General features: G+C 36.2%; 1 long non-coding RNA gene across 2 annotated transcripts; it reads left to right on the plus strand.

The window, feature by feature from the left end:
- The first annotated feature begins 8231 nt into the window (after positions 1 to 8231).
- On the plus strand, positions 8232 to 41428 carry LOC129533681 (uncharacterized). 2 transcript variants are annotated; one of them, XR_008680007.2, is made up of 3 exons: positions 8232 to 8287; positions 8452 to 8520; positions 41177 to 41428. It is a non-coding gene; the product is annotated as an uncharacterized lncRNA (long non-coding RNA). The 2 variants fall into 2 exon arrangements; XR_008680006.2 differs by lacking the exon at positions 41177 to 41428 and adding an exon at positions 21791 to 22265.
- The last annotated feature ends 30661 nt before the right edge of the window (positions 41429 to 72089 follow it).

A 72089-nucleotide genomic window follows, 5' to 3' on the forward strand; every position in this document is an offset into this window, starting at 1 on the left:
TTAGTAGGGATTATATTTAGGTGGTCAGATTAGTGGTGATTAAAAAAAATTTTTTTAATCTTTCCTTTGTGCTTCTCTGCATTTTAAAAATTATCTTCATTGGCTATTTAATATTTTTTAAATTAGGAGGATGTTATAAAGATATCCTCGTTAAAAAGGAGAGGGAAAAACTATTCAGTTCACTCTCGTCGGTGGTCATGATGTTCAGTTCATGCCAATCCACCATCCTCTGCCATTAAACTCCCTGGTGACAAGGAGTCACCAAGACTCCTTGAGAGCAAGGAACACCAGTATTAATGGCAACAGGCCAACAAGAAATGGAATGAGTGACTTTGTTCTCAAGCTCCTGGTTATGAGTTTATACTTAAAATATTCTCAGGTTTGATTATGATTGCTCAACCTACTTGAAGAAATTCATCATCTGATTATAATTACTTAGTTTTTCCCCAAGTATTGGGGTTTAAATGCCTCCCATTACTACTAAACATATACTGATCAAAATTGCTTTGTGATTATCAGGTATATAATGGTATTTTTACAGAACATATATAAAACCACTATCTTCATTTTAAAGTATACTTTGTAAAGTATTTTACAAAGGCAAAAGCACTTTTAACTTATTTTGCAAACGAAGAAGAAAAGATCATTTCTGTTAACCTTTATCTTTACTCGATATTAAATCACCTGACACATTTGTCATTTCCCCCGCATTTGGCATTTTCTGCACATTGTTAATGCTGATTCTATCTGGTCATCTGCCAAAGGGAAATCAGGTGTCAACAGTCACTTTTGTGTTTGAGTCCCTACAGGAAATGAAGACATATTCTTTTGGTTTCAAAAAATCCATAAAAAGTGACAAATTCTTATAGCATATTTAAAACATATATTTTTAGGATGCTGAACTTACAAGTGTAATTTTTCCATAGTTGTGTAAGCCAGAGAATAAAGACAGATCTGGAGCCCAAGAATACTTCCTTCAAATATTAGGGTTTTAAAATTCAAATCATTATACATACAGTGTTGGAAAACATGGCCTAAACTTCTTGCCTTTTTTGTAACAGGTAATTTTAGAAGACAATAAAAAAGTAATTCAAATGGTACTGAAAATTTTAAAAATGATACTAAAAGTAAAAATTACTTGATAGAGAAATAATCTATTCAAATAGTCCTAAGCGAATCGGTTTGAATTACCTAATGGTACAAATGGAGATGTATGTTTCTTAGGGGGCCAGTACTGTGAGTCAAGAGCCATGCCAGTTCCACCCTCAATCAATACTGTGACTTTGGTCAAAACCCAGGACCTCTCAGGGCTAAGGTACCTTAGCCACACTTTACACAGCGATTTTGATCAGCGTATGATTAATGGTAAAGGAAAGAATATTTAAGCCCATAATAATGAAGGATTGGACCTGATAATCTATCAGGTACATTTTAGCCTGAAATTTATTTGTACACACGCACAAACACAGACATGTGCACACACACATACACATATATATAACATTTATAAATTTTAAAACATAAAGCTATACTAGAAATGAAAGCTTATATATTGAACTGCCCCACCTTTCTATTTGCAGCCAGTTACCACCCCAGTCTAATGTTTCACTTTATATAAATTCATTTATTCTTTTACTCATTTCAAATATATGATGATATAACTATAAAATCAACGTTTAGTTACTCTGAATAACCCAAAATAGCAAATAATTTAAAAATCACTTCCACTTGACTTTAGAATCTATTACATGCATTGTTTTTCCAGAAAATTTACCTCATAATTATGTTGTGTGAGAGTGAAATGAGTTTCAATTCCAAATTCACACATTGAATTCTGACTGCCGCTTGATGAGAAGCATCCCTGGGTTAACATTTGCCATGTTGCCATGGATAATTAGGACTGATTGCATGTGTTTTTAACTCTAAATTTGGTATCATCTCTTATGAGCGAGCCCAGGTTACCATTTACTGATTTATATCCTTTTTTTGGACTTTGTCAGGATCTCATCTTTTCCTTTTACAATTTTTTTAGAATGTGTGTATTCTGCAGGAGGCTTTTCATTTCCATACTCCGTATAAGCATTATCTTCTCTGTTTCAGTGAGAGTTACCTAACTTAATAAAAAAGTAGAAAATTCTTTAAATAGAGTGCTCTCACTGAAGCTTACTGTATTTACAAGATGTTATTGTATAAGAATAATTCTTAACTGCATCCCACCCCACTAAACCTTCATTGTAAACTGAACTCAATTCAGGTCCACCCAGGTGAAGTCTGCTCTTCTTGCCTAGTGACTTTCTCACTTCCCGGGTCATCTTTCACCATCAGAACTTTGAACAACTCTCACTCTGTTCACTCTGCATGTAGGTGCCTTTGTCAGCCTATTTTACTCTATCCCTGGATTTTTTTGTTTTTAATTTTAGAGTTCCTCTCAGCCAACAACCCCAGAAAGTTTGCTTTGTGTATAATAATACTTCAAAGACCCACTTCCCAGAGGTAGTATACTGTATTTTGACTACTGAAATACAATCATCTGGATTTATTAGCCTCTTTGTAAGCTGAAACACTAATAATTGATTATGTCACAAAGGTTCAGCCTAATGTTACTTTTAGTATAGTGTTATTAATTGCTACATTTCTAAATATAATTTTTAAAAATATCTGGGGCTTCATTTATGTATTCATTCAACAAATATTAATGACTGCTTGTTACAGACCACGACTGTTCTAGCTGCTATGGGAACAGTAGTTAACATAGCAGATCAAATGCCTGTTCTCCTGGATAATATTTTCTACTTGAGCGAGTTGAACAACAAACAAAAAGGGAAAATATCAGATAGTGATATGAGCTACGAAGGAAGAAAAACAATAGGGTAATGGATAGAATGTGTGCGGGTTAAGATTTAGATTAAGTGGTCAGGAAAGATATCAGAAGAGGTGACATTTAAGCTGACTTCCAAATGACCAAAAAAAAAAAAAAAGGCAAAACAAATGACCAAATGTAAGATCTGGGGCATTAGAGCAGATGCTAAGGCTGTAAGGAGGTGTAAACTTGGCTTGTAAATGGGCAGACTCTCTGGTTGGGATGCAGTGAGTACGGGGAAGAGTAGGATGAAATGTGGTCGAGGAGGGAAGCAGGGTCCCCACCACATAGGGCATTGTAGGCTGTGGAAAGAGAAAGCAGGGGGAAGCCATCAGATGATTTAATGGAGTGAGGCACACTCTTTTGTTTTTAAAAGATGATTCGCTGAGTGGAGACTAGACTGTGGAGTGGCAAAGGTGGAGCCGATAGATCAGTTTTAGGAGGTCTTTGGCATCACTCAGGTGAGAGATGGTGGTCTTGGACTGAGATGGTAGCTGTGGCATGCTGAGGAGTAGACATATTCAGGATATGTTTTGAAAGTAACACTAATACAACTTGCTCCAGGATTGATTGAATGTAAAGGAAATACAAAATTAGACTGATTCTGAGATTTCTTGCCTGGGCTGCAGGGTAGATAATGGTGCAGTTTGCCGCAGGGAAGATGACTATAGGAAAGGAGCATTGTTGGAAAGCACAGGGAACCTCATCAAGTTTTGGTATGCTAACTTTGAGATGCCTGTTAAACTGCCAGCAAAGATCTCGAGCAGGCAGTTGGACTGTAAGTCTGGAGGTCAGGTGAGGTAGGGCTACACATATAACTATAGAAGCATACATAAGATCAAACAAAATAATACATTTAAAAATCTTCCAATTTTCAAATAGTACTCAATATGATCTCATGTTTTCTCTTTCATGGGGAGAGAGAATCAGAAATGGAGGCTAATTGTTCCACTTTGAAGGCGGAGGTGCAGAAAGCCATCTTTCTTTGACGTAGTCCTTTTCCAAACTCACTTATTTTATATTTCTATTTTTTTTTGTTCTGATTCTTTACTCTCTCTTTTTTCATTTCAATAGATTTGGGGGTACAGGTGGCTTTTGGTTACATGGATAAGTTATTTAGTGGTGATTTCTGAGATTTTAGTGCACCTGTCACCGGAGCAGTGTACATTGTACCCAATGTGTAGTCTTTTATCCCTCACCCCCCTCCCAACATTTCCCCCCCACAGACAGAGTCCCCAAATTCCATTACATCATTCTTATGACTTTGCATCTTCATAGCTTAGCTCTCACTTATAAGTGAGAACATATGCTATTTGGTTTTCCACTCGTGAGTTACTTTACTCAGAATAACGGCCTCCAGCTCCATCCAAGTTGCTGCAAAGACATTATTTCATTCCTTTTTATGTCTCAGTAGTATTCCATGGTGTATATATACATTTTCTTTATATGTAGTGTAAAAGTGTTCCTTTTTCATCACATCCATGTCAATATCTATAGTTTTTTTACTTTTTACTTATGGCCATTCTTGCAGGAGTAAGGTGGTATCTCATTGTGGTTTTAATTTGCATTTCCCTGATGATTAGTGACGTTGGCCATTTTTTAATATGTTTGCTGGCTATTTGTATATCTTTTTATTTATTTATTTATTTTTGAGACGGAGTCTCGTTCTATTGCTCAGGCCGGAGTGCAGTGGCATAATCTTGGCTCACTGCAACCTCTGCCCCCCTAAGTTCAAGTGATTCTCCTGCCTCAGCCTCCTGAGTAGCTGGGATTACAGAAGCACACCATCACAACCATCTAATTTTTGTATTTTTAGTAGAGACAGAGTTTCACCATGTTGACCAGGCTGGTCTCGAACTGCTGACCTCATGATCTGCCTGCCTCGGCCTCCCAAAGTCCTGGGATTACAGACCATATTAGAGGCCATTTTATCTTCTTTTAAGAAAAGTCTATTCATGTCCGTTGCACACTTTTTGATGGGATTATTTGTTTTTGTTTTTTTTCTTGCTGATTTGTTTGAAAAACTCATTTATTTTAAGGATGAAAAACTCATTGTGGCAAGTTCATTTTGATGTGCTTATATGGTCAGAGAAAAGACACCTTTTCCTTATCCTTAGATTCTTACTTAAGAATCTGGAGGAAAAGATGCTCATGCGGTAGCTGCAAACATTATTGACATCACAGTATATTCATCCAAGAACAAGAGTCAGAAACTCCACAAGCAAACATTCTTGTGTGATTTCCTGGAATATGTTAGAAATAGAAAAGTTTACTCAGAATTCCAATAAGCAGATAAATTTTACATGGTCTTCTGTAGAAAAAAAAAAAACATGCTATGTCTTTTAAATTGCTTTTTTGCTTGTTATCACTAGAGAAGTGATATCAGGACCTGGCTTCCAAAAGATGTATGATGATGTAATAAATAAATGGACGACCATGGTCATTCCGTGACACTTTTTAGTGGAGTCTCTTAAGTATTGCAGGGTTGTATAAACTTGGTTATCCTACAAAATCATACTAGAGATCATCATTCCATATTTTAAAATTGCACAAGTATTATTGGGTGTATACTCTCCAGGTTTTTTAAATGTTAACCAAGTGAATATTGCCACATTAAAAGTTTTTTTTGTTTGTTTGAGACGGAGTCTCACTCTTGTCACCCAGGCTGGAGAGCAGTGGCACAATCTTGGCTCACTGCAACCTCTGCCTCCTGGGTTCAAGTGATTCTCCTGCCTAAGTCTCCCAAGTAGCTGAGATTACAGGCACCCGCCACCACACCTAGCTAATTTTTGTATTTTTGGTAGAGATAGGGTTTCATCATGTTGGCCAGAGTAGTCTCAAACTCCTGACCACAGGTGATCCACCCGCCTCGGCCTCCCAAAGTGTTGGGATTACAGGCGTGAGCCACCATACTCTGCGTAAAAGTTTTTTAGAATATGAAAATGAGGTTTTATCTTTCCGTGCATCTTATTAATTGTAATCATTAATAGATCAGAATCACTTTAAAATTCTCATTTCCCCTTTCATCATAACTATAGATGGAGTTGGACCAGTAAATAAATGTCCAAGTCAGTGAATTTACCTAATGGTCTGTATGTATGCTGTTCTTCGTTGTTGCTGCTGCTGTTTAAAGTTTGTTTTGTTATGCTTTGTTTTAGTGAAGTAGGAACTTTGACCTGAGTGGGTCCACTTGTGATCTCTGAGGAGCTAGGAAGCTATAAAAGTGTAACTACTACAAGCAAAGAAAACCGTCCTCGTTCTCTCCTCCAGCAATATGCAATCCAATTACTCCTGTAAAATGTCAAATAATAAGCTTTGAAGTTATGGAGTCTTCTCTCAGTAGAACCGCTTGTACAGATTCACTGTTCTCTTTTTTCTTTTAATGCACATAACTATTACTCCATATCAGGCTCTGTTTTAGCCTAAAAAATTATATTGCACTAACAATCTCACTCATCAATGTTTCAAATTCTAAAGAAAAGCATTCTTGTTATTACTTGACATATGTGCAACATTTAATGTCTGTTATTTAACTGCTGTTTATTTGCTCTTTGCATTTCAAATGAATTGTGACATTTTCTTTTCCATTGTCTTATTAATAATGTTCCAAATGTATTATGGGGAACATAGTAATCCTTAACTATAAGCTAGCAGAGAAATCCCAGTTCTTATTACATAAATGGAAATTCAGAATGAGACTAATAGATACATTTGGGTAAATAATTAAAATTCATTCATTTATTCAATGCATTTATTAAGTCCCAGTTATTGTACTATTGATTCAGGACATAAAGATGTGTATGATACAGTCCCTCTCTCAAGAGGCTTAGTGTGTAGTGGAGGGAAATGTACATACAAAAGAGTAAGCACACCACTGTTACATGAATTGTGAGAGTAGTGTGGGGAGAAAGAGAGAGAAGCATTTTCAATTCTGTGTAATCGACTTCACAGAAAAGGTGTCTTTTTAAGGCTTTGTGTTATTAAGGAAAAGAAACCACATTATCTGCATAATCCTCATTTCTTTTATTGAATAATTTTATTTTTAAAAAAGTTATCTTTAACAGTATTCTTGCCTCTGTGATGCCAAAGCAATCTTTTGAAAAATAAAAATTTAAACAACTCATTCTTTGGTTTACCAGGATGTTCTCCTCAAACCATTTGGTTGATAATTGCAATACATATTTTGGACATAATTTAGACATAGCCTAGACTCTTGCGTGGAAGCCTCAAAGTTTTTGATGTTACAATCATTGTTCAGCCAAGTGATTCTCTGAATATAATTAAATTCAATTCAACTATGGTTTGAGTGCTCACTTGTTGCTATGAAAATGTACGTCTGCGGTGTTTGGTTTTTTGTTCTTGCGATAGTTTACTGAGAATGATGATTTCCAATTTCATTCATGTCCCTACAAAGGACATGAACTCATCATTTTTTATGGCTGCATAGTATTCCATGGTGTATATGTGCCACATTTTCTTTATCCAGTCTATCATTGTTGGACATTTGGGTTGGTTCCAAGTCTTTGCTATTGTGAATAATGCCGCAATAAACATACGTGTGCATGTGTCTTTATAGCAGCATGATTTATAGTCCTTTGGGTATATACCCAGTAATGGGATGGCTGGGTCAAATGGTATTTCTAGTTCTAGATCCCTGAGGAATCGCCACACTGACTTCCACAATGGTTGAACTAGTTTACAGTCCCACCAAGGTGTAAAAGTGTTCCTATTTCTCCACATCCTCTCCAGCACCTGTTGTTTCCTGACCAAACACCGCATATTCTCACTCATAGGTGGGAATTGAACAATGAGATCACATGGACACAGGAAGGGGAATATCACACTCTGGGCACTGTGGTGGGGTGGGGGTAGGGGGGAGGGATAGCACTGGGAGATATACCTAATGCTAGATGACGAGTTAGTGGGTGCAGCGCACCAGCATGGCACATGTATACATATGTAACTAACCTGCACATTGTGCACATGTACCCTAAAACTTAAAGTATAATAAAAAAAAAAAGCTGAAAAAAAGAAAAAAAAGAAAAAAAAAGAAAAAAAAGAAAAAAAGAAAAAAAAAAGAAAGGGGATTCACTGATTGTTTTAATGATATACACATTAAGTCTTCTAGATATCAAAAAATAAAAGTCAAAAAGCAGAGAAAATGTTGGAGAATGTTTGCCATGTATATGTTACAAATATTGTTAAATTTATATAAAATAGTACTTAAAAATAAAACATAAGAACATAAAAAAAAAGAAAATGTACATCTGTAAGTTTATGTTTTGTGACACAATGTAAATTCTACTGCTTTTAGTTTCTATGCAGGCCTAATGATTTTCATTGCAGATTTTTTTCTTCTGATTTTTCTTTTAGAGAAAAAAACCGAATGTCACTAAATAATAAGAAGAAATAAGCAGGGTTTCCAAGGTAAATGAAAGGAGAATGGGTACAAGAAAGGGTGAAAGTTAATTAACCTATTTTGAAAAACACAGAATAAATTATGGTTATTAACCTTGGAATTAGCTTAAAAAATGGATTTTCTTATTTTAAAGTTTGATGGTCTTCTCTCTCACCTCTCATTTACCCCTCAGCATGAAGATTTCTGTTCCAACCAGTTCATTTTAAATTGCTCTTGACAAGGTCACGATAACCACCTGAAGGTAAGTTCATTTTCCTTTTATTTTGAGCTTCTGGCAATATTTGACATAACTGCCAATACCCATATTCTTGAACATTGTCACCCCTTGACTACATGATTCTAGATTTCCTTTCACCTATTTGGTCACTCTTTTAAGATTATTTCTTAAATATTTATATGCTTCAGTGTTTGGTCCCATGCCCTCTTCTCCTCTTAATTTATACTGGTAGTTCTCAACTTCTTTTTTTGAGCCACTGATGCATTTGAGAATCTAAGGAAAGCTATGTGCTTACTCCAGAAAAAAAAACAGATAGATACGTACAAAAACGTGCATTATTTAAGCTGGTTCACTAGATAAGACACCTCTCCCTGTTCTACCCAATTTCATAATATAATCTTCTCCACTTGCCATCAGTATTCATAGTTCTCAAATTTATGCTTCCAGCTAAGATCTGTTTGCCCCATGTGCCAGATTCATATATCCAACTACCTAGTGGATTTCTCTCATATGATCCTCAGATGCCTAAAATTCAACATGTCCAAAATGTAACTCCTCATCTTCTTCCCCTAAACCCATGTGTGCCTCCTCCTTTGATCCCTATCTTACTACACGGTACCACCATCAATCCAGTTATGGGCAGAAACCTCTCCTTTAACTTCCTTTGCACAATCCACCACAAGAATGTCTTTTCAATACCTCCATTGCTCTGTGTCCCAGTGTCTGCCAACCTCACCAAGGGCCACCATTTTCTCTCTTCACCTCCTGTGATTGCCTACGATCTGCTTCTCCTACCTCCAACTTGTTTCTCCCACAATGTATTCTCTGTGTTCCTTCAAATGAAAATGTGATTATGTCACCTCCTTCAAAGCTTCACATCATCCTTAGGAAAAAATTCAAATTTCTAAGCATTTGTTCACCAGAAACTAGAACAGTCTCGAAAGCATAGTAGATTCTCATTATGTGAGTTTCCTAGGCCTGCTGTAACAAAGTGCCACAAACTGGGTGGCTTAAAATCACAGAAATGTATTCTGTCACAGTTCTGAAGGCTGTAAGTCCAATATCCCCTGAAGTCTCTAGGGGAGGATATTTCCTTTTCTCTTTCAGCTTCTTGCCACCCCAGGCACTCTTTAGCTGCAATTGCTCCCTGCAACTTCACATGGTGGTCTTCTCTCTGTGCATCCAAGTTTCCCTCTTATTGTTAGGACATAAGTTACACTGAATTAAGGCCCACCTTAATGACCTCATCTTAACTTGATTACATCTGTAAGAATCCTATTTGCAAAAGAAGTACCATTCACAGGTACTGGGGTTAGGACTTCAACATATCTTTTGGGGAACACAATTTAACCCATAACACTTAGTAAATAGGAGGAATATTTGGATTTATTGATTTTATTTTCTCATATTGATTTCCTTTTAATAGTCATATACTGTTCTAAGGACTTTACATGTCTCAACTCATGTAATGCTCACAATAAATCTGTGAGTTAGATACTATTTGTCTCTATTTAACTAATGAAAAAAAAAAAAAACCGAGGCAGAGAGGTTAAGTAATTTGCCTAGGGTCACATAGCTGGTAAGTGACATAATAGGGATTCCAACCCAAGTAGTAAATATTTGTTGAATGAATGAATTAAATAATGAAGTAATTGCTTACATAGTCTTGTAATAAGTATAAGTCGGATGATGAATGAGGGCTTAAAAGTCTCTTTTGATGCATATTTGTTGAATGAAAGAATGGATGTTTTATGAGGCTTTTTAGAAGCTACCTCATACCAGGCCTTCTGTTTTAAGGACCCTGTCCTTCCTCTTCCTGGTTCCTATCTTTATGCTATAGTCATTCTGATCTTTTGTTTCCTTGAACTATTCTCAATCATTTTCCATTTTTCCCCATTTTCCCCAACTCTGATGCTTAATAGATACTGCAGCTCTAATCTTCAGTATTCTTCTGGCCTTTTAATTTGAGGTTTAAAATGGATGCCCTTGGTATTTGATCTTGACTCTAAAAGCATTCTGCTTTGGCTTCCTGCTAACTCTTAACACTCTTTCTTAACTCTAACCTGGTGTCACTGATGCCAAACCTGGCTATGTGGCTAGCACCCAGCTTCTCTGTAAGGTGTTGGTAGAGTGAGGCAGGCAGATATTAAGCAGAATGATCAGGCATTGGGTTTAGTCTATGTTCTGGGTAGAAACATCAAGAACTGTACAGAGGCAGGGGACAGTAATTAGTGTTCACAATGATGCCCCAACAGCCATTCTGGGGATGCAAGGCTCTGAAGAACAAACTGGAATCTTAAACTACAAGCAGAGTCAAGCACAGGCTGCAAGAGGCAAGGTGAAATTACAGAGTACCTCAAACACATGTTGAAGACTGCAGTTCTCACTCAGCTTTAACTGGGTCGCCTACAGGTGCAAGTTTTTTTTTCCTCTGGGCATTTTAAAGGTACCACTTGGCCCCTGACATTTGTACAAAGGGTAAGCAAAGTTCTCCTTATAGTCTTAAAATGTTGATAAAACTAGTAAAATGTATTTTTAAGAGTTTGTGTTCACCATAGACATATTATTTGAACTGAAATATTTGAGATGAAGAGCTCTAGTGGTAAGAGAGAGAGAAGAGTTTATAACTCTGCATGTTTAAGTATATAAATAATTTTTTTAGGATGATAAAGAACAAGTTGAAGATAACTTAAAATGTTTCTAATAAATCAAGAGAAATATAAAAATCTGAGTTTTGAATTATTAGTAATTTTTATTCAGATGTTTTTCATTTATTCTTTCTTTGCAAATTATTTTAAATATGTTTGTTTTCATTGCTTAGTAATGTTTCACTGCACCAATTACAATAAAAATTTTTATATTTTTAAATAAATTATTTTGTGAATACAGTCAAGTACTTTTAAAATTCAATTATTGCCAGGAGATTTTTAATAAAATATAGTAGTTCTCTGCCTCAACCCCTATTTATCCAGGACTTTCTCATAGATGCATACGCTTTCAACTCTTTTAGCTATTTCATCCAATATTTACACATCTACATATTCCCAAATAATGTGTATACTGTCTTTTGATTCATCATTTTAAGATACTATCTCTTGACTTTCTATTAATATAAATGATGATTTAACATTTACACTGTCCTACTCTGTTTCCCTTCTCTATCTCCAAATAGTACAATATTTGGTACTTATAATGACTATCAAATACTTTCAGTCATGTGTCAGATAGTACAATACAATTATTCCATTTCCTTTTTTATTTTTATGTGTTTCTGAAGTTGTTGATTGCCTTGCTTTTTTCACCTATTTAATTTTCTTTGCACCTATTGCTAATTTTCCTTAGCTTCTAATAACTTCTTAGTACAAGTTTCTACAAGTTCAATCATATCACATTTCTAAAACTACATATTATTTCTTGAAGCCTTCATTCCTGGAACCAACATTCTACTTTCATCTGGTTGCTCTTCATGCCCATTTCTTAGTTGTCTTTCTATACCTTTGCTATCATCTATAGAAATTCCTTTGCCTTCTGAATTGTTTCTCATTTCCTGGACCTAATGTCTTCTCTTTCTGGGTCTGCTCCTTTATTTTAATGAAATCTATTTTTTAGAAGTTTTTTCAGGTAGAAAAGAGGCAAAGAGTATGAGTATGAGAACCTTCAACATGCCTGTCTTTAGAGTCACACTGTCAATTATGGACTGGTTGCCTTTTATACCTGGTGCACAATTTTTTATCTTGATATGTCCAGGACAATCAACATCATCTGTAAGATTCTGTTCAATTCTTTTTTGTGTGGATACCCTGTTTTCTGTAACTCATGTAATTCTTTATATAAATGTGTGCATTTGTGTGTATAAAAATAGATTTACTTTAAGAGGTTGGCTCATTCAGTTGTAGAGGCTGGCAGATCTGAAATCCAGCAGGCTGGAAATTGTGGCAAGAGTAAATGTTGCAAGTCTCGAGTCCAAAGTCTGGAGTCTAGAGGCAGAATTACTTCCTCTTCTGGGATCCTCAGTCTTTATAAATCTCTTTTTTTAAAACATATTTTTTAAATTGATAAGTAAAAATTACATATATTTATGGTATACAACATGATGTTTGAGATATATATATATAATATGTACATATATATATATATATCCATTGTGGAATGGTTAAATCAAGCTATTTAACATATGCATTACTTCACCTATCATTTTTTGTGTGATTTTAAGAACACTTCAGATCACTCTTTTAGTAATTTTCAAGTATACAGTATATTACTATTTAACTATAGTCACCATGATATACAATAGATGAATAAAAGGTAAAAATTTTGAGACTATATATCTGAATGTGTATATATATATTAGTTATCTATTTATTTATTTGTTTATTTTTGAGACAGAGTCTCACACCATCACCCGGGCTGGAGTGCAACGGAGCAATCTCGGCTCACTGCAACCTCCGCCTCCCGGGTTCAAGCAATTCTCCTGCCTCAGCCTCCTGAGTAGCTGAGATTACAGGTGCCCACCACTGCACCCAGCTAATTTTCTTTTTTTGTATTTTTAGTAGAGACAGGGTTTGGCCAGGCTGATCTCGAACTCATGAACCTCGTGAACCGCCCACCTCAACCTCCCAAAGTGCTAGGATTACAGGCATGAGCCACTACACCCGGCCCTGAAATTATTTTTATAGTAACTTTGTATTTGATTGAAAATTGGGTAGAATATAGAATTTTAGATTAGAAACGTTAGGTTTTTCTTTAGAATTTTGAATACATTATTATTGTTTTCTTTCATCTAGTGCTGTTGTTGAGAAGATCAAAGCCATGCTTAATCCTGATCTTTTGAGTTGTCTGTTTTGCTTTCCTCTGAAAGCTATTTATTCATTTATTTATTTAGTCCTCAATGTTTTCAAATTTCAGAGACTTGGTGTTGTCATCCAGGTTAAGCACTGCAGCTTTATTAGTTTGGAAAATCAAGTCCTTTAATTCTTGGAAGTTTTCTTAAAATATTTCTTTGATGATTTTCTTTTCTCTTTTTTAGGGACTATAGTACTATATTTTTGGAGGCTGGAACAATATTCAAATTTTTCTTCCTTTTCTTTAATATTTTCCATTTCTCTATCTTTTTGAACTTCTTTCTTGGGTATTTCTTCACCTTTAGCTCTGAATCTGTACTTCTATCAAGTTTTATATCATAAAGTAAGAACAGGAGACTCCATAAAAAGAACAATCAGCATAAAAATATTAAAAGCACAATATCTGAAATTGAAAAACTCAATAGAAGTTTAGTTGAAAGTTTCTTACTTTTCTTACCTCTCTAAGGTTAATAATTATAGTCTTAAAAATTTTCTTCTCCTCTAGAGCCTTTCTTTCCTTAAAATGCTTTTTCGTTTCTCTTCCTTCTGTTAGATTTCCTTAGATGTCTCATAATCCTTAGTTGTATGCCCATGATTAAGAGTTGAAGACTGAAATATTATCGCCCTCTGAGCATGTAGGTGGAATTTCTTTACTTTGATCTTCCTTTTGGGATGATATAGGTAGGTTATATTTGGGAACCCTTCAACATCAGTTTTAGGCTTTTGTTCAGCAGCTGGTCAGATATCCCTCTAAGTATTCCATCAATACCCTTCCTGGAGTCTGAATTTTTGGCTTCTAGAGATCAGTGGGTGGAGAGGAAGGAGAAAGCTAGACATCTCAGCATTTAGTATGCTGTTTACGGAATGTAGGTGTCACCTTATTCTTATATTTTTGATATAGTACTCATGGCCCTAAATGTACCTGACATCCCTCAATCTAGAGATCCCACCTTCTCAGCTTCTGCAGAGACACCAGTGACATGGATTTAGGTATTTCATATTTCTAAAACAAGTTTCCAACGATCACAAGACACACCATTATTTCCCATCTAAGAAAGAAAGAATTCTTCTAGTTCCAATTGTAAATGCCATCAGCTGAAATGTGCACACCCATTTCAAAGATGTAAACAGGGGAAAAAAATGTACAACTTAGGAATGAACACAATATAATGTTGGCACCCTCCTCCCCTTCACACCCTATCCTGTGAGTACTTGGTACTGCTAACTTCTAAGCCTTAGTTCTGCATTTTCCCCATTATTAGCTCAGGATTCAGTTTTCTTGTATCTGCTAAAGCTGGTATACTTATCTGTCTGCTTTCCAGGTTCCAAATTTTTGTTCTTATAATATACTGTTGCTCTTTTCCATTTTTGCAGTTCACGTATTTTTAAAAAATTATACATAGTTATACCAAGATCTGAAAGGGAGTAAAACTTGCATTGGAAAACTAATTTAAGAGGGGGATATATTCATAAATATATGAAAAGAGCTGGCCACTACTAACACAAAGTAACACGAATGTGGGCAGATCACACTGAAGAAATCTTTGCTTCAGTTGTAGCTAACGAGCATCCAACCCGTGGTATAGTTAGAAAAGAGTTGATACATAGAATGCTTAACTGGCTCTCTCTAATCCCCAAATCATTCACTAAAAGGACACAAAGCCAATGTCTTCTGGTCTTGTTCCAACTTCTTCTTTATATCTTGAGGGTTGTAATAACACTTGCCTTTTCTGGGATTTTATGAGAAAATATGAAACAGTGACAATCCTAATAACTTTTTTTTTGCATAGTGCTTTACCACTTATAAGATGCTTTCATATGTGTTTATTTTTAATAAATGTGAGAGTGCTTTGAAACACTGAAACTATAAGATAAACAGAACATTTAAAAATTTCCCATAAAATATTTCATATATTGAAAGTCACTTCAGGGCCTTTTATATATGAAATATTATATGGGAATATAATATTATATCACCATGAAGGTGATCGGACAGGAAAGAAAACTAGTGTTTCTGAAGTTTGAACCTCAGTAAGCTCTTTCCAAATGACACAGACCACCCTATGTGTTGTTGGAGGTCTTCCTGGAGGTCCATTGCTCCCTCTCATCTGCAGATAGGCTAGGTAATTTTATCGTCTGGACTGTCTACACCAGCCCTTGAAAAGTCACATTTAGTAGAATCTTTAAAAAAGCATCCATTTTGTTCAGAAGCGATTCAATCTGGAATATGATCTTTCTGCGGCTTCCCACTACTTGTGGCAGTAATTTTATCTTTCGGTAGAAAGCTTGCAATAATATTATGTTCTTGGAGGAAAAGGGGAAGAGGAAAAAGTCCATATTACAGTGAGTGATTCAAAAAAATACAAAAAAATTTAATAAAAACCTTTAGAAAAGACATAGAAATATATGTACAAAACTGCTCTTTTCCTTTTTTAAAGGGCTTTACTTGTCTTTTGTGGAAGATTTTAAAAAGACCAAGGCAAAGGTATTTCTGCTTCTCTCTAATCTACATGAAGCTAGCTGTTTGGAGTAGACTGACTTTGTAGTGGGAAAACATGGGCCTGGAATATTTTAATCCTCCCCTTCCCCCACAAAGTCTGACTACAGCTTCCTAAGAGTTCTTGAAGGCAGTTTGTACCTATGTCCAAAAGGAAAGCGATTTATGTTACTACCAAGAAAATTCACAGGGTCTTTTCACGAGAAACAGCAGTTGCAATTGAAGTTACTGGGTGTTGTAATACAGTAAGCACAAGCTTCACTGAAGGTCTATGAAACCTCTGTGATATTTAGACAGAGGTACAACTGCTTCCATAAGGCTCATCCAGCTAGTTGCAGAGTCGTTTTGGGGAGAGAGTAGAAGGCCCTTTTGACCCTGAGACTCACAATCACAGAGATCTCAAATTCAGACTTTGGGCATTATTTCTAAATGAGGTCACACATACAGCTGCAGAGCTACACTGACAAGATTGAAAGAAGTTCATTGTGTCACTTTAAACTCATGCCTTGCTGCAAAGACATCAGTGCTGACAGCCCAAATCAAACCCCCAGCATTTTCCACCTGAATTACTGCAGGAGACTCTGAAATTGTCTCCCTGCTTCACTCTTGCACCCTACCACCTATTCTCCAAAAAGCAGACAGAATGATCTTTTTGAAGAGCAAATATCATAACCCTGATCACAAACTTCTGATGCATTCCCATCAAACTAAGAAAAAGATAAATCCTAAGTCCTTAGCACAACCTATACCACCCTACATCATCTGAATTTTAGCTATCTCCCTACTTCATTTCAATCAATTTCACTGCATTCCAAGCAAACTAACATTCTTACTATTTTTTTGAACATGGCAGGGATGCCCCCATCTCAGGGTCTTTGCATGTGCTATTCCTTTTACTTGGAAAACTCTTCCCCCAAGTGTTTACATGACTTGCTTCCTCCTTTCATTTGGGTCTTTCTTCAAAAATAACTTTCTTAGAAAGATTGTACAGAGAATACCTTATTTAAAAGAACATCTTTGTCACTATTCTTTCAGGATGCTTTAATTTTCTTTACAGCACACACATACATACACATACACACATTTATTGTGCCTATTTGCTTCTTGTCTTCCTCACAAGAATATAAGCCCCATGAAGGCAAGGGCTGATTTTGTTCACTGCTGTGAGCCTAGAACACTACCTGGAATACCGTAGGTGCTCAATAAGTATTTGGTGAGTGAACGAATGATCACTGAATCATTCCGCGTGTGGTGTACTAAGAATTAATCTATTTCTTGCATATGTTTTGTGATAAAACCACTAACCTGGAACATGGCCACTTAGGGAAAGTTGCACCATTTACTCTCTTACTTCCAGCTTCCTGTCCCATCCTCCAGCACTTCAAGAGGTCTCGTGAGCATGTATGGGACAGTCAGCTACATGTGTAAGACCTGTTCATGGTGTCTCTACCCAGCCACCCTCTACAACAAACTGCCATTCCTTGGACACTGCTTTGGTACAGGATGTGCACACCAGCAGCAAGGTCTGTCCTTGGGAAGACAGACCAGGCAAGAAGATGAAGCAGCCCTGGACATGAGTACATAGTAGGCAGGGAATTCTGGAGTTCTGAATATCTGAAGGCCTGGTCTGTAGGGGGAGCATGGGCTATCATGGACCGGTCCTCTGTCATGGGAAGGGACATGGTTGAAGACTAAAGCTGTCTAGCCACTAGTCAGTCGTGGCTATTTAATTAGAATTCAAATTAATATAATTTAGTGAAATTGTAATTCACTTCCTCGGTTGGACTAGCTACATTTCAAATGTTCAATAGCACATATGACTAGTAGTTACTTTATTGCCCTGGATGCAGATATAGAACCTTTTCACAATTGCAAAAATTTCTACTGGACAGCACTGCTCTAAAGCATGGTGCCCTGGACCCTCTTGCCCAGCTTTAAGTGCAGTACTCTGTAAGATTTGTTAAATCTACTTGATTTATTCAGAGAACATTTATTGAGCACCCACTATGTTCCATGTGCCATATGAGTTACTGGGAAATCAGAAATCAACAAGGCACAATTTCCGTCTCCAAAGAACTCACCACTACTGACACAAAGTAATATGAGTGTGGGCAGATGACATCGATGAAATCTTTGCTGCAGTTGTAATCAAGGAGTCTCAAGCAGAATATAGGTGTTCCACTCAGGGAAATGGGATACAGGAAAAATGGAGATGAAGAAATACAACAACCATCAAAAAATACAAAAATATGGAAATCAAAGGAGCTCTTATTAGCTTGGAGACCCAGCACCCTGTACATAACAGAAACTTCTGCCTTTTGAATTAGATTAGATGTTACAAGAGCACAGAAATGACGAGAAGTGGCTCGTCTTACTTCATGAAGGTTTTAAAATTTTATTTTGTTTTTTCGGATAACTGAAGAAATTTTGTTTTTTAGAATAACTAAACAGATTTTTTTTAATCTACATCTTTAAAGTTTTATTTATCTGTAGTTTAACTTTATTTTTTTAAATGACCCATTTGTAATTCAAAATTTCCTCAAGTATATATTTTTCAAGATTTCTCAATTTTTTTAATCATTTCAGAACACACAGAAAATTAGAATTCAACCCTAATCATGCATTTTTCTGCTCAAACTGAGTAAATCTGTTTTAGAAAAAAAGTACCTTAGAAAGTTAAGCCTAAATTAATTTTTCTGAATTGGACTCATTTCATTTTTGCAATTTTGGTCATCTCACAAATATATAGACAGTTTTGTATAGATGTTGTATGACAATAAACACAGGGTTTTTAATAAAGTGCTTACCTGGCTTCCAAAATGGTTTCAAGTTTTCCTTCTTACTGTTGCCTGACCATCATATCTAAAAGCTAAAAGGCCCTCCCAGGAGCTTTTGAGAAATTGAAACTAAGGAAATAATAAGTTTCTCCAGAACCTCTGAGACTTTGGGACTTTGGGACTTTGTGAAGTTTACTGGATCATTAGTTTTGTTGATGCTTCTAATTAGTGTTAAATTGTTAACTTGATTCTTCATTTCACATAAACTTTTGATAAGTGGCAGCTGTCAGTAAGGCAAGTTTGAAACATGTTATTCCGAAAGTGTAAAGACACATTTTCAAATACACTTTCCCCCTTGGAGAGGAATGCCCATTCCAAGAGATCACCATGCTAATTGTTGTAAATCTTCCCTCATTATCATAAACGCAATATTTCATCCAAAGATATTGTCTAAATAAACTAAATTGCCATTTATAATCTACTAGCAATTCCACCTGTGTTTCCCAGAACACATTTTTGCCCTTGTTTGGTCTAGATTCTAGACTCTGAAATTTCTACATGCTTCATAGAGGTACGTATTGTATATTGTAGTGCTATGTGTCTGCATCACCTTATGTATTTCTAGTATGTCAACATGCACATTTCTATTATTGCAGATTATTTACTCAATCTCAGAATATTTATTTTTATAAATTATAAGTATATTTAATATGCACAGACAATTAAATCCTTTAATTTCATTTTCTAATGGGCTGGCTATAATGAGTTTATTCTGTAGGAAAACAAAAGGAAACAGTATAAACCGGTTTAATTCTATTTATATGACCTATAAGGAAGACTTATTTGAGGTGAAGAGAAATTGCCTTTGGAGAATTGGTAAATGTATTTCATTTTCAGTAGAATATCAGAAAGATAATAGTAATAGTTCCATGGTGAGGTCTTTTTGGAAGATTCATAAACTCCAATTGGATCCTTCTTCATAAATCATGTAAATCTCTAGAATATCATTGTTACTGTCACATTCTTTTGAGTACATATTTTAATTTCCTTCAGTATGGCATCAGAAGTTGAACTGATAGCCAAAATTGCCAGTTATCCTGAGCACCAATTTATGAGGTCCATAAAAAGTAGCCATGCACAAAGAAAACATATTTCATTGTAAAGTTACCTCTCATGGAATAAAAACAAAACTTAAAATTAAAAAGTAAGAAGTTGAGAATATCCTGTTATCTTAGTCTGTCTCTAGACACTGGCTAGACAAGTTTCAGGATTTTTTTATTGATCGCTCAAACATCAGCTTCTAAGAATTTAACATATCTCTACATTTTTAAGAGAGGTTCGATATGTTGTTGAAAGAAAGCTTTATGTCTTAGCAGAACACATCATATCAATTTTTTCTAGAAATAAATTCTACCTTTGTCCACCTGGTTGAATCAGTTGATCAAAATTTATTTATATTTAAAAATCAGTTTTGTAATCTACAGTATTCTCACAATGTGCTCATTAGTTCTAAGATTCTAGTTTTCAAACTTGACACACCCAGAATTTTTATTTTTTAAAGAACCCGGATTCAAGAAGTATAATGCCCCTATTTTCCTACTAATGTTACTCTGGGTAACAAGTCTGCTAGAATTACCGTTAGAAATGAATGCAACAGGGCCGGGCGTGGTGGCTCATGCCTGTAATCCCAGCACTTTGGCAGGTTGAGGCAGGCGGATCACGTGGTCAGGAGATCGAGACCATCCTGACTAACACGGTGAAACCCCGTCTCTACTAAAAATATGAAAAATTAGCCGGGCGTGGTGGTGGGCACCTGTAGTCCCAGCTCCTGGGGAGGCTGAGGCAGGAGAATGGCGTGAACCCGGGAGGTGGAGCTTGCAGTGAGTGGAGATCGCGTCACTGCACTCCAGCCTGGACGACAGAGCGAGACTCCGTCTCAAAAAAAAAAAGAAAGAAAGAAAGAAAGAAAAGAAAGAAATGAATGCAACAAGAATTGTTCTAACTGCCATTCTTTTGTCTGTATTACACAAATGAATGTCAAGCTTCATCTTTAAGTACTCTAGGATTCCAACGTTACTACATTATTTTGTTTTGGGGGGGGTTGGAGGGAAAAATAAGTTCTAATAATTATGGGAAAATATAAGTGAAATAAAGGATTTTTCAGATGTATTAATATAGCGGAACAGGGCCTGCCTGATACATAGCGTGTGCTTATTATATCTCAAAGAAAGGAAATATAATATGCAGTGTTTCCCAAACTTATTAGACAACAGAACTCATTTTTTGAGATGCGCTTATTAACATTTTTCAGAATAGGTGCTTAGCACATGGCAGATTCTCAGGAAGTGTTTAAATGAATGAACAAATGAACAAATTGAGTTTGAGAAGTGCTACCTGATAAGCATACAATGTTATAGAATTTCTCTAAGGTCAGAGAGCGTTTCTAATTTATGTTTTCAGATGCCTGCTGCATCCAGTAGTTTCCTGTAACCTGTGGATACAAAATAAATACTTGCTATTGTTACAGAAAAAAGAAATTAAGAAAATTGTTTTTTTTTTGTTTTTTTTTTTTTTTTTTTTTTGAGACAGAGTCTCGCTCTGATGCCCAGGCTAGAGTGCAGTGGCACGACCTCGGCTCACTGCAACCTCCGCCTCCCAGGTTCAAGCAATTCTCCTGCCTCAGCCTCCTGAGTAGCTGGGATTATAGGCGCCTGCTACCATGCCCAGCTAATTTTTGTATTTTTAGTACAGATGGGGTTTCACCATGTTGGTCAGGCTGGTCTCAAACCCCTGATCTCTTGATCCACCTGCCTCCCAAAGTGCTAGGATTTTTTTTTTAAATAATAATATTTTTTAAATGGCATATGAGGAGAGGCTCACTGCCCTTTAAGCCTGTTCACACACAAACTAGTTTTCAAGGGTATATAGACATATCTTCACAGTTTCCATAGAGAAGTGAAAAGTTTGATTAATGGTACCAAAATGAAAGTGATGACTGCATCTGGATAGTGCATTATTTATGGCTAATATTTTAATTATCAAAAATATTACAGAAACACATGATCAGAAATGGGCTGCGGAAAGGATCTGATATACTGAAACATTCTTATTGAGGCCCTCCTTGGTGGAGAATAGATAGAAACCCCCTCAACTTCATGTCCACATTCTCTCTTTGGTAGCAAACAGAAGTGCCAGCTTCAACACCCTGCACCACTGCTCTGAGAAGACCATAGAATGGAACCAAGTGGATATTTTCTGGCCACCTCTATCTTTCCAGGAAAATGCCCTGGAGTGCACACGCTTCATTACGGCCTTGGCAAAACACCAGCATGCACCAGCTGCGCGTGGACTGCTCAGCCCCTGCCTGGTGGAGAGGAATAGAAGTCATCAGTCTTCCTCTGCAGGTTTTCATTAACTCTCTGTTAATCTAGAGCATTAATTCTTGGACTTCTGGGAAAACAGAGTTGTCTAATCCTAAAATCTTAAAGGCAAACATCTTCCTTTTCAAATCTACTTCTGGAATTTGTGGGCTTTTGAAAGTAACATTCACAGCAGATTTGAAATATCCACTATTTGCACAGGACAAGTCAATAATGGTGTGAGTTCCATCTATTACCTGTTATCTGAATGCACCAAATTAGAAGGAAAACTAGAGGGAGCTAGGATGGGGGGCAGGGTGGGAATCTGTTACTTCAGTTAGGTTTACAAGGAGTCCTTGTAAACAGGGTGCTAAAAAGTGTGTTGGTTTTTTTTTAACCTTTTGTGACACACAACAGAGCTGTGAAATCAGTGAATTAAATAGTTCCAGTCCCCTGGGCACACATGAGCAATAGCATAAAAATGGACAGCACCCATTATAACATTACTGTTATGGAGCAGATGGACAGCTTCGGTTTCAGTCTTTTGTCCTTACTTTAGAATGGGGCAGAACTGGGAAACGACTGTAAATTTTCTCAAAAGAGATGAATACGAAAGCTGTTAACTTTTTTCTTATTAAAAAAAGAAACCTGGAAAAATTCCAAATTACACATTTTGCAGCTCTTTGACTGCAATTCTTTAGCTTTTGATGCAAAACATCTGTAGGTGGTTAAGCATTTCCCACCCTCATTCCCCAAAACGGAATATCTCATTCCTGGCAAGACATCCAATGCCTGCAAAGACATATGTTTACCAAACCAGTTCATTGCCATATGTGTGCCAGTTTCTCCAGAGCGTGCTGCCTATGAGTTGATTGGCTTAGCTTAAGAGGCCCACAAAGGAGAAATAAGCAGGAAACAGAGGTCGAGAAAGAAGTAAAAGATGGGAAGAGAGCAAGAGAGAGGGAGAAAAAAGGGGGAGGGGAAGACAATTATTTTTCATTATACTTTCAAAACTTAATCTCTTCATTTTGCAGTAAATATTGATGAGACATTTTGCAGTCATATCACAGTTGCTTTTCTCCTAGTAGGTAATTTCCAAAAACACTGAATGTCAAGATAATGAGGGTACCAAATAGGTGAGCCATCAGATTTGAGGTATGTTGACATCTAGTCATCTCCAAATTTAATTCTATGATGAGTGACAGAATTAGCTAATGAAACAAACATTAATAATCACTTGAGTTCAAATTTTAATTTTGGATTTAGAAAAGCTTAGCATATTTTGAAATATTCCAAAATAGAACTTTAAATAGAATCTTGTCAGACTCAATGAGTAATTTTAGTGACCAATGAGGGGGAAAATGGTTATTTACACAATACTTAGGTTCTTTGAAATAATTACACATTTTAAAATAATTCTGCAGAATAAGAAAAACTTACCTCTTTAGCAAACAAAAAAGGAAATTTTACATTTTATTTTTTAAAAGTTTCTGTCCTGTACATTAATTAAAATATTCTAATTTAAAATATAAAATATCAATAGGGACAAACTGTTGGCCATAAACGGCTTTTAAATGTTAATTGACCAATATGTTAATAATCCCCTGGAGCATATAACAGTTTTCTTTAAGAGAACTTTACATAAGAAAGATAACTTGAAGCTTTCAAAGAGGACCAGTGTTTGATATAAGTATTAGCTGTGAAACTGATATTATTGATTCAATTTTGACCCAGCCAAATTACATTATTTGTATTATGAACCAATCTGAGAATTTACAAAGTTTTATCTATCCTAATTTTTCTAACATTTATAACTATGTATAGTCAGTATGAACCTGGATAAAGCTTTGAAATAGCAGAAATGTATCACCACAAGCAACTTTTATATGTTCCCATAAAGTTTATGTTTTATCTTTGAAAAGCTTCTGCTGTTTAATAAGATTTAGCTTCTTACTTTTAATCTCATATTACAGTTGCAAAAAATAAAAAGAAGAAGAAAGATCTAGTACTGCCCTGCATGTTGCAGTGTTGTACATCACTTCCTCCAATAAGTAAACAAGATTCTCAAAGAGCACTTGAGAGGACATACTAACCTTGTAGTATTGTTGGCCACACAGAACTTTAAATAAGCAAATGGACTGTGGTTTTAAAACATCACATTTTATTAGAAGAAAAGAAAGACTAATAGGCACTTTTTGTATGTGTTCGTTCAACAATTTTAAAGGAATTTAAAATTGTGTAACTCATTTTCAACTTTCATGTTGCCTATCAATTGTTATATTATTAATAGATGTCATTAAGATGACCAGTTTCTGCTTTCTATGGCTATAGTAGTACTTCACAAGTACTAATTACTTAAAAAGAGAACAATAAGATGTTCTTTATGTTATATGAGAGACTCGGTAGGTATTTGGAAGATTACCTTTAACATTACAGCTTTTAATGGTATTTTATATTCATTGTACTTTTTTACTTTGTTTTGTTTTATATTTTGTTTCTTTTTTATTGTCTTCAAATGAAATTTTACTATGCATTGCAGTCTAAAAAGCTAAATTTTCCTTACAATGATGAACACAGGTTTTCTTAATCATAACAAATTAGTGTCCTATAATGAGGAGGGAATAGTGATTAAAACCTTTAAACTTGTATTTCTAAAGAGAAGAAAAAAATACATGGATTATTCAGAATGGGCTATTTAGTTCTATGTATCAAACTTAGCAAGAATGAAAGTCTGTCCCATGATTAATTTTACCAACTCACGTAATGGAGAACATTCTAACAATGGAGATAGCTTAAACTTTAAACACTTTTATCAGACATAATAATGTGCAATCATGTCTCTGTGCATCTTGTAAAAAAAACATGCACAGTATTTTCATTTGGAAAGTTTTTCCTCTGTGCAGTTATAGCAAGGTCCCAACACAAGTCAGTTTACATGTATTGATTTCCACTGAGTTGTTTGTTTGAATGAATGTATCAGCAATTGGCAAAATTATCAAAACATTTATCTAGTGAGTTGCATAAACTTTGTTTAAAATAATGCATAAAGTTTCACAGATTAGGGAAAAAAGTGTATTTTATTATAGCCAAGATTGAACTGACATATTAAACTAAAATAGTTTAAATTTTGTGCAACTTTAGAAATTATCTTATTCTAAATCTCACGGCAAAGAATAATCTGGGGGAGCAGGAAAGGGAATGAGGTTAGTACCCTGATAAGGGTAAAAACCTAGCTGACACACAGATTACAAATGGCAAGATTTTGCAACAAATCTGGATCTATACAAAAAATTGCATGAGAAAATAAAGACTTGTTTCTAGTGTTTCCAAACAGATCTTTCTAAATTTAAGCTATAAAAGGCTGTTTCACCTCAGGCCTGCATGAGAACCACGGCTGTCCCTTGTGGTGACTACCTTATTTCCATTTTCCAGACACATGTTTTCCCCTTTCTCAACTATTTTAAGAATTATAAGTAAGCAGGACTCTAAAATTCAAGTTCAGTGTGCAGAGAGTTAATTTAAATATGATAACAAATGGCTCTGCTTTTGAAATGAATGTAGCCTGGCAACTTCAACTGGGAACCCTTCGGAGGGCCTCAATTATGTATGCGGCTTCTTTGAGAAATAGTTTCACACATCTGACCCAAGGACCACTATGTTGTTGCCATGAAATAAAACTGTACGTAGGCATTGTTTCATTGCTGCACCCTCCACACACTGCCGGCCTCCACTCCCTTCCCCCACCCTGCACATGCATGTACACACACATACACACACTCACACAAACTCTTTTATTGTCATTCCGCTTCTATTTTTCTAGTAGAGTGAATGTATCAACGTAATTATCATGAACATAATGGCCCGTGATTACTTTTATTTGCTATAAAAATATTCTGATTCTAACTGCCAAACTGTTCCGGTCAAAATTAGGAGTGGGAAACCTACAAGATAAGTAAAGGGTTAAACCACCCACACCATTTCAATTTTTTTCAAAATGGCTGCTTTGTCTGTGTGCATACACCAATAGCAAATGTCCTTCTGTTATTGTACAGCCAATTTGATGTGTCAAGTATTCATATGCTAATAACGGTACAGTTTCTCACTTTTTCACAGATAAATGGTAAAGATTGTTACAGACAGTGAAACACAAGAATAAACAGCTTTTATTTCAGACGCGATAAATTACTTTCCATTCAAATAACATGCGACACACGCTGCTGACCATTTTGTTTCTATTCACTGTTAGTTTGCCTTCTGGGTGTGTTTTTTTAGAATAGTTTGAAAATATTTAACAGATATGGACAGAGTTGTTACTAATGACTTGATTGCATTAATTTGCTTTGTAGTCATTTCATCACTCGAAGTTCATTTTTATGCTCAGTTATTACAGTGGGAGAAAGTTTGATGGAAAATCTGACACTGTTTCCCTAACATGGTACAATCAAGTCTTTTTAAAGCTTGGTAATGACAGTATTTGAAGAATGGATATCTTCCCTTCCAGGTTAGCAGAAATGTCATTCAGTAAATAAAATCCCTTGCTAAGAGTATCACCTAAAAAAAGACACTTGAATGAAATGTACGTTGTTCTGTCAGAACAAAGTGAAATCACTTTGGTTTTCTAAGACATAAATACGTCCTTTTAGAAACCCTGAGTAGGTTAAATATATATGATTAAAGCATACACTTATTGCTAGGGTAGACAAATTAATGCAAAGATGAGGGTGGGGGAGGGGACTGAAGTATGAGAGAGAATTCACCAGTCCTTAAAGAAATATTTTTAAAATAATGTACCCATGAACACGCATGCACTGATGACAGTTATAAATCAAAAGAAACATTTCTGATTTATTTCTCCTCAATTTAACAAGATGCACTTATCTGTTCTTGAGTTGCAATACTTTTAGGGACAAAAATTAGAATACCTAGAAATTAAGCTAATGATTCTTCTAGCTACTTCTTACATTCACCTTATTGTGCCTAAATCTTTTGTCTGAGCTTTACATATGATCATTTTTTGGTTTATATTTGGTCCCCTCTGATTGTTACATATACTTGAATTGCTTGCTTGGATGGGGAGCATACAAAATAAATAAGTAAACATGAAGAAAAGTAGCTTGATTCGTTGCTAGGCTGAAGGATCACATAGAAAAGTTTTTTTCCAATTGCCCAAAATTAAGTACAAACACACACATGCACTTCCATATACTCAGATGCAGACAAAATCAAACTAGAGAATTTTTAGAAGCACTACCCTGGATCATGCCTTAAGACATTAAGGATTCCAAAGGTAACTATGACATTAGGTCAATGAGGCTGCAGCTCCCTAATAGTGTAATCAGCAGATTGTAAATTTTTACATAATTCTAGGACAAAAGCTAGCTATTTTGAAGCAGTCTTATAATCTGAGGCCTTTTCTCTGAGCTCCAAAATACCAGAGAAGATTATTGTATCATATCAATGAGGAATAGTAAATGCAAGTGACCAGTTTTATATTAAACATGGACAATCAAGAGATTTTTCTACTATAAGGCTACACAAATAAGCTCATAAAACTTATTACCCTTTCTTCCTCTCTAACGCCATTGTTAAAAATACAAATTAATAGGATCAACTTCAAATATCTATTTTAAATTCTGCCTTTTATATATGTTATTTTTTTTCTACAGGAAAAGTAGTTAATGGCAGATGAAATACTAATTTTTACTTTATGGGACACCATCAAAAAGTGACTGTAAGCTAATTTATCAAAATTGAAATAAAGTAGGACACCAGTAGCTATTTCAAGAATTAATTTAAAATGTGCTATATGCCACACATGCTGCATTACTCAGAATGTGTTATTAATTTAAATGTTTCTTAACTAATTATAAAGACTAAATGGAGAACTTTTGCCCGTTGTTTCTTTTCTTCCCCCATCTAGTCTCTTTATCTGTGTAAATACAATTAGGCCTCACTCAGAGCTCTGGGTCTTTGTCTTTCCCCTTTTAATTCCTGTCCTTAGTGTAATTAGCACCTTGGGCACAATCATAGGAATACACACAGGGAGTTTATTTTCACTGACTATTTTGATATTGCTTCTATCACTTTACCCTCGAACACCATTTTCATTTGCTCTGGGAACTTTCTTTCTAAGTACAGAGGTTTAAATCACTAACTCAAATTTTATACTGTGGACAGACAGTTATACATGGATATACAGGACCTGTTCAGAACATCTCAGCTGCACATGATATTTGATCTTTCATCATACACTCATGCCCATGAACTCCAGGCACACTTATCTGGGTTAAAGCAGCGGCATTCTACCTTCACTCACAAATGTTTAATTATAACTGAGGTTTCAATTAAAAATAAATACAATAGAGTGCCAGAATGCCGAGGGGCTGCGAATGGGCTGGAGGAAACAAGGATTAGAAACAAGGCTTTTGTCTTCTTGCCTCAAAAGGTACAGGTTTTAGGTGTATATTATGAAACATCCTGAAATGTACATTGACTGACTAATTTTCAGGTAAGAATTGTAGTTTTCTTTTTCAAGAAGTATGAGAATTATTAGTGTTTTGAGTTTTTGAGTTACTTATACACAACTTTTCTAATTCATTTATACTCTGTGCCAAAAGTTTTCGGCCTGTTATTTAAAGGGAAAAGTATTCCATAGACTGTGTGAGCAAGATTTGAAGGGATGGTTAAGTGCCACACAGTCACTGAGTTTCTCAATTCCACCAGTAAAATTATGTTCAAGAACTGAGGATGCACTCTCTGCTTTGAATTGCCTACATCTGTCTGCAGCTACCAGCTGAATGGGATAGTGTGACACGCTCACTTCTTTTTCTTATAATCAAATCAACCATGAGGTGTTTCATGATATTTTGGTGTAAATGACCACAAAAATAAATTTTACATACTCATGTTGTCTTGGGTTTTCGCAGAGGTCACAGTGTTTCTGAGTATGGTGTCAATATATAGTTTAGGCTATTATTAAACATACAAAGGAAAATGGAGACTCAAGGCAATGATCAAAATAAATCATATGGAAAAACCTTACCTTAGACCTAAAGTATCGCATATTTTAAGCAAGGAACTTATTTCACCTTTATCTAGAAATCGATTTAATTTTGAATTCTATTTCTCCACAGGCTCTATATTACTAAAATATGATGAAATTGTGAATGTTTAATTATAAATTATGTCTCAAATAAATGAAATGCAGTGTGAATTTTAGTCTCTGAATATTAAGATAAGAAAACATTACCATTAAGACTGAGTCTACATGTTACATGAAACAAAGAATTGAAGCATTATTTGAATCTTGAAAGCACCAAATATACAGGGGCCCCAAGTTATCTGGATAAAGCTCCTACATATTCACTTCATTTGTGTAGATGCAGCCTGACTGCCTGCATCCAAATGGAATCAATTTAGATTCCCAGTGGTTTGAGGTTTATTAAACACAGTGAACTTAGCAAACATGCATTCCCCTCAAGCTTTCAGGTTGGTATTTTCTGCAACCATGTTTGAAGAAGCAAAATCCTGACCTCTCGTAGGCATAGAGGCAAGAGATCGGGTTCCTGTGCTGCTCTTCGCCATATATAAAAACTGATGGTTTTGGTGATGTGGGCCATAACATGAAAGTCATGTTTTTTCTACTATTTAGTCAAAGGAATGATGGGTACTGTGAGTCAACAACAAGCACGGCTACAAAAGACAGCAGGATTAATGAAAAGAGGATACAGGACTTCTCTGATTGCTCCCACAATGATGCACCACCCTGGATAGCTCATTAGGGTACTCAGAAGAGCACAAAGAGTCTTTTAAATAAAGCTTCCTTGTTCCAAGAGTGTATTCATCACCTCATGCCTGTCCAGGATAGGAGGGCTTTCTCCTTGGAGTCTGAATGAAACAACCTGTAATCAGTTGTATGGAGATGTTGCTAAACATATTTGTAACCTCAAAGAAGTCTTCATTCACCGGAACAGGGACAACCTCAGAAGAAATGGATTTTTTCCCAAGGGTACCATTTCTATTTAGCGTGTTAGTACCTTTGTAACCTATTGGATGGAGGACACTGTGGGAAAAGCCTGGAGAGACTTCCCCCTTTACAAATAAAAAAGAAATCTAAAGGGATAGGAGCCTTGTGACAACAAAAAAGAAAAGAACAAAAGTGACTCATGTATGTCAAATGGAGCAGGCACCTAACTAAGCAATAATTAGAACTTTGCCCACAATTCTCTCAGACGAGGCAGTCACAGGCTGGATTTTGGCATAGGGTGTTAATGTGTGAAAGTAGAAGTTGTCTCAAATAGAAGAAAAGCCTAGGAACATAAGGCAGAGCATCGTGACTGCATTATAGTAAAGGCAACAGGGCCTCTTTAGTTAGATGAACTATACTCAGTTGTGTCTTGGCTGTGCTGCTTTCTTCTTTTAAGTTTGAAGTTAAAATGCTACAGGATTAGTCTTACCTGCCACAGAGAACAATGTGGCTAAAATGACGCAAGCCAGGAGAGCTTTCCTGAATGAATGATGCTGTGCTCAATTTACAATAGCTAGAAAATAACAGTAATTATTATAGATTGAGGGGAAAACATTCTGTAGAATTGTGTTGCAAAGTTGTAAACTTTATGCGGCTAGCAAAAATTCCTGCAAAGGTTTTCAAGTTAAAGTGAAAATAAAAGACTTAAATCATTAGAGTGGTCTTGCGCTCTGGATCTCACATGTTTTCACATGTGAGAAATCTCAAATGATAAAGTATGTACTTTTGCAAAAGCATCCTGTAGATTTAATTGGAAACTAAGTTTAGCAATGTTTTTGGGGGCTGGCTGCCCCAACGTACAGTGACAGACTAATCAATTCTTCTTTCTTCATTGTTGAAACTCAGCTAATGAATAGTGAGCCAGAGCAAACAGTGAGTGAGAAGGCTTGATGAGGACACAGAATGTAGATACCTACACTTTATAAATCCTCTTTAGATTGAAGACATTTTACAAATATTGTCATTAAAAATAATTATTTAGGACAACATTTTTCAATTGTTCTCATTTTTGGATGAGGTTCAAAGATTGTCTAAAGGAGGAAAGGGCGGGGCCTTATCTACAAAGAGGGTCTCTCTGACGCTGGGCTCTGCTGCTGCTGCTGCTGCTGCTGCTGCTGCTGCAGGAATTCCACCTTGCCAGGCCACTAGCATGTCCTTTGCCTTCAGGAAAGAGAGATTTGCAACTGAACAAGTGCTTTACATTAGCAAATGGACAAGCTACCGACTAATCAATGGCACTTCTTTATCAGCATATACAAACTTACACCAGCTTATACCACACTTGGCACACACACTCTTAAGGCAATGTGAAACATGACAGAATAGAATATTTAGTTGTTATTTTGCAATTAGCATTTTACCATAATGAAGACTCTACATGTAACTCTTTCTAAATTTAAACTTTAGCAGAATTTTCCATTTTCATATTAAGAAAATCATAATTAACTAATCTTTAAAATGTGTTGCTGCCTAAACACTGGAAAGGCTGGAGGGTTAAATTCAGTGCTGATAAATTAAACATAATGTGTTTGTACATATATAGTTATAGTTACAATTATATAGACAAATATACATGTATATGTACATATAGATATGTAGAAAAAGATATGAAGCTAGATATATAGATAGGTAAATATATACACGTATAGGTATATATGTATACATATGCATGCGTATATGTCTATAACCATCTACCTATCTATATATATGTAGCTACACATCTTGTGTACATGCATATATACCCCTTTAATGTATATCTCATAACTTGAGTGCTTGTATTATATTTTATGCTTAGTATAATTCTAGACTGTATTTTTTGTTATATATAAACTTTAAATAACTAGAGATTCTGATTCAATGACATATTTTAAAGTCTTCAAAAAGGAAAAAAATCAGTATGTATGTAAAAAGGAAGAATATTGGCAACCATTTATTATTTTTATTAAGAAAATAAATCCCTATTGAGTTCCTAAAACTTGTATTAGTTGCTACTTGGTGTGCATATTTGTGTGAGTGTTGGTAAGAAATCCTATTTTGACTAATGCCTGAACAATGGAAATATATTAGGTTTTAGATATGCAAGTGTTTATTATAATACTGGTATTGGAATAACAATAATACTAGCAACTGTAAATGTGAACTTCCTGCTATTGAAGGAGGCTTGTAACTTTAAAGGCTCATAATTTTAAAGAACCATGTGACTTTGAAAGCACAAATAAATTTCCCTTAGACCTTTCTTCTAGCTCAGTGGCCAAAAAAAAAAAAAAGTAGAGGTATTTTTTCATTATTATTTTAAAGAAATTCTATAGCTAGACTCAGAAAAACTGCCAAATTATATTATGGATATCTGAAACAGGAATACTTCCACTGATAGGAGATACTTTTCTTAGTGACATAAGAATCTGCACCAGAGGAAGCACTAAAAGAAAATGAGGAAGACTAATGGAGAAAACCATGGAAGCTAGATATGTGAGTGATTTGTTTAAAGCAGAAGGAAGGAGCCCACACTCTCCCGCAAACACACAGCCCCAAGTTCTTCACACATAACTTTCTAAAGTATACGTCATGAGAGAGGGACACAACAGGATCACAGCAGGGAAAACGCTACAAACCCAGAGCTCCATTCTTGGGATGATAAGAAGAAATCCTGATGCCTTACCAAACTGACAAAGTAGCTGGAAACAGCTGAATGTTGTGAATAGAGATAATTGTCTCAAGTTGTGTTTTTATTAAAATCAATTCTAAGATTGGTAAAAGATATTTTAAATGCCTAAAATCCTAAAATTCTTTTTTGATGTGGGTTGATTTTCCTAACTAATCATAAAGTTTTTAAAACTGAATTTAAACCCACTGATTAGAACAGTGGAAATGTCTTTCTGAAGCTGGAAGCACATATACTTTGTAAGTGACTTCTTATTAATAATACATTCAAATATAAGAAGCATTATAACATGCAAGGTCTTCCAACTAAAAGAGCTTTCCTGTAGGTATCTAATTTAGAGACAGCATTGTTAACAATGTTGACATTTAAGTGGCCATAGCTAAAGCTTTGCAAAGAACATTCCATTACAATGAATGCAAAAATCTACAACTTTTCTTGGTGTTCAATTTAACAGGATATAAGTGTGATGGTTGACAGTGTGAAGGCTGAAACAACCTTCATAACTAGAAAGTTTACCTGATAATTTGAAACAAAGAGCCTCTTAGAGAAAGCCTTCAGTAGAATAGGGATACAATAGAAATGGAAGACTTACGGCATACTCATTCTACTTTACTGAGTTCTGTATCTGAGACCAGAGTTAGCAATACCTGCCCACACTTTCTCCTTCACAGAACTAGTCCACTCTCAAGACTCCAGCCCTAGTCTGCTACAAAACTGACCTAATCAGATTACCCCAACATTTCTATACCTGTGTTGACCTTACCAACCACAATGCCCCTACTTTGCCCTCTGGAAAAAAAAAAAAATCTTTTTTTCTGACTTCCCTGTATTCCATTTGGATCAGTACGCAAGTACAATTAGTTTTTACTTTTTTAAATAACTCATTTCCTAACCTTTTATCTATTGCTGTCATTATATTCATTCTAGGCCCTTAACAAGTCATACTCAAACTACAGGTATTCTAGAAGTTTTCCTGTCTCTCCACTCCATTCAACTCTGAACTCCACTGACAAGTTAATCTCCCAGAACTTCCCTTTTAAGTTGATAATTCTTTTGCTAAAAACACTCAACGTCTGTCCACTCTCTCCTTAGTCTGGAAAACAATGATTGCCACAAGCAACATGTTTCCTATTTCTTCTCATCACCAGTGCCTGACTATACCTCACAATATCCATTTTTCTCTGAAAATGCCGGCCATTCCCAGCTCTCCTTTACACAGGCCACTGCCCTCTGATTTCCCATCCTCTTTGCCTTCAATATCTCACTTGAGTATCAATTTCTCCATGGATATTTTATTGACAATGTCAGTCTTGCCTGTCTTCTATCTTACTTCATACTTAAGCTTCCTCGGGGCAGGGACCTTGTAATTGAGATTACAGGTGGCTTCATCCAAAGGATTAATCAATATTTCTAATTTGTTCATTTTAATTACAGAAAAACATTTTACACAGTGAGATTGTAAAAGGCAATGTAAAATGGAACTTTACTAATCAAATCACATATTTAACATAAAGTAGATCTTACTGATTAAAAGAAGCTTGTAACAAAACACTTTTAAAATGTAAAAAATTGTGATAGTAATAATCATTAGCAGATATGTTTGGTTTCCTAGAAATTTAAATATTCACAAATTAGTTTTTTTTAAATACGGGGTCATGATTGATAATATTCAACAATGTAATGATTTGATTAAGTTTGAGAGTGCAGCAAACACTTTATATGTTTAGAGAATAAATGTTTACTGATCAGAAATAAATCTAATGTTTCTAGAACTCTTCATAACAAAAATTAATATTTGTACAATACTTACCAGATTTTAAAAAATTATTTTCAGATGCATTCCTAAATTGGCCTTCATAACATTTTAAGATATGTAATGAATACAATTCCCATTTTAGAGATTAAAAAGTAAAATCAAAGAACCTCATGCATTCATTAACACATTTGATTCTCAACACTGAAGGGTAGTTCTTTTTTTTATTTTAGAGAAGAAACAACTGAAGTTGTCAGAGTTTGAATAACGTGTCCATAGTCTAAATTGAGGGTTTTTAAAAAATACTTCTTCCAACATGTATCATGATACATACAAATAGCACACACCATGACTGGGAATGAAAATATTTTTTATTGAGTGTCTACTTTAGGTGTCAAGCTTTGTCAGTTATCCTAATGATAATCCTTTAAAGTCGTTTTATTTAGAATGAGACTCTTTAATTACACTTAATATATGGCAGGCATTGCATTAGCAGATGGGAATAAAAGTTTGAAATGCTTTACAGATGACAAAACAGAGGACAATTAAATAAATTGTCCAATCATACTACAATAAGTGGGAGACAGGATTTGAAACCAAGTCTTTAAGTATACAAAGAAATAATTAGTACAAAATCCTCCTTATAACTTTAATCATGGCCAAAAGAAAATATAAAATTCACATACATTTCATAACTCCACTAAAAATTTTTGTGTAGGATTACAACTCTCACAAGTATGCTTTCTATAATTTTTTTTGGCATGAGACTGTTATAAATTATGGGCCCATGAAGTTTGATTCCCCACTAAATACCATGTTGGGAAAGTAATAATTGGATTCTCTTTCCACCCCTGACTACACAGGACCAGCTACATATTCCGATGTTAAAAATTATTCTTTGTAGGCTAAACTTTTTCACATTTAACTTCAGTTAGCTTATCATCCAAAGTTACAGTGGTTAATTATACTGGATTTTGCATCACTACATTAGATATCAAAACAAACATCATTGGGCATGTATACTGTATATAAAATCTTTGAGGTACAGGACACAATCCATAAAGGAGAAAATACTTCTTTTTTAACTATGCCAAATTTCTTGTCACGCAGTTTAAATATGAGAAGGTCAGATTATGTGGGGTGCCTCTATCTTCAGTAAAATATATTTTATTGTAGCAATTTTGATGACTGGATCACATTGTATACATAGCTCCTAAGTAACCAAAAAATCTTTGTGTTTATGTGAAAAGAAGTAATGCATACAAAACAGAAAAAAAAATTTGGATTATAATCCAGATTCTCTCAAAAACTTGATGCATCATCTTAAGCAAGAAAAATCTCTGAGCCTTTTTTATATGATAAAAATGGTGTTAAACTTTACCTATATATAAATGCATGGTGTCCACCTTAAAAAGAAATATTAATAATAAGAAATCCATCATGCCTCTTTAGAAAGAGCACCATGTAACAATTCTGCTTACTTAGTCTTCTAGACAAGTCAGACACAGTTGAGTAGCTGAAGGAGCAGAGTAGAGGCTGAGGCAGGAAATGTTTTCTAAATTTTTCCCTATCTTATTAAATGGCCATGGGCAGGTTAGATTTTTCTCTGTCCAGGTTTGACCTTCTGTGACATCAGGGAGCTATCTCAATTTTTTTTCCTAATTCTCAGAAACCTAGGAAAATGAAGTCCCCTGAAAAACTCTAAATAAGTCTAATCAGTAATTTTATTGTATGCTTTCCCCTCCCTGCCCTACTTTCCCACTCCCCTAAGGAGTGGAATTAAACATGAATCTCTATTTCAGGGTCTATTTCTAAGGGAACCCAAATTATACAGTGCCAGTTTTATAAGAGCTGATGATGGGCTACATTATGGGTTGATTTATGTCCCTCTCTCTGGCTGCAAAATATATTGAAGACCTAACCCCACCGTCATCCCCAATACCTCAAAGTGTGACCTTATTTGGAAATAGAGTTGTTGCAGATGTCATTACTTAAGGTAAAGTCATTGGAGTGGGCATTAATCCAATATGACTGGTGTCCTTATAAGAAGAACACAGAGAAAGGACATGGAGTGAGAGACACAGAAAGAAGGCCAAGCTCTGACAGAGGCAGAGCTTGGAATGTTGCAGCTGCAAGCCAAGGAACGCCAAGGAATGGAAGACCACCGCCAGAAGCTACGAAAAGACCAGGAAGGAGTTTATCTGGAGGCTCAGAAGGATCATAGCCCTGCTGACACCTTGATTTCAGACTTGGAGCTGCCAGAACTATGAGAGAATAAATTGTGGTTGTTTTTGCTTTTGTTTTGAGACAGCTTGCCCAGACTAGAGTGCAGTTGCCCAGGCTGGAGTGCAGTGGCACAATCTCCCCTCACTGCAGCCTCAACCTCCCAGGCTCAGGTGATCCTCCTGCCTCAGCCTCCCAAGTAGCTAGAGGCATTTGCCTTCATGCCCAGTTAATTTTTGTATTTTTTTGGTAGAGATGGGTTTTCCCTATGTTGCCCAGGCTGGTCTTGAACTCCTGAGCTCAAGCAATCAGCCCACCTTGGCCTCCAAAGTGCTGGGATCATAGGTGTGAGGGTGGTGCCCAGCAAAATTTCTGTTGTTTTAAGCAATCTGCTTTGTGGTACTTGGTTACAGCAGCCCCAGGAAACTAACATAGGCTGCAGTACCTATTTCAGGTGTTTTTCAAAGGCTGTATCATATCAACTGCTTATTTTCTCAATCAGAGGCTCCTTCCTCTTATCTCCAGGAGCCCCAAATTCCTTTGGCTTTAATGTTGACTTCAATTTCTTCTTCAGTTTGGTGACATATTCATCACTATTCTCTGATTTACTAACCTTGATTTCCCATTTAATTTTTACCTCTGCACTGTACTTTGAATCAGGACAGCAGTTATCAAACAATAGTATGTATCAGAATTGCCTGGAAGTCGAGTAAAAATAGATTGTTGGACCTCCACCCCCAGAGTTTCTGATTCAGTAGGTCTACATACAGCCAAGAATTTGCATTTCTATCAAGTTCAGATTCCCAGATGCTGCTGATGCTGCCGGTCTGGGACCATACTTCAGGAATCAGATTTAGGGAGTTGTCAGAACTTCCTGCTCTAAATCACCATCTCTGACTCAGCCCGACTCCTTAACACAGTAATATCTTCTTCCACTCCCATTTTCCAAAATCAGCAGAGGATGAGTTTCAACAACAATATTAAATTCATATTCTTTTAAAATTAGCGTCACATAAGATCTCGTGGCTTTATGGTGCCAGAGGTTACCAGGAGCTCCTGGATACATCTCATAGCCCTGATAAACATCTTAAACATTGCTGCCCGATTCATATTTCTTTTTTGTGTGTATAAACTCATGGGGTACAAGTGCAATTTTGTTACATGCATAGATTGCATAGTGGTGAAGTCAGGGTTTTTCGAGTACCCATCATCCAATTGATGTTCATTATATGCATTAAGTAATTTCTCATCACCCACCCTCCTCCACCTGCTCCCTGATGCAAGTCTCCACTGTCTATCATTCCACACTCTATGCCCGTGTGTACACATTATTTAGCTCCTCTTGATATGTGAGCATATGCGGTATTTTTCTTTCTATGCCAGATTTATATTTCTCGAACTCTTTGTCTCAAGCAATCCTCCTGCCTCCACCTCCCAAAGTGCGGGGATTACAGGCATGAACCACGATGCCTGGCCCAGACTCATATTTCTAAAGCACAAACATGATTAGGAAATTTATCTGCCTAATTATTTTTTTTCAGGTCAAAATTCAAACTCCTTGTCATGATCTTTGCAATCTGTTGGTAATCCCACTGGCTTAATCCTCCAACCTCATCTCCCATTTCTGGCCTATGGTGGGAAGAGTACACACAGAGAAACAATATTTTTTGAGCACATACTAGAGGCTGGCATTGTGTCAATTGTATTATTTCTGTTATCTCATTTTGTCATCACACAAATCTACAAGGAAGAAATTATTAATTTCAAGCAATTCATTTTGATTCAAAGGAGGACACTGAGGCATAATCAGCTACAAAGATGACTGAACACAGACACTGCCTCTGATCATCCACACCTGGATTCAAACTCAAGTCTAAGTAATTCCAACACCCTTTCCATCCTGTAGTCTCCTTACTTGGAGTGACCAAACATCCTGGTTTACCTGGGACAGTTCCTTTTTATTTGTATTGTCCCAAAATAGTGAGGAAAAGCACCCCTTTCACTCTCAAAAGTATCGTTCTGATTTTGTTGGTGAATTGCATGGCCATTCTGCCTATACTCCAAATCTACCATGCTGTCACATGTTTCTGGAATGCAGTATACTTGCTCATGATTCCATTTCTTTCCCAGTGCTGTTTCTTCTGCCTAGAGAGTTCTTCCTTTCCCTTTGTCTCCTGGGAAAAATATGTCCCGTTCTCAGGAATCAATTTCTTCACTGTCTCTGGGAAGTCTCCCCATTCCTCTAACTTCAGACAGAGGTCAATACCCTCCTCTGTGCTCCCCATACCCCCATGTTACTGCTATTCTTTTATACATTTTTGAGTACTTGGCTGTCCTCTCTATCAGCCTGTGAATTCCTTAAGGTTTGGACTGTACCTTAATTATCTGTATATCCACAGTGCCAATAATTTTGCATGGCTCAGAGAAAATCTTAAATATTTGTTGAATAATGGGATAAATGAAATAATAAATTTGAAAGATCTAGTCATTTGCAACAATTACTATAAACAGTAGAAGCAGTCTCTTCTAAAAGGAGTGAGCCTATTCTAGCTAGATCTGATTTACTGTACCGGGAGGCTGCTTAAGTTCTGAACAGTTGTTCAGAGAGCCTCTGACCCTGCATCAGCACTCATACCCAGGCCATCCTGTTTTATGAAGTGGTCCTCCTGTTTGGGGTCTGAGATATTGTTCCCAGTTTTCTGGACTGCTCTCTACTTCTATAATGTGCCTCATGCTCCGTTTAAATATTTTCCCATATTTGCTTTGGCCTGTGGTTAAGAGTCAAACTGCCTGGGTTTGAATTTGTGCTCCACTATTTCTTAGATGAGTGACTATGTGAAAACCTCTTAAGTTTCCTAAGCCACAATTTCTCCATAAAAAATTGGTAAAATTGACTGTATCTCATCTAATTAAGTTTTTGAAAGTACTTAATATAGTAGCTGGAACTTAGTAAGAATCCATAAATATTAGTTATGATTTTTATTAATAGTATTATTATTCCTTCATCATGCCTAAGCTTTCCTACCAGACTGAAAACCTTGTTTCCTCCAATGATCTATTTTTGTCCTTTAGGACTCATTAATTTTAGATATCTCAATATATGTTGTATTCCCTGAATAAGTCCAACAGACTGTGAATGACTCTAGATATTCCACCACTTCTGTGGGCTCCTACAGTCTCCTTGCCTAGCACTAATGCTATTCCATAGAAGCTTTTTAAATCAACCTCTTTAACTGACTCATCAGATTAACTGACTGTCTTTGTATGGTTCCTCTAGAAGACAGAGCCTGAGGCAGGGATTAAAGTGATGACACTACGGACATATAAGCCCAGGGTAATAAAGACGAAGAGAAAGAGAGAAGTGAGGCAATAAAAGACGTGGAGTAATGCAAATCATTATCATGATGGTCACCACTTCACACAGAGTTCAAAAGACTTGACAACAGTACACCGGCAGACTTAACTCAGCACAAAGGGACTTCTTCCTAAAAAGGTTATAAGGAGAAGCTTACCTTATTGCTGTCCATGGAATGAAGAAAGGAGAGATTCACCTGTGAGAGGCCTCCCATCTCTCATTTCCTATTGGTCATGATTCATCACACAAGGGGACATCTCCCCAGCACTGCCAATGGACTCTTAGGTCCCCTGGTAACCACTCAGGAGGCCAAATCCCATGCTCTCAACATAGCATTTTATTCATATCTAAAGTGGAAGGGTGACTTGGTACAAGTAAATACCACCTGAGAAAGAGAAGAAGAAATGTCAACTAGGGGATCTGAGAAGATACACATGATTTGTGTCCAATATACTGATTCTCTAGGCCTTGTGTAAAAGTCTCAAAACTCATGATGAGTAGGCTATTCTCTAGAATTCTCTAGTCTTGTGCTTTAACTTGATGAATTACATGCTTGTAATAATCACTTATGTTTATTCTTAAATTGTTTCTGCCATTTGTGCTTGTTATTTGAATTATACAATTATTTAATTAAATACCACACATTAGTAAAATATGAGTGTGACAAGAATGAAAGGTGCTTGTATGGAAGTGAAAAAGAGTATTTTGGAAAGACTTAATAAAGGTAAGTCCCTTGAAAAAGGTTTGCTAAGAGAGATGAAAGTGAAATATTTGCAAAGGGCAATGTTAAGAAGCCAGAAGAGTCTGCAGTCATATTTTTTCACCCATGCCTTTGCATTCTTGCTGCATGGAAAAACCCTGCATAAAGCATGATCTATTTGGTATTGCATGAAAGACAATATGGAAATCCAGTCAGCACACTCATCATTGAAGAAAAGTCCTGGCAAACAACAACAAAAATATTGGTCATTTTATATACATTTTTATTAAAAATTAAAAAGAATTTTAAATTACAATTAAAATTAAAAAGAACATTTAATTATTGTTTAAGATTCTTTGCTTTAACCAGCTCTTTTGATTTACCAGCTATAATAGCATGGCTTGATTATGCTGTGGTAGCAAACAACCCCCAAATCTCAGTGAACGATATGACAAATCTTTATTGCTTGCTCACCTTAAATCTGCAGGCTCTGAAACCTATCCTCCATGGGTAGCATCTGAAGCACTTACTGTATGAAGCATGTGTCATCCTGGGTCAATATGGAAAGGAAAGAGAAAACATGAAGAATCCCACATAGGCATGTTAATGCCCCGTAAGATTGATGCACTTCACTTCTGCACATTACCCAAAGCAAGCCACATGACTAACCCTAAATTCAAGGAGGTAGAGAAGCGTAATCCTCCCGGGTGCCAGAAAAGGAGAAGAGCTAGAAAAACCAAGGAGCAGCAGTGGTGTTCACCACACCAACCTACTGTGCCAGGCATATGGACTACAAGGGCTTCTACTGAATCAAGTGAAGGAGGCTGAGGCAGAGAAATATACTGTTTTTTCTTTAAATAAGTAAACATAAATATTTAAAATTGGTAACTTAGTGGCTATATTTTCAATGCTATTCTTTATTTCTGGGAGCTTGTAACCAATTAATTTAGTACTATATACACCTTATCTCGGGTCCAGCTTCTTTGACCTGAGACTACTTACAATAAACAACAGCTCCAGTCCAACAACTGGGTCATGGAGAAAGCTGGGGAGTAAGAAGGAGGTGTCCCTCTCTTGGCTGTTGTATTTTCAAAAGAACGCTTTGGTTAGCTGATAGATGGCTTCTTTATTAGAAGCAGTAATACCTCTAAGTTATCACTTTGTCTTCAGAAAGAGTAACAAATTGTGCCTATATTTAATTTTTTAAAAATTTCCATGAAGAATTGGTGTACTTTTCAATCTACTTATGATATGTTGTGAGTCATTAGAGGTAAATTATATAAATCAACTTATATTATAACCAAGTTATACTATAATATAAAAATGTCACACTGGGGAGGTGTAGACATCAAGTCTATTTACAGTACTGAAGAAAAGCCAACCACTTTTTCCTTTTCCGTTAGTCTAAGCAGCAGCCAAGTGTGATGGAGTTTGGAGGGATAGGAAGAGAGACTGTGTGGGTGGAAATAGCTTCTTGGGTGATTCTGATTGGCCCCTCTCTAGCTAAGGGCCTGGCAGTGGGCAGAAAAGTCACAGCACTTGGGAGAACATTGGCTTGACTACTTACTAATTGTATCTCAACCTGGAGCAAATTGCCTTCAGTCTTAGCCTCAGTTTCTTCATCCAATAAGCCTTTTATCTCATAGTGTTATATTAAAGATTATATAAGATAGTAGCCACGAAGAGCCTTAATGCTGTGCTTAAAAACTGGTTTGAAACATTGTAATGAATTCAGGGTAACAAGGGCTTAGTTACCACAAAATCTTCAAAAAATAATCCTCAATTAAATCCAATATTTAAACTAACAAGAACAAAACACTTACTGTGTGTTTAGAATTTAGACTCATGTGTCTACTACTTAATTTCTACTGCCTGAAATTTTTTTATCCTTTGTGCATATTGTGCTCAAAATTATAGAAAAGTAGTTTACAAACTGTGTCACTACCCATTCATGGGTAATGAAGGAAATGTAGTAGGATGTGACAAGCATTTTTAAATGAAACAAATAGAATAGAAACAATCAGAACACATCGCATGGTTTCTTAGTAAGAATTGTGTACATTGTAATAAATGGGTCATGATTTAAATACATTTCCTATTGTACTTAAAATTTAAAAAAATTAAAAAAAAATAATAAAAATCTTGTGGAAAATACTCCTCTAGAACAAGCCCAAATGAAATCTGGTACGTATTTCTATCAAATAAATCTGATTTTATTTCACTACCTTTTTAATGGAGAATAATAAAATATAAAATATTTTAGCCACCCACCCAGCCAACTTTTTCTTTAGTAATTCCTATATCATTATGTATCCTTTAGAGTGACTTTTACACAGCTAGTATGTCAAGAAAAGCAAACGTACATGATATTGGACAAGAAGTGGTTACACAGTACGCCCAAGTTACCGTTGCTTAGAGGAGATTTAAAGGTGTTGCATAGGCACTGCCAAGGCACCAAAGAGACGGTGGATCCAATTAGATTTCCACCCTTCACAGGAGGGGCTTGTCCGACTTAGGTGGCTTTAAAATGTCTTTCTATGTCACATAAAGAACAGAATGCAACAACAGAGGAGAGAAAACAGCTTGTCATAGAGACCAGAGGCACAGAGACTCTCTGAGCAGCAAAGTGAGTCCTGAGGCAGTAAAGCCTCCCTGGTTGTCCCTGACCATTTGGGACGAGGTCACCACCCCAGGATCCACAGATTGGGCCAGCATAGAGATGTTTCTCTGAAAGACATGACAGCAGAGACTGATCACCACATGCATTGTATAAACTTTGTAGATCATTGTACCTGATTGTTCAGAGTCAATCATCTGTAGTTCTCATTCCAGCCTTTAGTCATTCTCAAGAAATCAAGAAAATGTCATTTTTGTAATATTCTGAGTTCAAGAATCTCCCTACACACGGGAAACAGGTTACCCATACCAATTAAATCAGAATTTTGATGCCCTGTGTGGACTAAACCAGGGAAGCAGCCTCTTCTAAATCCTGCTTCAATGAGGCTTATGTCTGCATGGGTGTGCTACTCATTGAACACAAATATAAAGGTGCCACCAGACAAGGAGTTTTTCTGGTTCATCATTGCACTGCAGGATGCCATGAAGGAGTCACAGGCTGTGGCTTCCATGAAGCCCGTGACAAATTTAATACCCTATTACTTGTGTCGTCTGCACTAGCACTTCATTTGGTGACATCACTGGGTACAACTAAAGTTGAAATTTGTGTGACATTTTTGCAGGTGTTGCTTTTCACCAAAAATGTTATTTTACATAGTTTAGCCACAGTGCAGTGCTTTAAGTCTAGAACTAAACCTCAGGAAATCTAATGAGGTTGAAAAGAAAAGTGAAAGTTAATGGCTGCAGCTTTAACAAAGGCTCATCCTCCCTCCGGCTCTAAAGAGTCAGTAACTGAGTTCAGTAACTGAAAATTAAATTAGAAGAAATGCCACCTCTGCAGCTACAGCTACCTTTAGCATTAACAATAATATAGAATGGGATGGGGGTGGGGGTTCTGCTCAATAGAGCCATCAAGAAACTTTCAGAGCCTTTAAACGGGATGGAATCTGCTCTTACCATGTTTTAAGCTTCCCTTGGTTTTATATTTTGCCCTCTCTCTAGCCTTCATTTCCCTCATAGCCCTATCCTTGTCGTATTTTTTTCTGTTCTCTCCTTTCTGCTGTTTTTTCCTCCATTACAAGTCTTAATTTCCATTTTCTTCTCTTCCCCCACTGCCACATTTTTTTTCCTTGATTCTCTGAGTTTCTTTTCCCTCCCCTACCATGTTTACATCTTTACAAGAATAATTTAACTGATGACAAGGTTTTTGTGATTTGCCCTGTTCAGAATCCAGGAGAAAACAGTTAAGGATTCTCCAGGGCATAAGGCTTTTGACTTTATCTGGTCACATCAAATGAACAGGAACCATTTTCTCAGGATCGTATTATCACAGTACGTGATAAGGATGTGCAGGAAGAACTTACGAGCAGTGGCTCACATTTAAAAAAAAAAAAAGGCTGGGGGGTGGAGTGGCAAGAAAGGAAAACAAATTAGCCTTTGTCAGGCTCCTCCCCATTCTTCAAATAAGCATCTCTAAAAAACAATCAAGCAAGGTTGTCAATTTGGCCAAAAATCAGCAATGCTTTAATATAATAAGATAGTACTGCCACCAGTTTACTTCTAAACAAATTGTGAAAGAACCTAACTATATTATATAGCTATAAAGAAATAAAGGCTATTTTATCATAATTTGATTATGCTACAAAGCACTATGCATAGCAATTCGTGGATCTAATTTTAGTAGTAATAATCTCTTGCCCTGTTATGTAAATGGAAAAAGACTTTCTACAGGCTTCAGATAGAGATAAGCTTAAGATCGAAAGCATGCAAAAGCCATGGTTCAATTACTCTAAAGTGATCTGCATCATATGTTACAGTACATCTTTCTGCCTTTGCACAAAAGCTCGTATCTGCTGCAAATTAGCCATCCTTTTCTAAATGCTACAGATGTCCTCTGAGAGTTAACTGATTCAAATTAAACCAAAATCCTGCAACTACAAAATAATAAGGGGCATTTAAAAATGTTTCAAAATGCTTTTCCCTTTCACGGTTTTCCCCAATTTTTGCACCGTGCCCCCACCCCCCCTTTATTTAAGAAAAGACAATTGAAACTTTACAAGTACAATTAGTTTTCACTCCCAGGCCAATCCATTTTGTGTAAGGATAAACTACCAGGATGATCCCTTTCCGTGTTAAGTCTCCAAAGGCCACAGAGATGCAAGCTCAGACCAGACTTCTCAGGTACTAGCCTGGCCCCCCAGCAGACAAAACTCTCACCCATATCTTGGAATACAAGCCTCTAGAAATAAAGCACTTCACCAATCCTTATTCCCCAGTCTCTTTGGTTGCTCATCAAAATGAAGTTTACAGTAATCCAAAAGTTAGCTACCCCCCGGAGCACCAGGGCTTCAGGGATAGCTGGAGCCACCCATTGGAAGTACCAGGCTTCCCTCTCAGCAGGCCCGTTCCCCTGCATCTCTCTGCAACTTAGGTTTATTCACTCCTACTGCAGACAGTCTTTTCCCATACTCTGGAAGACATGGCTGCAAACCACCATCAACTCTTCCATAGCTTCACCACACAGGAAGGCATGGCCCTCTGCCCCACAAGCGTGTATAGGATATCCTGAGGGAGGACCCTCCTAGGCCCTCCTTAAGTCAGTTTTTCCCTCTATGTGGGCTCTCACTCCCACAACACCCACTATGTCCTGGGAAATTACCCTGAATCAGTGGTTTTCACTAAGACTGATTGGGATGGGAATGCAATTTCCCAGCGAAGAGGTGGGTTTTGTATCCAGAAGAAAAAAGGTTTAAAATACTATATTTCCATTCTACATGGTCTGTGGCTTTCTCAGTTTGTGTGAAGGCCAAAAGAGAAAAAAAACACAAACAAAAAAACAATGAATAGTTAGATGTTGATGCTTGAGGCTAAGTGCATTGTTTTTAGCGTTTACCCTATAATTTAGTAATTACTGTTGTTGGAGGTGATGGATATCCTAGTTACCCTGATTTGATCATCATACATGGTACACATGTATTAAAATATCACATGAACTTCCAAAATGTGTACAACTATGATATAACAATAAAAATATTTTTTAAAAGTTAAAAAATAAAAACTATCACTACTTCCAAAATTTTCCCCTATCCTAGGATTTTATACCTATTGTTGTTCCCAAGGGGAAAAAATTGGATAGATGATAGATAGATAGATAGATAGATAGATAGATAGATAGATAGATAGATAATAGATGGAGATTAAAGCCTTTCAATACTGACTTTCAGTGATTAAGATATTAAATACTTCTAGAGAGCAGCAAGGATGGGACATGATATCTTCTGTTGATTAAATTAGAACTGTTATATCTGAGTAATACATGAGAGAATATAGAATGCTTATTGCACAGGTGTATTAGTTTATTATTGGGTCTTTACATCTGTTACTTCTTTAAGATCTCTCCTCACCCAGCCCTCCCTAGCCACTCTACACCCAGCCCTGGAGGCATCATAATATAAAATGGTAAACCTATTGCTAAATTCTCTGGGTTTTAAAAAATTTTTCTGTATAAATATTGGAATTAATCACAAACTTCAATCCTCTCCCCAAAATGGAGTTCTATATAATTTTCAGGAATGTAAAGAGAAGTTACTATTTCAATCCAAATTGTAATACATTTTTTTCTGTACCTACCAAAAAGTTTTATTGTGCTTTTCCTATACCCCCAAAAAAGTTTTATTGTACTTTTAACTTGTATATTTATTGTTATTAAACTTTTTTATACATAACACTAGAAATTTTAACATTAACATTATAAGCAATGTTGTCAGGCTAGGGAACTTGAGCTTTAATTGAGGTCTTGATTAGATCACCAACTGGCTACATGGCATTGGTTAGGTCACTTACTGTTTCTGGGCCCCAGTTTTGTCATCTAGGACTTAATATAAAACATGCAGAAGTCCTTAGCAAACTCTAGCATGAGATACAAAAATATGCTAAAGATGAGGTATTGTATCAGTCAGGATTCAACCAGAGAGGCAGAACCAGTATGCATATTTTTGTGTGTATTTTATATTTTTATATATATATATTTTAAAATACATATAAATACATGCTTTCCCCTGCCCCCCGATTCCATCCCATCCTGAGCTCTTCATCGTTAGAAATGCATTCATCTATTATGAGCTAGTTATGGACAAAAAGCAACATCACATCACCATGACTTTGCTTTAGTTTTGGACAAAAGATGCCTTTGTATATGTATTTTAAATATATATATAAATATAAAAAATATACGTACATATATACACACGTATCCATGTACATGTATGCACATGTGTGTATGTGTGTGAGCGTATTTACTTATTACAGAGAATTTCTGGCTGAGCAGTCATTTTAATTACATTTTAATTACATTTGGAAAACTCAGAAACACACTTGAATGGGAATTCTGGGGAAAGTGGTTTAACCTAGCCAAGATGACACATCACAAAGCTATCTTGGGTATCAAAAAGAAAGATGCTATCCCAGAAGACAAAATGAATGACCTAGTCTACTAATGCCCAACATGGCCCAGGGAGTCATTCTCTGTTCTTGTTCATCTCTTCCCAAGCCCATGCACATTCTAGCTGACAGACAGCACACCTACACCATCCTTGTCCCAAATGAATGTGGTGCACATTGAGGGAGGCTTGCTTTTCCCCTCCCTGATCCTATCCCATCCTGAGTTCTTCATCATTAGAAATGCATTTGTCTATTATGACCTAGTTATGGACAAAAAGCAACATCACATCGCCATGATTTTGCTTTAGTTTTGGACAAAAGATGCCTTTCTTTTTCCCTTAGAAGTCATCCTGGGCCCTCCTCCTACTTTCTTTACACTGCTGTTCTCCCTTTAGGCTTTGGCTTTGAGGAAAAGGTTAACTGTGTATTTTTAAGTACATTCTCTCCTCCACTGTTTCTTTCTTCACTCTTCTGAATTATAGGGAGTGTACGGGTCAAAGCACAGTAAGAATGGGGCTATTTGAAGAATTTTTTAATGCATCCACAAAATAAATAGACCATTGGGTATTTCTTGGTAATTTTCTAGTGATTCTTACTAGTGGAAGAAGCTTTTGACACTGTAAGTACCCAGGGTCCTGACTAAAATGAAGTTTAACTTATTGTCCATTATCTCTCTAGCATCGAGGGTCATTCTCACAAGCTATAGCTTCAAGCCTTTCCCAATAGCTCCCAATCCTGTATCTGAAGAGACATCAGAGGCCACATTCAGTGTCTCAGTATCAGGCCACCCTCCCACCAGCCCTACCATAATCTTGCTGCTACTTTCCAGGATCACAATGAGTTCTTGTTTACTCCACAGTGACCGAACCTCTGCCACACAGCTCTGTCCTAATACTCTGGGTCTCCATCCTGCTGTACCAATTTTCTACTTGATTCTCTGCCTCAATTCTGACACCTAGAACCTTGACTTGTCCCTCCTGCCAAGGCTGCCGAGGCTTGTCAACTGCCTCTGAATGCCAGTTGCTGTGACTGGGTATTCACTACTTACAGCTGGATTCTCCAGAAGATTTCATGGAGGTTCCATCTGCCTGAATCACTCATTTGTCATTATCAGTCAGAAACCAGCTCATGTCCTCTCCAACCCTCAGTCAAAACCTAGCCCTCTTCCACACCCCTGCTAATGCATACACGTTTTGCCTGCTTGTGGGTCAGTCTCACTCTGATTGCCCAACTGTCCAAAATGACTCTGAATATCTACTGCCAGCGCTTCGCTTGGGAGCTTACCTTAACGCTCTGTTTGGGTTCTCAGTTCCAGGTCTTATCAGGCAGATCCATTTTAACACCAATCAAACAGCTGTGTTTGATCATCATGAACACGTGACTTTTTTCCTAGAGATGCAAAAATCATGAGAAGCTAAAGTATATGAAGAATAAATTTCATCAAATCTTAATGTTTCTATGTTGACAAAATAGTTGAATACAGAGCTCATAAAGACCTTAGTGAAACAATCATGGGTGTTGATAAGAACAGTTTATGCTAACAGTGTGTAGTTAGTATAGAAAAGTCTTGCTCGCTTGCTTGCTTGATTTTTCTTTCTTTTTTGCTCTTCTTCCTATTCTTTCTTATTCTTAAGCATCTGGTTTTGAACCAGAAATTGTGGTAAACATAGGGAGTATGAGATGAGTTTATCTATCTATAACATACAGGCACAAACACATGTTACTGGCCTTTTGAGTTTTCACATCCTAAATAATGAGACAAATGAAAAAAAAACAAATAATTACAGCTCACGATGAGAGCTCACAGAAACGAAAGTGCATGATTTTGTCTAGAAATGTGGGCAAGAGGCATTTTAAAGAAATGAACTTGAGTTGACTTTTAAGGAATGATTGGAATGAATTCAGCAGGCAGATAAGTGGAGAAAAGGACTTTCCAGGTAAATGTAATAGAAGAGAAGAGACATAAAGAAGAATGTGGTACCTTTGGGGAACTGCAGTGATTTCTCTATTGCTGGCATCTAGGATTGGTCCACGAACAGCTGGAAGCAATGAGTCTGGAAAGGTAGACAGGTCTCAATACAAAAAGTTCCTTATAAGTCATGTTAAGAAATAAGGACTTTATCTTGCAGGTGGTAGGGGAGTTTGGGGAAGATTTTAAGCCATGGGGTGACATGAATTTGTTTTAGACCAAAGGGAGGTATACAGAAGAGGAGAAGGCAAATAGTTAGAAAATTTCTGGAAAAGTTCAAATAAAAAACTTTTGAAAACCTAAGAAAAGGTAGTTGTAAAGAAAACAGAAAAGAGAGGAGGTTAGAGATAAAATATTTGGTGTCTATAGAATACAATAGTAGCTACAGGTTTAGATGAGTAGAAGAAGAATGTGTAAAGTAAGATAAGAAAATTAAAGAGGACACATTTCTAAATGGGTCCAGAATCCTTCGCTTATTTCGGCTGAGGTCTCAATCTCCTCTAAGTAAGTATGTGATGGTGGCTGTTCATCTTTTTCTTGGTGATATTCTTTTCTTATTTGGCATGACCATCTTTACTGGAATATAAAGTCATTAAAAGAAGAACTTCATTTTGTTCATCTTTCTAGCCCAAAATATCCTGAAATGAAGTAAGAGTTCAATCTTGAATAAGATATAATGCAAATCAAAATGGATCAAGTCAGTATATCACATCCAGGTTTGGGCTGGAGTCTTCAATTCTTGCTAGGCTGAGGCTGTTCCAGGCCTGTGCACCACTTATTTTTCTGCTTAATCTGCTTTAGTGTTTCTTATAACAAAATATCAGGTAATGATAGAGTTTTGTGTCAAATTTCTGCTTGATGTCCAATGACTGCCTTTATTTTTGTTCTGGCTCTTTAGAAACTCTTTTTTTTCATTTTGGATGTGTCTTTCAGTTCAGAGTCATCAGCATACAGCAGTCCCAAATGACTCTCTCAATGACTTTTAAGGATCCTCACAGCCAGAAGAACCTCTCAGAGGATCAGAAGCACAGTCTAATACCAGCTTACAGATTCCTTATTACATCCTTACGCATGAATAAAACAAGCTAGACCTATTATGCAGCTATTTTCTCTTCATTGGTGACTGGGAATTGATCTAAAAAATTATGCAAAACCCAACACCCCACCTTATATAACATTGTCTCCGCAGCTGAATTACTCAAGTTATAGCAACTGTGCCATCCTCTTGTCCAAAACACCCTGCAATTCCAGGACTACACAGTGGGCAAAATTAGAATGTAGCCAATCCACAACATCCCTGACAAGTACCGTGCCAGAGCAATTCAATGTCTAGACTAGTTGTTTCAGTCAGGAGATTAACTGGCTTATCTTAACCCCAAGGGCAACCTTTGGCTCACATCCAGGAAGTCAGCAGTTTTCAGGTTAGCCCCTGACAGATCAAGCCATCAGCCATTTGCCTAATCCCAGCATCATACACAGAATTACAGAACAGGACTTTTTCCCACACAATTTGGGGTTTTAGCTGTTTTCTCTTTAAGGTTTAATATATGATCTTAAAAAGTATTTTTCTTAACAAGATATTGGCTTAAATTTTCAGAAAAACTGCACGCCTTTTGGAAATATCACAATTCTTTAGTGAGAAAGACAATTTTAAAATATATCTACATTTATAAAATGTCTTCTTAGAAACATTGCTTTACAAAAAATTAACTAATTCTAGAAAACCAAAACATGTTCCTGTTTCCTCATGATTTACAGCATTGTTCTTCAAGATCCTCTTTCTTTCTTAACTGAGCCAAAATGATATCAATGCCCCACACAAAATTTCACCTTCGAACTGACTTGATTCATGACCCTTGTTAATTCTATCTGCTCAGCAATTCTACTTTAATTATTTTGAAGAGTTTTTGTGGAACCACTGGAGTTTTTACTTTGCCACTGTATGACGGTTATAGGCAAGGAAATTTTAATATATATTCTCAGAGAAATTTACTTGTAACATTATAATATAATAATCACAGTTTTCAAATGCATATTTTAAAAAAACTATCACAGAGGCTGGAATAACTGAGTTGCACTTTTTTTAAGTTCCTGACAATATTTCAAGGACTGAAATTGGTGTTGGGCTGACTTTTGTGCCATGATAGATAGTGTACAAAACACATTAACTGGCAACAGCACGTTCTCTGTAAGACAGTACTCATTCAGGATGTCAGCAAATATCTCCTGAATGCCTTTGTGTCAGGCACTATCCTAGGCTCTAGAAAACAAGACAAATTATCAAGAATTCACAAATACATTATTTAAATAATAACTGAGTGCCTAATATACATTATGACTGCTCTCTGTTATAAATAAAATACACATATTATGTATGGATATTTTACATGTAATACCCAATGTTGCATATACACAGGAAAAGCTTTAGCTGGCATTTGAAAGAGGATGCTTAATGAAAACGTCTCCTTAACTAAGATTATATTTAGCACTGATTTGCCAGAACAGTATTTGTCAAGTCCATTTTCCTTTGTATAAATGGACTACAATGTGTAGCTTCAGTCTCTTAAACTTCTGGAAAGCATATCTAAAACATTTAAAAATCTCGTGAAACTAATGTTTGCATTGAAGTCAAAGTTTGTGTTTGAACTTTAAGAATACACTAGAAAATAACTTCTAATCGGGCCTAGAAAATGTAGCGGATAGAAATGCTGAGCCCTTGCAGTTTTGAGGACCAGTGTGATGCAATGGAGTGAGCATGGGAAACAGTTTAAATTTTGACTCAGTCAAACTTGTGCACACCACTTAACCCTTCTGGGCTTCAGTTTCCCCCTTACAAAAAGCAAAGTTGATGGAGCTGTCCCAGAGATAAGCTCTGAGCTCTCACCCTCCAGTTCTACACATTCTATTACCTTAGGGAAGTGGGAAACAGAACCCATTCCAGGGCAGAGTTAGCTAAAGAGAGTGTCATAGAAAATATGAGTAAATGAAGACTAGGATGGGCATACTTCACACTGCTATCATTGTGAATGTTGAAATATCAAAATTCCCAGATAAAAAGTACAAATTCTTTTTTATTTTCATTGTGTCAAACATCTGCAGGTTTGAAAATATCGAGAGATGCTTTTTAAACATGCATTTAACCTGTTGTGTTCTATAAACCAAGCTATTAAATCTAAAGATCAGTGCTGAATAAAGCTGCTAGTAGGATGGTGATTAATTACAGCTAATATGTTTTGACCCCTCGCTCTTTGCCAGGTATTATGCTAAGAGCTTACTTAAATTATTTTGTATTTTTAATGTTTGCTTTCAACAAGCATTAGTTCATTAATGTTATCTATGTGATATTATTTGTACCCCATTTTATAGAAAAAAGAATCTTGGACTTAGGATAAATAACTTGCCCGAAATCAGTCCATAACAGCTGTGAAATTCTACGCCACGTCTGTCCAGCTCCAGAGGACAGGCTCTTAACTAATATTTAATATTACTGATACTCAATATTGCTGAATTCAAAAATTTATACAAAAATTATATACAATGGTTCTTTTTAAAAACCGAATGAAACTTATAATACATTCATCAAACATAATGCTACTTTATGGGACTTTTATTGGGGCTAGCTAAGGGGCTTTATGGACTCAAAAATTGGAAACTGACTACTGCAATTAGTTGTTCAGAATAAAAGCCAGGCTTGAAAGTCCTTCTTTGCATTGAATTTCAAATGTTCCACTTGGAATGAAACAGATGTTGAACTTTAGATTAGTTCAATCTGCATTAGATTTATCCTGTGCACACAGTAAGATAGCACTAACATGGGCACTTACGCTACTTTCTCTTTAGGGACACCTTTCCCCAGATCAGCTTCATCTGCAATTTAAAAGAGGTATTTTCAAAGAAATAGAGGATTTCACTTAAAAGCACAAGTATTAATCTAGTGAGTCTGAGCCATGGTCCATCCAATATTCTGTCTCTACTAGGGGCATAAAGAGCCATGCCACTTGAAACACCAAAGACTGGGGATACACCCTGAGACTTCTTAATATTTTTCTGTCCTCTGTGCATTTAGATTAACCTTCCTTAAAGCCTGTATTTTTTTGGGTTTTTGATAAAAAACTTCCAAGTATACTAGACCCTTTGAGTAAATGAACATAGGAAACACCTTGGATTTGTGGATTCCAGAACTCATAGTGCAAATAGCTATACTGATCTCTAACAGGGGTTTGACTTCCTCCTTTTTTCCCATTGAGCCTTGTCAAACCTATCCAGGTTCATCATAGATTCAGTTGTCTACTGAACTATTCATTGTTAAAAGGGATATTAGCAAGTGTTAGGTGTTAAAAACATATAACATCAAACTGAGACTTTCTTCTTGAGATAACCAGAAGAATTAAGTAAGAATTTTATTTTATTTTATTTTATTTTATTGAGGTGGAGCTTGGGTCTGTCACCCAGGCTGGGATGCAGTGGCACGATCTCTGCCCACTGCAATCTCTGCCTCCTGGGTTCAAGCAATTCTCCTGCCTCAGCCACCCTAGTAGCTAGGATTTCAGGCACCCACAACCAAGCCTGGTTAATTTTTGTATTTTTAGTAGAGACGGGGTTTCACCATGTTGGCCAGGCTTGTCTTGAGCTCCTGACCCCAGGTGATCCACCCGCCTCAGCCTGAGTAAGAAGTTTTAAAAGATTTTCTTTGGAAGTCAGTAGCTACTGGAAACATTTTATGTAGGGTGCAATATCTCTCCAAGTGACTACACATGGTGTAGAGAATAGCAAATGAGACTTGTGTATCTCCAAATTCCCAAATAAATCATTCTAATTGTCTAAGTACGTTAAATCATCTAGGCTACTTGGGAAATCCAAATCACAATTCTTTTTATTTTGTGAGTATAATACAGAGAATTTTATATCAAAATTAAAAACGAGAACAAAATTAAAAATGCCAAATAATGTGGGTACCTTCTCAAACTCTTTTAGTCAAAGTGCAACCAGGAGAGAAAATGTAGTGGTTTTCCCTTTATCGGTCTCAAATTTATCGGTTTAAGAAGTCCACCTATTTCTCACATGTTTTATTTAGTGAGTAGTCTATGCTCAACCACTCTGTATATATTCTTTGCTATTTCATGAGCTTCAGCTATATCATCTCAGCCTTTGCCTCTCTAGTCTGAGGAGACACACTAATTTAGTCTTTCCTCATTTCTTTGTTCTTTATTTTAATTATAAAAAGTAGCCTGAATTGGACATTTGATAGTTTCTAGGTTCTCATGTTGGATACATTTTCTTAGTAGATTCTAACTAATGTTGGGACTACCAAGAAATCTAGATTGAACTGAGTTCCTTCTTTAAAACTACAACTCAATCAGAGCAATTGCAATTGTCCCAACTCTCAGTTCCTTAACTCCTCTCCAGAACCTTTTTTTTAAAGGCCATCTTACCTCTGCGCTTATCACAGGACCACTGGGCTTCATGCAAATAGCAGAAACAGTCTTATGGACACTAAAGTTTCCAGGACTATTTGGTGATTTTAAATTGCAGTCTGTGAATTTTCTCTTGTCCAGATATGCAACTTCCAGGGGTCATGTTTGAATGAATATCTCAGTGATTCAGATGTCTCTTACCCCCTTAGATATATTTAGCAGAGGATTAAGCAGGCAGGTTGTCATAGCACAATGACTATTACACTTGGAAGTCATCCTGACTCTCTCACCAGCTATCTTAATGACTAGAAAACCAGGGCTTTGGGATCCATTTTCTTCTACTGACAAGCAGAGAATTAGGAAATGGTTTTCAAATTCTTCCAGAGAGTCTTTGGGATTTCTTTGGTGCCCTTTCCCATGCCATTAGGAGAAGGGAAGCAGGACGAGTGATTGAATGGATGGAGGTTTGGGCACCATGCTTCCCCACCAATCCCCATAGCATCTCTGCTTTCCTCTGCTTTATGTGTTTGGCTTCCTCCCAAGACTGTTTAAATCAAGAATTTCCAGGAGGGAAAGAAAAGGAAAAGAAAGGAAAGGAGTAAAGAAGAGAAAAAGAAAGAGAGAGAGAGAAAGAGATAAACAGAGGTTGGGAGGGAGGCAGGGAGGGAGGGAGAGAGAAAGAAGAAGGAGAAGAAGAAGAAGAAGAAGAAGAAGAAGAAGAAGAAGAAGAAGAAGAAGAAGAAGAAGAAGGAGAAGGAGAAGGAGAAGGAGAAGGAGAAGGAGAAGGAGAAGGAGAAGGAGAAGGAGAAGGAGAAGGAGAAGGAGGAGAAGGAGAAGGAGAAGAAGAGGAAGGAGAAGGAGAAGAAGAGGAAGGAGAAGAAGAAGAAGAAGAAGAAGAAGAAGAAGAAGAAGAAGAAGAAGAAGAAGAAGAAGAAGAAGAAGAAGAAGAAGAACAAGAAGAACAAGAAGAAGAAGGGGAAGAAGAAGAAGGGGAAGAAGAAGAAGAAGAGGCAGAAGCAGAAGCAGGAGAAAGAAAGAAAGAAAGAAAGAAGGGAAGGAAGGAAGAAAAGAAAAGACAAGAAAGAAGGAAAGAAAGAAAGAAGAAAGAAAGAAAAAAAAAGAAAAATCTGGATGTGTTGGCTTACACCTATACTACTGACTCTTTGGGGAGGCAGAGGTAGGAGAATCACTTAAGGGCAGGAGTTCAAGACCAGCCTGGGTAACACAGGGAGACCCCATCTCTACAAAAAAAGGAAAAAAAATTAGCAAGACATGGTGAGGGGTGCCTATAGTACTAGCTACTCAGGAGGCTGAGGCAGGAGGATCTCTTGGGCCCAGGAATTTAAGGTTACAGTAAACTATGATCTCACCCCTGCACTCCAGCCTGGGCAACAGAGCGAGATCCTGTCTCTTAAAAAAAAAATGGAAAGAAGTAAGGAAGGAAAAGGACCAAAGAACTATATAATATCTGGTAGCCCTGGGATGTGTAAACCTCTATCATTATAGACTTTACAGTAGCAGTTTAAATTTGTATTATATGCAAACCATTTATATTGTGTAAAATTTACATTCATTTCCCATGTAATTCACATAAAATTTAAAATTCTAATTTTTCTATCCTATCTTGGTGATTTGCTGTATGCCAGAAACTTTGCTAAGGGATTTACTCATATATCACTTTCCATTTAATCTTTACAATAACCTTTGGGGTAAGTATCATTATGCCCATTTTATGAATAAGCAAACTATGACTTAACTATGGTTAAGCAATTTGCCCAAGGTTTCAAACCCAGTGTTTTAGATCATTCAGTCTGCTACAACAAAATACCCTAAACTGGGTAGCTTATAAACAACATTTACTTCTTACAGTTCTGGAGGCTAGAAAGTTCAAGATCAAGGCATTGGCAGAGTTGATGTCTGCTTTCTGATTCTTCGCGCTGTGTCCTCACATGGTATAAGGAACAAGGCAGCTCTCTTGGGCCTCTTTTATAAGGGCTCACCCTCATGATCTAATCATCCCTCAAAGACCCCACCTCCCATTATCACCACATTGGTGATTATGTTTCATCATATAAATTCTGGGGAGATACAAATATTCAGACCATAGCACCTGCTAAGTGACTTCACTAAAGTTCAGACACAATTCCATCAGGTTCCACAGACTAAGTTCTTAAGCCGTAATGCCTCTAAAATATTTCTCTGAACAGAAGCCATTCACATGGACAATAAATACAACTCACAAATACAACTCCAATAGTCACATTACAAAAGAACAAAAATTTTATTTCAGGAATTACAATTTAAAAATAAATAAGGAAAAAAAGCTGTACAATTGAAATTTTGCTTTGTAGGAATTCAGTTTATTATAACAAACTAGGGTTTTTCACATGTACATTGTGTCTTAGTCTATTCTGGCTGCTATAAAAAATACCATAGACTGGGTGGCTTATAGATAACATAAATTCATTTTTCATAGTTCTAGGGGCTGAGAAGTCCAAGATCAGGGTACCAGCAGATTCAGTGTCTGAGGGCCCAAAACCTTGTAGGCAGCTATCTTCTCACCGTAACCTCACATGGTGGAGAGGGCGAGAGATCTCTCTGGAATGTCTTTTATAAGGGCACTAATTCTGTTTATGAGGGCTCTGTCGTCATGACCTAATCACTTTCCAAAGGCCCGACCTCTTAATACTATCACTTGGGGGTTAGGATTTCAACGTATGGATTTGCAGGAAACATAAACATTCAGTCCATTGCAAATGGTAGATAAATTACATTGCAGAGAAACAACAAATTGAACTATCTACCTTGTGTAGGTGAAATTTTAATTGTTTTCTTTATTCTTTCCCCCAAATTACTGTTTCAGGACATATGAGGGGTTAAAAGAAGTAGTTAACCACAATTCTATAATCGTTTTGTATACATAGTTCCAAGAGCTATAATTGCGTAAAAGATAAAGGCTATAAAGTTCCCTAGTAAAACTCACTCTGTGTGTATAATTTTGGCGTGGATATATTTTGTAAGTGCAATTACTCATGGATACAGAGTAAACACTTGTAATTTCACCAATGATTGAGCAATTCTAGGTCATCCTCGTGTGCTTCAAAATGATTACTCTGTCTTCAAGTGACCAGTTGGAATGAAAGCTAATTGACTGTTGCTTATTTAATCTTCTTCATATCTCCCTGCTCTCTGACCCTTTCATTCACATAAATATTACTGGTCCCCTTAACTCCAAGGATATTCCCAGACTATTCTCCAGAGTGCAGCATCATTTTCCCATCTATATCTACCTACCTTTTCTGTATTCCGCCTTCTACAAACCTCCTCAGATACATCAATTTCCATAAAGATTTAGTGGTTTTACAAATACATTCATCTCTTCTTCTGGCAGCCCAATTGTACAATATAACCCATTATGAAATACAAATATAGCTTTTAAATATATTCATCTATTTATAATATAATTTATATTTTATTCGTGTTAACCTTTTATATTGTTAACTTCTTGATGTGGCCGACTGATTGATTGTTCCTCAAACACATCTTCTCTCCTTTCTAGCATAACAATTTGAGGAAAACCACAATAATCTATTTCATGATGAAGTCCTCAGATTTAGTAATTAACTGATATAAGTTTATTATAAAAATTGACAATCCAAAGAAGTTATTATAATACACTATCCTAGAAAAGAGTAAAAATATGGATTAGAGCATTGTATACTTTATTACTCATGATTTTGTTAAAAATAAATAAAAATAACTGCTAAGGTAACACTTTGTATTTTTATGTCTCATTGACGCATCACAAAACCTATACTGTTTTCCACAAGGAACTAACAAGTTTCTCTTGAAAATATGTAACACATTTTCTGCTGGGTAGGAAAAATCTGAAGTATGATTTTAAATTTTGTTACAGCTTTTGTGCAACTAGTAGTCAAAACAATTATTTTTAATTATCTGGAATAATTATTTTCTAATCAGATACTAATGTGAGAGGAATTAAGTGTTTTTGTCTTTGCATTTTCCTCTCTCCATCATAAACTCAACTACCAGCAAATGCATAAACATCTACTTCACTTCCCAGGCCTCTCTGTGGTTCATGATACTGCTAAAATCACAACCTCTTTTTCGAAGTATTCATTTTCAAAGAGCTCTCCTGTAACCATTTGTCCCTTTTCCTCCCAACTCTCAGTAAGAATACAAATAATTATAGGAGAAAACCCCCAAATTTTCTATCATGCTATTTTCTGTCATGTCCAGTTGACTTCTCTTCCTCATAGGAGACATTCTTTACCTTCATCAATTAAAAGCCTCTCAGCTCCCATCCTGAAAATTACATAAAACTGAAATATCTTAATCAATAGCAGTAAGCAGAGGTTTACTGAAATATTTGGCCATTCCAGACCACCCTGCAGATAGCATCAGTACCTCAGTAGTTCTACACCAAAAGTAATCTGATTTTTAGAATGTCATTCTCCATTTTGTAACGAACTGATGTAACCCTGAGGACCTCCTCCTAATGTTTTTCTTGCATAGATTGTGTAATGGTTTCCATAGTTTGAAAACCATGAAAAACAAAAAAGAGTGACTATATCCTCCTTTGTGAGCTTATGACAAGACAGATTCTCTAAATTTACTCTTATAGCTATGTCTCTTTCAGGAGCACCCAAAATACAAAAGGAAGAGAGCCCAGTAGTAGAAAAACCTATACTCCAGGAGTACACATTTGTGGTTTGCCTTCACAACATCAATTGCCATTTCCTCCTACATTCAGTTACTTGGAGACTCTGTCCTCCCCCACTCTGGTCCCATAGCCCAGGCTCAGTCAAGTATTTCCTTGACCATAGTGTTGATTCCATAATGGGTATCTGAATTAAGCCAAGTCCTGTCAGAGCAATGGCTGCAAGTTTTGAAAGAAAATAGTGTAGAGGTTATCTGTGAATAGAACTAAAAGAGGAGAATGTAGAGATCAAAGCCTGGGAAGGAGATGTCATATTTTAAAAAAAAGAGTCAGTCGTATCTGCAGTAAGAATACCTCTGGAATTTTCAGTTACGTGACTCAAGCTCAAAGCAGATTTTCCCTCCTACTACATGCTACATAAAAGATCCTGCCTGACTCCCTCCCATAGTATCTGTTTATTTTCTTAAGTTTTTATATGAAATCACAGGAAAAATGAAAATGGTCTCCCCCTATCCAATGCATACACTCAGAACAACAACAGTAGGCCATCTAGTACATTTTCCATGACAGCTACAGTGGTTTCTGCCACTCCTTCATGCTGTCTATTTTGTGGTTGGTGGTTTCCCACAGGCTAGTGGTCCTTCTTACCAGACCATGCTGGAGGGAGGACAAGTAGAATATTCTTATGACATTACTCATTCAAGTGGATAATTAATGTGGTTTGAAATGTGGTGTTACTGACCTCACATGTGCTCAAAAACAAGAGTGATGGTAATTTTACTTTCAAACCACGATTCTTGGGCATGAGATTTAAAACATAATTTAAAACAAAAACAAAAAACATGTGGCATAAACACAAGAGATATCATCCAGTTTGTATATAAAAATGTGATTAGAGAATATAAATGTAATATGATAGTCATAGGAAAAAATACAAAAGTTGTCATTTTATTTCAAATGTTTTACTAAAAGTTATTTTTCTCTTTGAAACAGAAAATTGGTTTTATGTTCCCCTACTTGTCAAAGCCATTTAAGCAGATCAGGTTAGAGGTCCTAATTACAAGTTGTTGACAGCCTGTGTTCATACTGATACACAGTCTGCCAGGTATACTATTTGTTTGTTTTAATTTAAAGATAATTTACTGTCCATAAAAGGTAGGAGATTAATGGTCCTAGAAACTGAAATCAGTTCTCTATTTACCAACTAAAGAGAGTCTCATCTAGGAAAGTCTGTATTTTCATACCAATTTGTCTCATAGGTGAGAATGTATTTTGGACACTATAATAATTCAATCCTTGGTTTTTCTCTTGAGATTGCCCACAAGGGTGCTAATTGCATTGGTGACTCTTGTTACATTCACATTAAAAGTTACTCTGAGTTCCCAAAGTCATTTTGCATAATCTAACAGCTAGCAGATACAATGACTTTTTGTCACTTCCAATACTACCATTTTGAGCCAGAAGACTCTATAACCCATTAGCAATTCCACCACCACCGAAGGCCCATTTTTTATGTCATTCAGTACAAAACTATAATTGTTTTACATTTACCTCTAAAGAAGCATTTAATCTATTCATACATTGGTGCTTTAAATTTAGCCTTTCAGTATAAGCCAGTATTTACATAGATAGTGTGGAGTAATTTTAAAAAGTCTCCAACTTGGGTTTATACTATTATTGTAGACAGATTTCAAATTTAAGGGCTTACAATAATTTTACTTAGCTAAAAGTTTTCAGCACTTTTACACATATGACCTCCACATACAACCACCATTGTGATGCAGTCAGTGTTTGAATTTAAAGCAGAATTATAAAAGAAGGCAAACCCCTCAATAAGAAAAAAGTGCAAAGAACATGAACAGGCAATTCACAAAAAAAGAAACGCAAGGGTTCAGTAAGCATGTGAACAAGTAATTAATGGCACTAGCAATAATAAAATACTGGATAAAATAACAGTGACACCATTTCTTCACCAATCATATCATCTATCAATGATTAAAAAGAACCCGGATACCTAGTATTAACACTGAGAATGCAGGTAGAAATGTAAAGTATCACAACAACTCTGTAGGAGAATTTGACAGTATTTATTTAAATGTTTTTCACTTTTAGGAATTTATCCAAAGGAAACAGTTGAAAGTGGTAAAACATGTCTAAACAAAAATGTTCATAATTAAATTAAGCCACATACAGAAAGATGCATTTTTCTTGTTTTTGTTCCCCATCCCCTTCATATCTTCAGCATCAAATATAGTATTTGGCATAGAAGTTCACTATGTGCTTAATTAATTATGTATATTGTCAAAAAATTATACTCCAACTAAATATCTAAAATTAAGATATTGAACAAAATAAGTTACATTATAGCTTTACAATAGAATACTATGGATCTTTAGAACATAACAGTGTCAGTCAATATTTGTTAACTTGGAATGACATTTAAAATAAATTAAGTATTAAGTTACAAAATGGTAGCATTCTAATTTTGTAAAAATAAATTGTAAAATATTTTCATAACATAGTCTACACTATAGTGTAGTGTATGGGAGTGTGTGGGCTACGAAATTTAACTCTTTTTTAAATTATTTGTATTTGCAAAACTTTATAAAAAGGTTTGATATTAATGATGTAATTTGAAGAAAATGAACACAGTTTTATAAAATCATGGAGTAAAGAAGGGTTTTCTAAGAATAACAACAAAAGCAAAAGCCACAAAGAAAAAGATTGAAGTTATACAAATATTAGATTTTTGTCTGTTTTATACAGTTATTTACAAATTTAGCCTTGAGTCTATGTTGAAAAAGGAGAGTCTTTGTCTTTTAGAGATCTGTATTCAAATATTGACTAATTAAATGTTACACTGTGTGGGATTTTCTTCAGCATAATCAGGAGTTGGGAAGAGGTAAAACAGGAGAACTGACTGGAGGAAGCTAACACAGACTAGGCATGAGTTGATCATTTTTGAAGCTGGATGATGAATAAATGGAGTTTATGTGTGTTATTGCTACTTTTGTATGTGTTTTAAAGTTTACTTAACATAAAAATTTTAATTCCATACAAAAAAGTGATACAGAAATTATGAACTGGGAAAAAGTTGCAAATAAATAATAAAAAATTTGATAGGTTCTTAGCATACAATGAAATCATAAATCAATTAAAAAGGTTAAACTAGCAAAGAACACAGACAACTCACAAAAAAGAAGAAATGACAATGACAATAAGCATATGAAAATAATTATATGATTATATGATAATATATATAAGTGTATCTCAAAATTTAAAAATGTCACTTAAAATGGGATGAAATTTTCCATTTATCATTGTTTTAAAATGACAAAAATCTATTACTGACTTGAATAAAGTGGCAGTCTGAAATACTGTTGACAAGAGTATAAATTGTCAGAATTTCTGGTAATACATATTAAAAATATTTAAAATTTTTACCTATCCTTAGACCCAACAATTTTAGTTCTAGGAATGTAAACTAAAAAAAGAAAAAAATCATGGGTGTGCACAGACATTTTTCCAGAGAAATATATGTAGGAAAGTAATTTTTATGATAATAAAAGAGATGTCTAAATGTCTAAAAATAGGGGCATTAAGTCACAGTGTTGTGTTCATAATGCAATTTTCTTCTTCCTTTTATTCATTCATGTATTCATTTTTTTTCAAAAATATTTACTGAGTTCCTACTAAGTTTCAGGCACTGAGAATAAAACAATGAATAAAGACCGTTTCTCTGCTTCAAGGAGGTAATAACGGAAACAAAAAATAAGTAGCAAAAGGGTTATGGGATAGGAAAAACCTGGGGGTGGGGAGTGGCAGCCACTCTGTACAGTATCAAGGAAAACCTTTCTAAGGAGCCCAAAAGGTTGAGATCTGACAAGTAAGAAGAAACCAGTGATGCAATGACCTGGGGAACGAAGATTCCAGGTCACTAAAATAATTTTGTGAAGAACATTTTTAAACATGGTAAAACGTCTGTGGTAGATTAAGTGGAGAATAAGTAAATTTCAAAATCACAGTAATGATATCTATAAATGCATACACTACACATATAATCAGAAGGATATATACCAAAATTTTAAGTCTATTTTTCGTGGTGAAAATGTGAGTGATTTTTTTCTTTTCTTTTTTTTTTTTGAGACGGAGTCTCACTCTGTCACCACCCAGGCTGGAGTGCAGTGGCGCAATCTCTGCTCACTGCAAGCTCCGCCTCCTGGTTCACGCCATTCTCCTGCCTCAGCCTCCCGAGTAGCTGGGACTACAGGTGCCCACCACCACGCCCAGTTAATTTTTTGTATTTTTACTAAAGACGGGGTTTCACCGTGTTCGCCAAGCTAGTCTCGATTTCCTGACCTCGTGATCCACCCACCTCGGCCTCCCAAAGTGCTGGGATTACAGGCGTAAGCCACCGCGCCCAGCCCGATTTTTTTCTTTTCACTTATCATTGATTCGTAAGTTTCCTAAGGTAAATATATATTACTTTGTAATAAGAAAAAAAAATTTTTTTTAAGATTAAGAGCTCTGCACTTATAAAATTATTGTTTTCAAACTTAGGTTTTCTGGAATTGAAGGTGTGGGTGTGTGGATATTGATGCCATAGGACACGTTGCACATCTTTCCTTAATATTGAATACACTGGAATATTTGGGGTTGTGGGGAAGAATTAAATAAGTAGCAAGTAAGTAACTAAAATATCAATTTTATATTAAGGTAATAAGAAACATGTTATGAAATTTAAAGCAACATTTGCATACATGTCCAAGAAAAAAAAAGAGAAAACTTAAAAAAAATATGTCTCAGAGTTACTTTGGGCTAGATCTCTAGAAACTCAGGAGTATTTATTTACTATTGTCTTCTAGAGTAATTATCTTGAGAAATGACAGAGATCCAGATAACTGGTCATATAAATTGCTCAGGAGATAGGTGAGCACAGTGGCTCACGCCTGTAACCCTAGCACTTTGGGAGGCTGAGGCGGGTGGATCACCTGAGGTCAGCAGTTTGAGATCAGCCTGGCCAACATGGTGAAACCCCGTCTCTACTAAAAAAAAAATACAAAAATTAGCCAGGCATGGTGGTGGGCACCTGTAATCCCAGCTACTCGGGAGGCTGAGGCAGGGAGGATTGCTTGAAACAGGAGGCGGAGGTTGCAGTGAGCCGAGATGGCTCCACTGCACTTTAGCCTGGGCAACAGAGCGAGACTCTGTCTCAAAAATAAATAAATAAATAAAAAATCGCTAGGGAGTTCACCCTAAGATTGGCAGACCTGCTTTTTTAGATGACATCTTCTGGAATACTGAAGACACTTAATTATTGCACACATACTATATTGCCAAGGCACCTTGCTAAGTAGTGGACATCAGTAGACAATATAGACAGGGCTTCTATATCATAAAACTTATGTTCCAGTTTTTATCATCAGAGAATAAGTTTATTAATTTATTAGTCAGTAATTTTCTTTTTTCTTTCTTTTTTTTTTTTTTTTCTTTTTTAAGACGGGGTCTCGCTCTGTCGCCCAGTCTGGAGTGCAGTGGCACAATCTCGACTCACTGCAACCTCCACCTCCTGGGTTCAAAAGATTCTCCTGTCTCAGCCTCCTGAGTAGCTGGGATTACAGGTGTGTGCCACCATGCCCAGCTAATTTCTTCATTTTTTTGTAGAGACAGGGTTTCACCATGTTGACCAGGCTGGTCTCGAACTCCTGACCTCAGGTGATCTGCCCATCTCAGCACCCCAAAGTGCTGGGGTTACAGGCGTGAGCCACCATGCCCAGCCCAGTAATTTTCTTAGTATTTATTCAACAAATATTTATGGAGAGCTTACTATGTCAGACAATGTTCTAGGTGGTGAGGATATAATAGTGAGCAAATACTCCCACATTTACCAAAATTTAGACAAGTTCCAAATAAGGAAAAAAATAAAGACAACTAGGCCAGGCATGGTAGCTCACGCCTGTAATTCCAGTACTTTGGGAAGCCGAGGCAGTAGGATTGCCTGAGCCCAAAGGTTGGAGACCCACCTGGGTAACATCATGAGACCCCATCTCTAAAAAAATAAAAATTAAAACAAATTAGCTGAGTGTGATGGTGCATGCCTGCAGTCCCACCTACTGAGGAGGCTGAATGGGGAGGATTGCTTGAGCACAGAAAGTCAAGGCTGCAGTGAGCTGTGTTTGCATCACTGCATTCTAGCCTAGGTAACAGAGTGATACCCTGTCTCAAAAAATAAAATAAAATAAAATAACTAATAGAACTGTTATCTACCTGAATTTGAAAACTGAAACTGTTCATAAAAGTGCAGTATATAAGCAAATCATTTCCATATTTATTTACATAAATTAAACCTTAGTGAAATATTAGTGGAAATATTTTCCATTTTACTGATTTCCAAAATAGTAGTGCTGACCAGTAATATAAAAGGATAATAATATTCTTTTCCACAAAAGAGACACTGGAAGAATATGCAAGTTGAAATGTTACAACAAAAATCAACTACTCTATGTTTTCCTCATTGTAATTTCCTGGGTAGCCTCATCCTCTGAGAGCTGCCAGAGAAGATAACACATAAAACAAAGCGACTTATAGAGTAAATGTTGGAAATCCTAGATGGTGATTGACTGGAGAAGTCATGACGTATAATCTATCCAAGTGGCAAGCAGCTTGAGCAAGCTCTAATGTAATTTTGGGCTTAATTATTTGGAAAAAAGGTAAATGGCACATGAAGGAAATCCATAAGTGATACAAACCTGGGAGCTGTAAATGCCAATGAGAGGAGGAAACAGTGCAGAGGTGTAGGGAAGTAGCACATATCAGGAGGCAATAGCCCAGAGAAACTCTACTTGGAAAATACACAGCAGATATGAAGGACTAATGTTGTCTCCTGGGCCTATCAACTGGAAGACTAGAGATAAAGGTTTGCAAATTGCACACTTACTCTTGTACACATGTTATTGCATCATGTATACTTTCATGGTCAAGATCTGTAATCTTCTGATATAACCTTCTATTTAAAGAACCTACAGATGAACAGATTTCAATTGTGCAACAGATACATTTATTCAAGTAAGACTCAAACAGAAATAAATATTCATGGAGAACCAGTTAAAAGAGACTTGGAGAGCAATGCAATGGGTATCATTGGATTCTACATTTTAAAAATCCAAACATGGTTATGATTGAGAGGTGCTTATCTCTGATTGTAGCTTAAATCTACTTCTAAAATCCCAAATCCCCACCACCCTACTGTAGAAAGCTTCACATTGTTCTAGTTCTTCCCAATCCTTCATGTTCTTTCAGTCCAGTTCTCCCACAAAATAGTTTTTTTCTCAAACCGTGACATAGAGAGAATTTAATTCCCTCTTCATTAGATGTCACTCTGTATGTGTCTGGGTTTATCCCTGAGGCCATTTATTTCTTAGCAGGCAGTATTAGAACACCTCACAACCCACTGTGGCCCAACACAGGGATTCAGAGTAGAACTATTTTCCCATAATGTTTTCTCTACAAAAAAATAGCTTTTTTTTCTAAAATGGTGATACGTAAACATAAATGTTTACTAATATAAATACGGTATTTTAAAAGCATATTAATTAAATAAAAGGAAAATATAAAAATGCATTAGTACCTAATTACAAATAATGTTCTTTCTCTGTCAACTCCTTTCTTTATTATTTAATTTAACACTTACTTGTTCTATCTTCACACATAATCACTTGGAACTTTTCCTGATGTTAAGACCTCTCGTGATAGGCACTCTCCTTTGGGATCTTGCTTGCCCAATCTCCTATCTGTACAAACTTTCCCATCCAGAAGATTTAGCTTTGCTTCTGCTGTGCTCTGGGAGCCAGTGATGCTAACTCTTACCACCCAACTGGACATTACTACCTACTTTTGTCTCCTGGAGACATCAGGAGTTCAGCTTTTTGTCCCATGAGGATTGGCAGAGACTGGAAAAGTGTGTGTGTGTGTGTGTGCGTGTACGTGTGTGTGTGTGTGTGTTAAATACTATCTTGAAAACTACCTGATTCTTTTTCTTCCCAGGAATTCACTCTTACACCCTCCCATTTAGCACTGGCCTCACAAACAAATACAATTCATCACCTTTCAAACCAGTCCCAGCTCAGAGAAATCTACTGAAATTGAATTGTATCTAAAGAATTGGAGGTATAACAAGGGTTGTACTGGTAAATATTTAACAATATGTTCTGGGGTGGAAGGAGGGGTGAGCAACAGGCCTGCCTTGGAGCATTTGCCATTTCTGTAGTGTAAATACTCCCACCATGGCTAGTTTTAAGCTTCCCATGTGATGTCACTGACTGTGGAATCAGAAAGAAGTGACAACTTTGGCCTGTGCAAGCCAGTTCAGGCAGTCTCCAACACACCTGGAACACTCAGTTTACTAGACAGAAACTTTCTAAAAGCGTTTAACAGTATATAACAGCTTTCAAAATACACATTCCAGGGCTTTGCTTCCTGCAGTGGCTATGGATTGCCTGAGTACAAAGTTAGATACATTACGCTTGTATAAATTTTGAATGTGAAAACATTGGAAATCATTTTCAAGACCTAACACAGGTTAATGCTATTAACCACTATTTATATCAAATCCATCACCTCCCAATATGATTGCGTGAAGCAACACCCCTGTTCATCCTCCCATTAGCTGGATTGCAATGGTCCCATTGCTAAGATTATTTCAAATTAAAGCTGACAACGTGTTTGAAAAATATACACTCAGGAATATCCTGAGTTGAAGGAGGTGGATAAATAGTGGGAGGAAAATTGTCTGATTAGCAAATAAGAGTTCTTAGATTGTATTTCCTGATGTTTAATATTAATAGGATAATCATGCACAAAAAATTTTCCTTTGAGACAAAAATGAAAAAAGTAATTTAAAATCATTCAAATAACTGATATTGACAATTTATCATTTATAGTTCAAGTTCTTCCTCTTTCATGAAGACATTCCACAACATCTTGCTGCAAAAATGCCTTGTTTCACCACCAGGTGATAAACCCTTGGAGGACAAGGCAGACCAGACATCTGCATCCTCCATGAAGTCAAACATTCAGTACTTTCTTGATTGGTTGATTGACTTCAGCTAAATTTGAAAGTTTTAGACTGAAGCCAGTGATTTTCTTAATCCATAGATAGAGTTGCTCTATTCTAAACTTGAAGCTAAGACATACACAATGACAAACCATTTTTTCTGATTTCCAAATTCACTTATATGGAAAGCTGTAATAATGTTTAAAACACAAATCACATCCAGTCATCTGTTAACACATTCTTTCCCGAAAAGAATAAAAGTGATACTATCAACATGAAAAATACAGAATAGGTAGCATTCTAGTCGTCTTTTTCTGCGTAACATATCATCCCAAAACTTCATGGTATAAAACAACTTTCAGGGTTCAGGTGAATTGTTCTGGTGTGGGATCTCAATCATGAAGTTACAGTCAGATGATGGCCTCAGACAGCTTGTCAGTAGGAAGTTATAGAGGCATCTCTTTCTTTTTTTTCTTTTTTCTTTTTTTTTTTTGGAGACAGGATCTCGCTGTCACCAGGCTGAGTGGAATAGTGCACTCCCCTGCCTTAGCTTCCCAAAGCACTGAGATACGTGAGCCACCACACCCAACCTTTGGGCATTTTTTATCTCTACCTAGTCTCAGGATTTCTGTATGTGGTCTTGCCAAGAGGTCTCTCCAGCAGAATGAACTCAGAGTAGCCACACTTTTCACGTGGTGGCTGACAGCACCAAAGATGCATGTCCTAAAATAAACCTGGGGAAGTTGCAAGGACTTTCCTTAGCTCATCTGAGAGATCACACAACTTGAATTCTACCATATTCTTTTATTATTTGCCATTACTTTTAATGGCAAAAACCGCAATTACTTTTGCACCAACCTAATAGTTGAGGTATTCTCAAAGGGGAGGAAAGTAAATTTCATGTCAATTGTTTTACATGTTGGGTTTTGTTTCTTTGTTTGTTTTGTTTTGTTTTTTGAAGACAGGTCTCATTCTGTCACCCAGGCTGGACCACACATTGGGGCAATCATAGCTCACTGCAGGCTTGAACTCCTGGGCTGAAGTGATCCTCCAGCCTCAGCCTTCTGAATGTCTAAGACTACAGGTGCGCGCCATCACACTCAGCTAATTTGACTTAAAATTTCTCTTAGAGATAGAGTCTCACTGTGTTTCCCAGGCTGGTCTTGATCTCCTGGCCTCAAGCAATCCTCCTGCCTCAGCCTCCCAAAGTGCTGGGAATACAGGCATGAGATACCAGACCTGTGTCACCTTTTTATTTTAAAAATACTGTACAATATTAAATTGAGATGAACTATTTGATTTGTTTTAACAAATGTATAAATCCATGAAACAATCACCACAACCAAGATAACAAACTTATCAATTGCTCCAAAAATTTTCTCATACTCCATTTTAATACTCTCTTCTTTACTTCTTCCCCAACTCTAGGCAACTACTGATCTAGTTTCTGTCAGTATTGATTTTATGTAAATTGCAACCTACAAGATGTACTCTTTGGCTTCTTTCCTTCAGTAAAATTATGTTTAAGATTCATTCGTGTTGTTCACATCCGTAGTTAATTCTGTGTTCATACGGAGTAGTATTCTTTTGCATAGATATTCCACAATTTGTTTATCCATTCAAATGTTATGGATATTTGGATCTTTTCCAGTTTGTAGCTACTACAAATAAAGCAGTCATCAAAATTTATGAACAATCCTTTGAATGACTATATGCTTTCATTTCTCTTGGGATTCATTTTACCAAGCGAATTGGCTGAACCATATGATAAGTGTATGTTTAACTTCTTAAGAAACTGTCAAACTGTTTTCCAAAGTGGCCACAACATTTTACATTACCACCAATATATTAGAGTTCCACTCCTCACCAACACTTGCTATGAGAAGATTTTTAATAATAGGTGAGTATTGGATTTCATTGTACTGTTGATTTTCATTTCCCACATAACTAATAATGTTGAGCATCTTTCCATGTGCTTTAGTGTCATCAATATATCTTCTTTGATGAAGTGTGTTTGAATGTTGCCTATTTTTGATTAGGTATTTTTTCTTATTATTGAGGTTTGCGAAATCTATGTATATTCTGGATACAAGTCTTTTGTCAAGTATATGCTTTGCAAAGATTTTCTTTCAATGTGTGGCTTGTATTTTCAATCTCATAATAATGGATTCCTTTTTACTTTTACTTTTGAAATAATTATAGATTCATAGGAAGTTGCCAAAATAGTACAGATACTTCTTGTGTATCTTTTCCCCACTCTCCTCCAATGTTCACATCTTATATAGCTATAGTAAAATATCAAAACCAGGAACTTGACATTGGTAGATAGTTCTATGTCATATTATCAAATGTATAGATTTATTTAACCACAGCTACAGTTGAGATATGGAACTATTGACACATCACAAATAAATTTCTTGTTGCACTATCCCCTTGAGAGTCACACCCACCCCTTTCCCCCATCATTCCTAACCTCTGGCAACCATGAATCTGTTCTCCATTTTCATACTTTTGTCATTTATAGAATTGTCATACAGTATGTGACTTTTTAAGGTTGGCTTTTTTTTACTCACCATAATTCCCTTGAACCATCAAAATTGTGATGTGTATCTGTAGTACTTTCATTTTTTAATGTTAGTTAGTACTCCATGATATGAATATACCACAATTTATTTAACTAGTCGTTTACTGAAGGAAGCATTGTTGTTTCCAGTTTGGAACTATTATAAACAAAGCTGCTATGAGCATCGTGTACAGGTTGTAGTGTGAATGCACGTTTTCATTTCTCTGGGATAAATGCCCAGGAGTGTAATTGCTGGATTGCATAGTAAGTGATTGTTTAGTTTTTGAGAAACTTTTACACTATTTTTCAGAGTGGTTTACCATTCTACATTCCTTTGAGAAATGTATGAGTGATCTAATTTCTCTGTATTCTCATCAGCATTTGGTGCTGTTTTTTATTTTAGCCATTCTGATTTACTCGTTATAGTTTTAATTTGCATTTTCCTAATGGCTAATGATGTTAAATATCTTCTCATGTGACTATTTGCCTATATCTGCTTCAGTGAAATGACAATTCATGTATTTTGCACATTTTCCAATTCTGTTTTTTTACTGTTGAGTTTTGAAAGTGCTTTATATACTATATACAAGTCAATTGTCAGGTGAATTTTCTTTAAGAGATTTAAATAATAAGAAAAAAGATTCATGAAATAGCCATTTCCAGTA

The sequence above is a fragment of the Gorilla gorilla genome, chromosome 4, assembly GCF_029281585.2.
Source record: "Gorilla gorilla gorilla isolate KB3781 chromosome 4, NHGRI_mGorGor1-v2.1_pri, whole genome shotgun sequence".
Taxonomy (NCBI): Eukaryota; Metazoa; Chordata; class Mammalia; order Primates; family Hominidae; genus Gorilla; species Gorilla gorilla.